Source organism: Medicago sativa, chromosome 2, assembly GCF_051527215.1.
Source record: "Medicago sativa cultivar Bolivia chromosome 2, Bolivia_mono, whole genome shotgun sequence".
NCBI classification, from domain to species: Eukaryota; Viridiplantae; Streptophyta; class Magnoliopsida; order Fabales; family Fabaceae; genus Medicago; species Medicago sativa.
Window position 1 is genome coordinate 39518889 of NC_140750.1, and position 70753 is coordinate 39589641.

Here is a 70753-nt window from a genome sequence, read left to right on the forward strand (position 1 = left end):
ACTTAGGGGGCGGTTTTGTAGTTTTTTTCTTAGGGAGCCAAAATCACAACTTTGGAAAAGTTAGGGGGCTAAAACTTCAATTAAGCCTATTTTCAAAGATCTGAACAAGTTGGTGAAAACCAAAAACAATTTTGTCCATAAGGTAGATTTTGTGAAGGAATGGACTGCTTTGAGAGAAAGAGTTCACTATGTCATGTGTGAGCTTCAGAAGACATCCTTGGAAGCACATGATAAAGCTCTAAACACTCTCAATGAATGGTTTACAGAAGTTGTCAAGAATATGGAAGAAGTATGTGTTAACAGGAATCAGGAAAGGAACAAATTGTACATCTTAGACACACCCATCTTCTTGGATGCCTCAAGAATTATCACTTTATGTGTGCAATCTGAGAATCCTGATCTCACCTGGCTAACAAAGCTGAAGATTAAAGCTGAAACTCCAATTCTTGAAAAGTTGAAAAATGATTCTGAACTGGAGAAGGAAAACAAACAGCTGAAGAAAGAACTCCTAGAGCAAAGACTTATGTGTGTTGAACTTCAGAGGAAGATGATTTCTCAGGAAGAAGCAGCAAAAGTCAGAGAGGAAGCACTTGTCAAGGGATACAATGATTTGAAGGATTCCTTGGACAAGCAATCAGAAAGATCAAACAACATGATGCAAGAAATGCTAGAATTGATGAAGAAACAAACCAAGCCTTAGAATGCACACACTATTTAGCTTGTATACTTTATGTTTTATCTTTCATTGTGCTTCTGAATATTAACGTTATCTCGCTTCTGACTATGTTAATTGCTTCTGAACTTATTACTTGTTTGTTTACAAAATTTTATCACTATGTTTTTCTCTCTTTTCTTTTTGTCTTGTTTTTGCTTTTTGTTGATGACAAAAGGGAGAGTTGATGTAGTATTTGTAGGCTTTGAGCCCCACTAATATAATTCTAAACAAATTGAATTAAGAGAACCTTCTTCTCATCTCTTAGTCTATTGATTTAATGTGAGAATTTTATGAGTGAATTACGCTTTTAAAGATGAAATTAATTAAGTTGTATAGAACTTAGGGGAGCTTACAAACCTCACCTTAAAGGACTATTAGACTCAGGGGGAGCTTACAAACCTCAAACCCTAAAAGTTAACTTGTTAATTAGATTAACAACAATTGAACATTTTAAATACTAGTGTTTGTCATCATAAAAAAGGAGGAGATTGTTCGAACAAAATGTGTTTAACATTACCCTTTGAGTTTTGATGATAACAAGGTATTAAAAATTGTCAATTGGATACGCTAATATTTGTTCAAGTGTGCATGACCATAGACAAATCTTTAATGTCTTTAATTCAAGTATAGGTTCTGAAAAAACAAATGAGAGCAATGGAAACTACGAAAAGGAAGCTTGTGTTGCAAGAAAGCATCTGAAGAAAGAGGTTCTGAAGACAAGAGGTTCTGAAGAAGCTGGCGTCATCAGAAACACTCTCCTCTTCAGAAGCTAGTCATCAGAAGCTAACGTCATCAGAGGTTCTGAAGATCATCAGAAGCTAGAAGAATGGAAGCTTCAAATGTTGTTCAAGTGTTTTAATCGCGCCTATCACTGCAGAAGTATAAAAGCCTGATGCAACGGCTAATTCATAGGAATTTGGAAAAACATTGGATGCTTATTCTTTGGAGAGCGTTGGAAAAGGACAATAGTACAAGTGTACAACCACTACCTCCACTACTCTATTTTGTGTCTGCAATAGTACATGAACAACAGCTGTGACTACACTGGTTATTCCTCTATTCTTGGAATGGATTTGAAATTGTTCCTTCATAGGACAATAACCAAATCAGGCAACAGATCATTGGTGATTTGATCAAGCTTCAAACGACTCTTTTTGATGTGCTGGCAATCAACAACGTCTCTTTCACACCTCTATATAAAGGAGTGAAGACTTGAAGATTTCAGAGAGACTCACAACAATTTTGCAAGTGCCAAAACTCTGCTGAAATTGTTTCACATCAAAAGTTCACTTAGAATTTCTTTTCAACGTTCATATCTTAGAAATTCTAGAGTCTTAAGAGTCTGTATCTGATTTGTATTGTGAACACCACTGATTGTATATCAAGTGTTCAACCTAAAACAATTTTCTTTGTAATTCTGTTTGAATAGAAGTATCTTGCAGTTGTGCTTGAGCATAGGAAGTCTCTTGATTTTGTTCTTGAGCATAGGAAATCTCTTGCAGTTGTGCTTGAGTAATTTGAAGTTTCTTGCTAGGTTTAGCAGTGAGCAGTTGTAATCAGATATTACCTTTTTTAGTGAACTCTCCTTGGAAGTGCAAGGGGGACAGGACTACTTCCGGTTTGTGGAATGAACATGTATAATTGCTTTGTGTCTTTCTTCTTCTTTCTCTCTCTCTCTCTCTCTCTCTCTCTCTCTCTCTCTCTCTCTCTCTCTCTCTGTTTTTATCCGCTGCATTTAGATTCCGAACATCACTTCAGAAGTTGAACTCTATCAGATTCTAAATAGTGACTTCAGTTTAGGAGAAATCGAAGAAAAAGCAAACACAATTCAACCCCCCCTCTTCTTGTGTTTTTCTCACCTTCATGGACAACCACATCATATTTTCATTTATTGATAACACTCCCCCTTGGATGTCCATGAAGGATGTGGCTCATTAAAACCTTACTAGAGAAAAACCCGTTGGAAAAAAAATTTTAGTAAAGGAAAAAGAGTACAACAACCTTTTGTGTCTTAATCTGCCTCATTAAAAACCTTACCAGGAAAACCCAGTGGGATAAAACCATGGTTAAGGGAAAAAGAGTGCATAACACATTTTTGTCTCCCCCTCGTAAAGACAACGAAGAAATTTCAATAATCTTTTATATTGGTTACTCAAAATCTTTACTTGGTGGTGACTCTGTAGAAAGATATGATATATCTACATACTCTTCTCCAAATTAGCGGCTCATGAGATATCTTCATATTTAGTTGTTGAAAGAACCTCCATTTAAAATTGAAAAACCGCAATTTTCTTGTATGTATAAAATCATAATCTTTAATAAAGAGCATTCTCAACTTCCTTGATGTGGTGTAGCATTTTTAAACGATTCAATGATATTGTTCTTTCTCTAAGGTACAAATTGTATGCTTGACTTTGCTGCAATATCTGTATTGACAAAACTAAAATACCACGATATATATATATATATATATATATATATATATATATATATATATATATATATATATATATATATATATATATGTATGTGTATGTGTGTGTGTGTCTATATATATATATATATATATATATATATATATATATATATATATATATAATAAGCAAAATACATTAGTGTCTTCACTTGACCAACTCAAGTTGTTCATAATTTTCTTGAGGACATTATTTACTCACATCAAGTGACATCACAATCATTCTAGTACATAATCAATTAGATTTGTCCATATCAACATTTATATAATAACAAATTTTATAATCTCTTCAAGATTTCTAATAATATTTTATACCATTATCATAAAATTGATTATAACGAATTCATTTCCAAATCATTAAAATGGAAAAATGATGTCATCTTTTCAATAATTTTGATAGTATGTATTATGCAAATGAAATCCTTCAGGGAGTTTCATATATCACTATCAAGTGAACCATACAAATATATTGTAGTACATCTTTCACATAATTTGAGTTTTTCATGTGCTACTGAACTTAATCAAGTGTGAAAAAGTTCTTGAATTCACTTCAGGTGAATATGTGTCTAAAGAACATATGCCTCTAAAAATAAATGGTAGACAGTTACCAATTCACTTATGGTGAACATATCAAACTCTAGATATATGTATTTTACCATTCTAATTCTCTTTTCGCGCAAAAATCATACATATCTAATTAACTTCACATCTTCGAGTGTGTGGACTACAAGTCCAAAAAATTCAGCTTTCAGCTTTACAAAGCGAGTTTGATTTCACTAGAATTGTCTCTTTCCATCTGCAGATATTTTCTTTTTCTATAATCATTAATAGACTATATTATATCTAAACACACGCCAACGTTGACTTTACTTCGGTTCCATCTCATTTCATTGAGGACTTTCATTCATAACATAATTTATTAATATTTCATAAGTTTCAGGTACCTGATCAGTTCTTCTGGAACTGAAAAAAAATCAATTATGTCATAAAACTCTTTTAGAGTTTCTGTATCCTTGTTTGGGTTATCTTTCCTTTAAGCTCATTTTCTTATTCAAGGATTTTTATATTTGGAACCGATTGATCTATCATGCTTCAGGCACGATTGAAACTCATTTGTAGTATTAGATTATCCGACATAGACATCTATTTTGTTTGGAGCATTAGCAGCAGATATTTAATTTGTTTAACTTTGCAAATGAGTTATATCTTGAGGATCAAGATGAGACGATAATATTTCATTTCCAAAAATTTATTTGAACTTCAGGTTCACATTTTCAGCGGCTTATTATCTCCCCCTAATATTGGGAAAACTATTCCATCAATTGATAATCAGCCTACTCGGCTGTAAATAAGTTAGCTCAATCAAGGATAGATGGATATATATTAAATATATTTTCCCAATATTCTTTCAAGATTTATCTTAGTGCATTATATTGGAGCAATTGTGATATGCACAACACATCCAAAATCCACTTGGATGAGAAATATTAGGTTGTTAACCTAAAATCAATGATAGAATAGGGGGGACTTATATATAGTAATGTGTTGGCTTGATGCAAATTAATATCTCTACATACAAGATTATTGATTCCCAAAATAGAGTTTATAAGACATGGTCTCATAACCAAGGCATAGTTTATAATGTATGGTCTCGTAAGTATCAATCATACAATTAACTGTAGACGTCTATAGAATGGATCTTCAAGTCCATTTTTATGAGCATATGCTACCAACTATTCAATGTTAATTTCAACTGACGAATGATACTTATCAAATGCTTTCTGAAAAAGTTCAGAAAATAAACTCTTAGTCAAACTGTTGACATAATAATCTCACAAACTTCTGGTTGTGGATATACATGTGATCATTTAGTTTATGCATCAATTCAAATCATACATATATCCAAGTGATTCACATGAATAGTGTATTAATTTAAATATCACCTTATATAAGTTAGAGACTCATTCTTTTAAATTGTCAACTTTCTCTGGGACATAGTAACACACGACAGTTACTAGATTGAAGAATCTTCTGGCTCTTCAACATATATTCATTTTTTTCCAACTAGTTTATGCATCATAATAGATCCGGAATAACCCAACCGGTCTTGCCAACGATTTGTAAACTGCTGGTTTACAATAATATGTGCTTCCATTGCACTAATAATATAATATGTAAATTTCAGATTTACAATAATATGTGCTTCCATTGCACTAATATAAGTGTAGTTAATCCATATAAAAAGACATGTAATTTTTTTTTACTACACATATTTATCAAAAAATTGTCTAGTAATATAAAGATATTCATCATATCCTTCATTTCTTATTTCAATACGATATTCAAGATATCAAAAATTTCTATTCTTTCATGTAACAATATATTTGCTCTTCTGGAGCCTTCAATAATATTTGTAAAAGTCAAATATAATACTAAAATTAGTTTCTTTCCTCATTTTTAGTCTTTTACAAAAGAAATATTTCATTTAATAACAATATCCAACAAAATACATAAAATTATTGTGCTCCTTAGTGAATCCAAGTTCTAGGAGCAATACTTGCTCAAAATAGTTTATGCATACTTTTTAGAAGGAATCAATAATACAAATCTAATTTATAGTTATTTTGTCAACTAACAAGAATCCCATTTCAAAACAATATAGTTCTTAAACTTAATTTTTTCAAAAGAAGTAATAACATCACATTCACAACCGCAATAATTACAATTTCATTAGCAAAGCAATTATGTGGAGCATTCTACCAAAAAACAATGTGGATCACAATTTATAAGTATCGAATATGTAAATAGATGACATTACTTCTAATTTTTATGTCTTGTGAAAACTCATAAATAGTAAAGATCATAATCACAAATCATGATAGTAGAATTTTACTATCTTCACATGTTCAAAGCTTAGAAGAATGGAAATTCCTACCATATCATTTACCATAAACGCCGAATCGATTATATGAAACAAATAGTATGGATCATTTGATCTAGAAATAAAGTTTAATTTATCATGTGAGACTTCATATTTTTAATCGAGGTCTACTCTTATGTTAAATCACAAATGTGATTTATCTTTCAAAATTTTCTTGATATTATTTTCTCAATTTTGCTACTCCAGGAGCACATTCAAGAGGTATAAATAATTTTTTTAATTCTTTTGATAAAATTTATACTAAGATCAAATAGATCTTATATATATGAATTGTGGTCAAGAACTCCAAAAACCTATATGAACAATAAGCAAGTAAAATCACAATCTTTGCAATCCTTCAAGGATGATTTAATATTAAATTTTAGTTCTGCGGGAGCTATATTCCAAATTTTTATAAACAATTATCAAGAAACTTCTTTATTTGAGCGATCCTTCAGGGATCCTTAAAAAAAGAGTCTCCGAGAACTTAATTACATTCTCACCGTGTAACTCTTCAATACCTTCATTTTAAAAGTTATACAAAGGAAAAATAGATCTTATTTTAAATCATATATCTATCAATATCAAGGAAGGTCGTGATTTATGCTATCCTTCAAGGATGCTAGATATTAAATATTTAGTTCTTCAAGAACTATCTTAAACCTTCATAAACAATGATAAAATTTTGATTGTTTGCAACCCTTCAGGGATGCTTTAATCTTAATTTATTTTAAGCTCTTCAGAAATTGTATCACACATGATCTTAATAATTCGAGAACAATTCTTTTGTGCAATCCTTCAGGGATAATCGATATTAAATTATTAAAAGTTTTATTAAGAATATCAAACATGGTAATGTGTTAACTAAATAAAATTCAATAAAAAAATATATTAAAAGTATAAAATTCAGTATATGTTAACAAAGATCTAGTTCTTCAAGAACTCACCACAAACCTCTATCGAGAACAACAAAGGAAAATCACAATATTTTTATTTTGAAATCTCTTACGAATGCTTGATATTAAATTATTCGTTCTTTTAGAACTATATCTCAAAAATATATATATATATATATATATATATATATATATATATATATATATATATATATATATATATATATATATATATATATATACACATTCTTTGAACGATCCTTCTGGGATGCTTTAATATTAAGACAAAACATAGTTCTTCAAGAACTATATCATAAAATCTTCATTGTTTGTATAATTGTCACGTCATTTTTCGGAGATCAAAGGTATTTGGTTAGCATTGACTCACTATTTTTATTCACGACTGAACTTTTAATTTTTTTAAAAGAAATGGGAAAAAGTTCTAAATTACCACATTTTTAAAGATTTAGGGTTCGGGGGTTAGTTATATTTAGGGAAGGTGTTAACACCCTAAATATCCATAGTACTCTATGGGAACCTCTTGATTTTATTTATTTTTCGTGCTATAACTTACTTGCTTTTTAAAAGAAGGAATTAAAGTGATGAAAAGAAAAAGAACATTTTTTTTATTTACATTTTTTATATTTTGGAAGGACAAGGTCCTTTGCCTACGTACCCGTGAGGGATCAAAACCTCGTAGTTCAGGGTAGAAATTACCTTTTGATTTGTTTTGTGTTTTTTATTAGTTTTGGAAAAAGTTTTAAAATAAAAAAGCCAACTGGCAAAAAGAATTGGTTTGTGTTTTTAATATTAAAAAAAATTACTCAAAATATGATTAAATTAATTGAAATTTGATTAAGAAAATAAAACTAAAAAGGGAATCACTTGATTGTAAATCAATGTTTATTATGAAAAGGTTTTTTTGTGAATTTTTGGTTATTTGAAATGTTTTTGTTCTTTTTAAATAATAATTAAAACTAAAAAAAAAAAACACTAACTTGACAATAAAATAAAACGTGAGATCTTCATGGTGACGTTGGATCTCCACAAAATCCCTTAATCTAATTTTTTTTGTTTTTTTTAATACATAAAGCAGAATAAATAAATAAATAAATAAATAACACATGCATTATTCTTCTCATTTATATTTACATTGGATCTAAATACATTCGAATTGCTGAAAAATATGTGACAAAAATTAAAATGCTAAATAGAAATAAAATGAAATGCAAAAATACTAAAAAGAAATAAAATGCAAGAAAATAAAAGAAAAGAAAGGGACAACCAAAGGGACAAAATTCTGAAGGGTTTTTGTTGAAGGGACAAAAAAAATAGGGAGGAGAAAAGAATAACTCGTCAATACAAGCTAAATGAGGAGTAGAGAGAAAAGTTTTTTGACAACTCAAGAGAACTCTTGGTGTGTGTTGAAGTGTGGAATGAGAGTTATATTTATAGGTGAGGAGGTTGATGAAAATGGAAAACTGGTTTAATGGATTTTGATGGGGATTGAATTGTGTTTAATGGTGAATTTTGAAAGAGGAATGTGAAAGTTGACACTTGAATTGAAATTTTTTGGACCTTGGACATTTTATTTTTGTACCTATTCTAAGTAATAAATAAAAAGAAAATAACCTAAAAAAACAAAATAAAATAAAAATAAAAATAAAATAAAAGATGGAAATAAAATAAAATAAAAACTACTAAAAATAAAAATAAAATAAATAAAAAAGACTAATAATAAAATAAAAAAAGGGGCCCGAAAACGAACCAAAAATGAGGTATTTTAAAATACCTCTGCCGAAATTTTCTTTGAAAAGTCAAAGACTATTCAGGGTCAAACGGTGTATGAATGTAGGATTTTAGGTCAAAAATTGGGTTATAACAACAATCCTTCTGAGATGTTTCAACGTTAAAGTCAACGTTGATGATGGTTCACAAATAATGATCAAGTAAAATTCATTATTTGAACAATCCTTCAAGAATTGATAATATCAAATATAATTCTTCTGAAACTATATCTCAAATTTTTATCAACAGTGATAATGAAATTAATTCTTTGTATAATCCATTCAGAATGCTTGAATGTTGAATTTTTAGGGAATATTCATAAAGAATAAACAAGCATGATATGTTTTATTAGCTAAACAGAATTCTGAATAAGCTTTCTATCCAAAATTCTAAATAATAAGAAAAATGATTCTCGCAATGAGATTAATAGATTATGCCAATACTCATTCGGCATAAATTGTTAGTGCTAGTACCTTCTAATACTTTCATGTTACGAATATGAATAACTAATTATAAAGAATATGAAGAGAAATACGAATATGGAAATCTTGTTAGATTATTTATTATATATACAGCAAAAACTATTAGATTGAAGAGAAATACTTTACTTGGTTTAGATTCAAAGAAATTGTACACTATATGTTTCACCTCAGATTGTTAGAGGTTCGTGCTAATAACATATTAGCATTGCAAAATATTATAAAGTATATAAGAATAGAGAGAAGGAAACAAAGAGAGAACATAGGAGTATATTGTATTACTTCACAAGTGTGTTATTTACATGACAATGTATGTCCTATTTATAGGATACAAAAGTTATAATTTACAATTACACATGAGACTAAATATCAATAGGAATAAATAAATTCATTTAGTCATAGTATTTAAGGGGTATAGAAGGTCGAGAGACAATGGACATCCACACATATTTCATTTATTCATAACAAATTAGGTGTTATACAGTGGTTAAGAGTTCGTCTATTGCTGCAATCAACAGATTCCCACTATCCATACAATCACGCGTATCTGGCCATCAGATTTTGATCGGACGATTTAAATTCAAGTTGTTTTTAGTGTCTTTGAAATTATAAACTAAAATGAAATCTTCTTTTTATGGACCGTCGGATCAAGATCTTGAGTGGTAGGAATAGTAGTTAAATTAAAAAATAGTAGAAAAAAAGAAAAGAGAAGGAAATGAAATGAAATTGAGGATGGGGAGTGGAGTAGTGGTTTCACTCTGTTGTTTAACAACAACACCATTATTTATCTCATCTTCTTCTTCTTCTGCTCAACTAAGATTGAAACCACCATCATCATCATCGTCGTCTCTTGGTGCTAGGGTTTGTTGTCACATGGCCCACGCAGAATCATCCATCACCACTCCTTCTTCTCCTTCTCCTTCCTCAGCAATTGATTTTCTCTCGATTTGTAATCGCCTCAAGGTCAAAAACATAACGAACGAACGAACGCTGATTGATTGTTTGATTGAATATTCTGCTAACTTTTTGTGTGTTTTGAATGTGAAATGAAACAGACTACAAAACGAGCAGGATGGTTGCGAAAAGAGGTTCAGAATCCGGAATCTGTAGCGGATCATATGTATCGCATGGGTTTGATGGCTCTCATTGCTCCTCATTTTCCTGGCGTCGACCGAGATAAGTTAATATCTCTTCCTTTCACAATGTCATGATAAACTCGAATAAGTCAATTCAATTGTTTAAGATACTCAATTATTTAATGGGTATGTTTTCTCATACTTAGTTTCATTTTTTTCTTCTTCTTCAATTTAGGTGTGTCAAAATGGCTATTGTTCATGATATCGCAGAAGGTACGTTGTTTTCTTTTCTTTCATGTGGTGGGAGTGGAGTGTGGTTGTCCTGTTACTTATCTATGTTTGGAATCAGATGTATAATGACTTTAGAGTACTTTATCTTACAGCAATTGTTGGGGACATAACGCCGATAGATGGAATTCCAAAAGAAGAGAAAAGCCGACGAGAACAAGAAGCACTGGATCATATGTGTAAAGTGCTTGGAGGTGGATCTAGAGGTACTTTAGTATTTAATCATTCATTTTTTTTGTTTTTGAGAAAACAAATTATATTCACTTGTATTGATTCTCAATACATTTTCAACAATGAAGCCAAGGAAATTGCTGAGTTGTGGACGGAATATGAAGCAAATTCTTCTCCAGAAGCCAAATTTGTCAAGGACCTTGATAAGGTTTGTGGATGTTTGGCTATTCTGTCTTTCAATGATTTATTTATGAGGTCTTAGTGTACCTTTTCAATGATTTTAACTATTAGTTTCTCTTCTTTATATGCTGTTAAATCTTTAGGCTTATTGGGATATTTTCTTCTCTATTTCAACTTCCCTATGCATTGTTTCTTTGTTATACATAGACATAGAGGCATATCATTTGTCATTTATTTCATTCTTACACTATCTATAGGGAAAAACACTATAAATATCAATGTGACAATTCTTTACCGACATTTTGTCACCTTAACTTTGTATTCTTTTCTAGCAATTTTTTATTACATATATTAGTTTGTTATGAACCTAGGGATAAAACGAGAGTCTACCCCAAAAGACTGGTCCGTTAGGCTTTGTTTAGGAGTTAATAGGGGAATGAAAAGGAGTGTTTTTGAGGGGAGGAATCATTCCACTAATTTGGTAGTGTTTTTTTTTTTGAGAAAGCATAAGAGGAGAACACATATAACTGATATTCGAGAATATTATAAAGAGATGAGAGTGTTAGAAAATTTATTCAAAACCCTCCAAAGTCCTAAGTCATTGTATTTTTTGAGTTCCTCCATATTATGGGGTTTTGATCCAATGAAGGGGGGAAAAAATCTCCTCCCCTCCCTTCCCCTACAAACTCCCAAACAAAGTCGTAGGTGAGAGAACCCTTTGTGGGTAGCCCTCTTCCTGAGGTCGGCCTCTCAATGAAAGCACCAATGTTATGAACATAGGCCCAAAGAGAGAGCCCATCACAAATGACTAGCCTACTAGGTGGGATTGTGGGAGAACTCCCTAGATTTAAAAATCCCACTTATTAGGCGTCACTCCTCAATTTGGGACTCGTAAAAATGTGCTTTTTGTCTTCTCGAAGGACTTACAAAACGAAGACAACAAATAAGTAACAAAGTTCATCTTTTATGCTCCTGCTGCCAGTAGATTTTATCAAACCTGTCAAATAGTTTTGTCCGGACCATTACTTTGTATAAATCCATCATTTTGGTTTTAGATTAAATTTATCTTAGTTTCTTCTCTTGAATGTCCCTAGTTACTTGAATCCTTTAAATTTTGATCTATACAGGTGGAGATGATCCTCCAAGCCTTGGAATATGAAGAAGGTGAGATATTTTAGTAATGTTATTTTCCCAATCACCTTTAACTGTGTGGTCATTTTGTCAAACTCTGAGTTTTTGTCTATCTTAGAGAGTTGAAGAATTTCCAGGAGTAAAATCATGTTTTCTGTAATGAATATACATGATGTTTATTTTTGACATGTTTCGCATAAATTTCCATTCTCCACTTTATGTGTAGTCTGTACTGATATTTCTTATGGTAGTGTGCAAATGGTGGTGTGTAAAAAAGTAAGGCAGGACAATTATATGAAATGATATTTAAAAAAAAAAATTATAGACTTGGATTTGGCTGCTCTAAAGTGAGCAGCTCACTTTAGAGTGTAAAGTGAATAATATCAACCTTTAGGGCCCGTTTGATGGTCAGGATAGGATAAAGGCAGGATATGATATAAAGCTGGATAGAGATAGGATATGATAAGGACATGATAAACATTAATCCTATCATGTGTTTGATGCGCACATGATAACAAACATGATATCATTATAATTAAATGGAAAAATTGCTCTCATAATTAATTAAATATTATAAAAATGACATGTTATTAATTATAATAGAAAATACATGCTATCATTATTTTAAAAACGACAATATTTTAAAAATGGCAGAATATCAGGATAATAAATAAGAAATGATCTTATAATCCCATCAGGATAATTTCTAACCCAGCCTATACTCAGGATAAAAATTACAAAGGAAAGTCAGAATAGGATAGAAAAATGGTTTATTTTATCCTATCCCTTTGGTGCATCAAACATGAGATTTAAGCTGGATATGATTAATGTATCATATCCTGTCTCCCTATCCTGACCATCAAACGCACCCTTAGTTAACAAATCAAAGGTAGATATTATAGGTACATCATAACAAATCATGAGTTTGTTAAAATAACAACCCTTGATTTTCTCACTTTACACTTTACTCACTTTAGAGGATCCAAATCCTATAGACTTATAGTTAAGAAATAGAAAATCTAGAATTGTTTTGTGCTCCAATATATTAGTTTATACTTTATATGGCCTTAGTAGTTAAATTTTTGTACTTATACATCACGAACATTGAAATGTGTGGGGTATTTTTGCTGATTATCAACTGTTAGTTAACAAATCAAAGGTAGATATTGTAGGTACATCATAACAAATCATGAGTTTGTTAAAATAACAACCCTTGATTTTCTCACGTTACACTTTACTCACTTTAGAGGATCCAAATCCTATAGACTTATAGTTAAGAAATAGAAAATCTAGAATTGTTTTGTGCTCCAATATATTAGTTTATACTTTATATTGTCTTAGTAGTTAAATTGTTATACTTGTACGCCACGAACATTGAAATGTGTGGGGTATTTTTGCTGATTATCATGTTCTGAATAACCATATGCTTTAGATTTCTTCAAGTTCTTAAACTTGTTTTCTTTTGGCTTTATGCACAGAGCAAGAGAAGGATTTGGATGAATTTTTCCAGTCAACTGCTGGTATGTTTTTTTTTTTTTTTAGAATTATGTTATTTGTTTATATTTTTTGAATGGTAAGGTTCACATTCAATACCTATATATGGCACGTAACCTATAATAGTCTCAGGGTCATTTTATTGTTTAAATGTTTTATTTAATTTTATTGTATTTTGTTTATAAATTTTCTTTAAAAACTATTATTTGCACATGTACAACATGTTTGTGTTTGCTTATATTTTTCTCCCTTTTAATGCTCTCTATTTGGTGGGATTTTAACTGGCAAAATTGCATTAGGTGTTTTTTATCTTAATTTTTTTGTATCAATGTAATCCTTTATTTATTTTTGTCAAGTTAGTCATTTTTTTTCCATGACGAGGTAGTCTTATGTTTAAAAACATTAGTCAACAATATAAACCAACATTTTTTTTCATGACAAGGTAGTTTTATGTTTAATCATACTTAATAATTAGAAGGGGGAGCCTTTGCGCAACGGTCAAGTTGTTGCCACGTGATTGATAGGTCACGGGTTCAAGTTTTGAAAACAACCTCTTGTGTAAAAAACAAGGTAAGGCTGCATGTAATATATCAAAATTGTGGGACCCGTTCCTGGGCCTTGCGTATGCGGCAACAATTAGACCAACCTTTGCTGTAGATGTGAGTAACAATGAGATTCATATGTCTAGTCAGAGACACAGTTATCCCCTCTATTCCTTATTTTCCAAGGTACCATAGAGTCTGACTTGAATGCTTGAAGGACAAGCATTGAGTCGGCCTCTAGCCAAAAATTAGACCAACCTTTGCTATGTGCAATCAATTGTCAGCATAACACCTGATAATTCAGCAAATAGAGATTAGCCAATACCTAAGTTCTGAGAAAAACATCCGATGCATTCTGCATTATGAGTTCTAAGTAAGCCACCACACACAGCCTTTGATGGTGTATCAGCAGCTGTACCATCGGTATTACCTTTTATCCAATTCACAGCCGGAGGATGCCATATGATTTCTCTGATCTCTGGAGCTTTTGGAGGTTGAAGGTTGATATTAAATGTCTTAAGGATGCTGAATTCTGAGATTGAATTACCAGCAAACTTACTTGTTTTGTTTCCTGAAAGGGAGACATTAGCTATGACCAAATTTATTGCTCATTGCCAGGGAATCAATCTATCAAAGTATCTCAGCTGATTTCTCACAAACCAAATGACATTTAATATGTTTAAAAGAGCAAATTGCATGACTATTTTGCATTGAGGAGACCAACCACTATCAGGGAGAAGCCTTACATTATCTAACGAGGTAAACTGGATAGTCCCGTTCAAAATCCTGGCTAGCCATCTCCAAAAGTTCATGGCGTACTTACATTGAAAAAACAGATGAAAGAATGATTCTTGAGTTTCTCTACAGCAGCTGCACATTGAGACTAGTGAGAACCCTTGCAAAATGAGATGCTCATCGGTAGGTATCTTTCTATGCATTAACCTCCATGCCAGCAAAGACTTAGAAGGAGGAATGTCTGGGGACTAAATTCCTTTGGCCCATTTCACATGATGGGGAGTTTTAAAGAGATAGGCATCTTTTAGGCGTTTTTGGCAGGTCGCTTACGGCTGCCTTTCTTCCAGTTCAGTTTAGAATTTGGAATTATAGGTGGTTTTTTAGTGAGTTGGTGTGGTAGTGAGGTGCTCTCGATTTTGACCCTCTATTGTACTCTTTTTCCTCCTATTGCAGGTATAGTGCATCTTGTGCTAGCCTAGCTTAATAATATTTGCTGATTCAAAAAAAAAAAAAAAAAAACCTGTAAGAAGTTTGGTGAAAAGGCAATATTATTTGCTTCACAAGGTTAGCCAGATTAGGAAAGCGAGTCTGCAAGGATGAAGGAATTTCCCACTAGCCTTCAACTATGAAATCAGAAAATCTAGCAATTAAAAACCTGGACCAATTTTGATTTAGATTCAAGAATTGAAGGATAGGCACCTCACACCAAAGATCATTCCAGAAGCTGACCCTAGTTCCATCTCCAATTCTCCATAAAGAAATATCCTTAGCATTGACAAATTCATTTTTCATACCACTCCATAAAGAAGAGAAGATATGATAAGAGATGCTTTTTCATTCTTAAGCACCCTGGATCTGGTCAAAGTAGCCCAATCATTATCATAAGAAATCATTTCCCAGCAGAGTTTCAAATTTGTAGCTTCATTTAACTGAATTAGGGATCTGATCCCCAAAGAGACAAGTCTTGTAGCTTTTGATGCCCAAGCTTGCTTCTCTTCTTAGAGTAAATCTATTTTAATACTTTTAAAATAAAATAATTAATTTCACATTTATCACATTCAACTAAATAAAATAAAACCATTTGACATTTACTTACTTGCTCTAACGTTATCCAATTGTGCTAACATCTTGATGTGCTGCATGTCAGGCTTAACACATTGATTGCAATCACTAACAAAGATGGAATATGGTTGCCATACATGGTCCATCATTCACAAAACACTGGCTCTATCTTTCTCTTTTGCATCTTTAGTAAGCCTCTCAAAACAGGCGATGCTGCTCGCCTGCAGAAAGTCCTGCAGTGGACGGCAATGCTGCTCTATGAACAGGTGATAGCATTGCGATTGACAGCATAGTACGAAACCTCATCTTCCATCCATTTTTATACCAAAAGTCTTGAACATTTTTAATAGTAAATTATATCCTTACAACAACAACAACCAAGCCTTATTCCACTAAGTAGGGTCGGCTACATGGATCTAACGATGTCATAATATCTATCAAATACCATATTTCTATCCCACTCATTAATCTCTAGCTCTTTCTTAATAGTTTCTCTTGTAGTTTTTCTAGGTCTTCCTCTACCTCTAGTGTAATAACTAACTTCATGATACATTATTATGCATTACTCTTTAAAATAACTAAATGACTAGTAATAACTTGTGGACATTTAGTTAAGCTGTCTGAATTTTGTTTTCCTTCCAAATTTTTGATGTCTTATTGTGGTTGTAGTCTTAGATATTTGAGATCATGCAGATCTTGTCTTAAATACGACATGAGTAATATACAATTCAAAGAGAGATCAGTCATTTATCTTAAATCTTTGTTGTTAAATTACAGCTGTTGTGATATAGCGCTATTGCATAGCGGAATTTGAACGAATCACCATTGTTCTGCGATACGCTATTTCATACAAAAAAATTGTAAAATAGCGGCTATAACAGCGCTATAGCAGTGTTGCATAGCATAAATTATATACACTGCTATTTTCTACAATCCACAGTTGACAACACTGTCTTCAATACATTGTTGCATTTGTTTTTTAAACAAATTCCACTTTCATGAATAATTTTTTGTTAATTATATCTCAATATTATGCCTCCTATCTTGAGATTGAATGAGATATGCTATTGCTATCCTTTAAATGTGACTTTAAAGCTACTTTCGGTGGGAAAATCCCAAATTTGTTCTAACTTAGGTCTTGAAACTAAAAAAATGTACAACACAATTCCTAAATGTTGTAAAATGTACATTTTTGTCTTCTAATTTGTTTTTTTTTTCCTTCTTTCCCCCAATCTCCAAGGGAAATTGTTACTGTGATTTGATCTTGGTAAATATTTGAGAAAATTCTATTTATCTCTGCTTGATTTATGCGTATCAACACTTTTGCAGGGAAGTTCCAGACTGAAATTGGCAAAGCGTGGGCAGCAGAGATTGTGTCAAGAAGGAATAAAACTAATGATTCTAGTCATTCTAATTCCACTAAATAGTGTATGGCTATAAAAGGGAAAAAAGAAAAAAAGGGGTTGTGGTGTTTTTAATTCATATATGTCATTGTTTAAATATGGTTGCAAAATGCACTATTGTGGTAACAGTGGGAAACTGTGCTGATTGTCATAAATGGAGAAATAGCATGTAGCAGACAATTTCACAGGAAGAGGTAATATCATCTAACTGAATATCAAATTTATTCATTAGGCCTCACTGAAATATTTGGACTATTCTGTATTTGAGGAAAGATAATCAATTATTTTACATTTACATGTAAATTGTCATGCTGGTACAAATCTGATTGATAATCGATCAATTTCTTAGTAGAATCACTTGTGCCCATTTCGTCTCTCTTTGCATCAGTTGATATTCTGAATTTCTTTTGTAAATCTGATTGAATAACTGTCTAAGTGATACGAGTTGGTTAGGAATTGAGAATTATTTGATATTTCATTCTCTCTACTTTATTATCACGAATCATATACATTATATCACATTTGAGAAAAATATCGAACATATAATCAAATATTTATAGAAATTAAATATTTCTAATAGTTCCTCTAAAAAAAAAAACTACTAGTTATTGGATTTTCTATATAGAACGTAGAGTTTGTTTTCTATGTTGAATGAACTGCGTCTTAACTGCTCCACGAGGGGAGGCGTACCAGCAACGTCCTTTCGCTGCCTAAATCAGATAGGGTAGTGTAAGTAAGAAGAGATAGAGTTCATAACGTTTTGTTCTGACGTTTTATCAGTTTGTTAGTTAGTTGTTATAGCTGTATTTTGAGATGCATAAATAACCGGAGAAATTCTTGCATGGTCTTGCCCTTAACACGTCGTCATTCTTGAGCTCATCCAATCAAATAATTTCAATTAATTAATTAATAAAATAAAAAGATTTTCTGCGGGAAAATACAACACGATCTATTAACAGTGCTTTCCTACAAATCCTCATAAACTTCTCCTAAAATGCTTTCAAAGACATTATGTTCACTCCCAACAACATCGTCTCTTGCATTTCTTATAGTCAAACATGTCCACTTCACTTTCATTGAATAATTTCAGCACACTCTTAACGAACAAAAACTTCATCCCCAAAGTTCCAAAACTGAGGCTAAAAAATATACAATTTGATGTGGTGTATTGGTATACAATTTTTCTTCCATTTTAGTTCAGTGGATTAGTTTTAGAGAGGAGTTATGTGTCAAACAAGTGGAGTGCTATTGAAAAATAGTTTTGAAGAATTGGGTTTGGGGGTTTGCACCATTAAACCGTAGTGAAAGGTTGCATTTAATTATGAGACTGGAATTAGATAACACTGAATTCTCCACACAATTATTAGACTTGAATTATTGGTATGATGAAAGACAATTATTAGACTTGAATTATTGGTATGATGAAAGAGATGCACAATAGAGAGACCAACTCCACTGAGTATTCGTGGGTTAGCGTATGAGGCGATTTTTTTCTTCCTATTTTCGTATTAAATTAATTAATTAAAATTATTTGATTGGATGGGCTCAAGGATGACGTGTTGAGGGTGAGACCATGCAAGAATTTCTCAAATAATTGATGTGAATGTAAAAAAAAATGAGTCAATAATTGTGAATTGAAATTCAATAGTGCATTTTATCTCTCTCAAAACGTTTTCTCTTTCTGATCTTATCTGATAACAAAACAAAGTGAGTGAAACAATAGTGTGTGCGCGCGCGCAAGTGTATAAGTGAATTGCTTGCAAAAATTGAATGAAAGAAGTGGAGATAAGTCAAAAACTAAGAATGCATTGCTAGCACAATCAAGTAAATATAAGAGAGGTAAAGGAAAGTGGAATGGAAATAGATGGAGAGGTAACTAGATTTAGACAAATTTTGCTGACATAGGTTAAATGAAGGACCTAAATTGAAGAATCTAATATGATAGAGAAAAAAAATCTAATTTTGTTTTTAATAAGGATCAAAACTAGATTCACGCAATATTACAATGACAAAAAAGGTATTAAAAGACTTTTTTTCACTGTTACACCTATTTTAAAAAATAAGTACCAAAATACCACTCTTTTCAAATCAACTACGAAAGTACCACCCTTTTTGTGATTGAGAAGTGGTGGGACACGTGGGCTTTTTTTCACTGTTACACCTGTTTTAAAAAATAAATACCAAAATACTACTCTTTTCAAATCAAGTACCAAAGTACCACTCTTTTTTGATTGAGAAGTGGTGGGACACGTGAATGACTAGTTTTTCTTCTTTCTTTGTTTTTGTTTTAGTTTTTTTGTGTAATATTATTCAAATATTTCTTTTTTACTTATACTAATTTTACACAAAAAGACAAAACCAACTAATTCTCAAAGAAAAAACAAAGAAGGAAGAAAAACTAATTCTCTTTCTAGCCATTCACGTGTCCGACTTTTTTTCACTGTTACACCTATTTTAAAAAATAAGTACCAAAATACCACTCTTTTCAAATCAACTACGAAAGTACCACCCTTTTTGTGATTGAGAAGTGGTGGGAAAAAAAGCCAGGTATTAACCCTTCAATTAATTATTGCATTTTAGCCCATAATATTTTTGAATGTTAAACCTATAAATGAAATACTTTACAAATATTTGAACAATATTTTTCTCTCCCCTCAAAAAAATATTTGAATAATATCAAAATTATTATAGATGTGATGTGATTTGTACCATGCATGGTGGTGCAGACAGTCATACCAATTCGTTGTACATCCTTCCAAAATCTACAATTTATAGCTTTGTTAAAATAGCAGTAATATTACATTGGCCAAATTTCCAAACATATGTTTAGCGTGTGTTTGTTAACACATGCACACCGTGCATCCCTTCACTGCTATAATTTCTTACTTCCTAAAAATCACAATGGATTTGCCTATGGATGCAAGAATGACCATTCTATAATGTTACCACACATAGTTCTTCATGTTGCTTGCATTTTTGTGTTTGGAATGTACAAACAGGTGAGTGAAGCAATCAACCATCTGTCTCTTATATCTAATCAGAATAATTAGTCTGAGCTGGATGTTGGGGCACAACTGAGGTTGAAGACGACGGCGGCGGCAATATATTCGGTTCATCAAATGGATTGGTTGATTTTTTAATCATTGTGAATGGTTCCTCCTGCTGTTGAGCATTATTATTAGAAACTTGGTAGGGTTGCATGCTTACAAATTGGGGTGGAATGTTAGGGGGAACACAAAAGACATTTGGGGATACTTCCAATGCCATGTTATATTGGGTAGGATCATGAATAGTCTGAAAATCAAAAGGGTTGGAATTCACTTGGCCTATCTGGTATCCTCCATCATGTTGCACCCCAGCATTAGCTTCAATATATAAACCCTCAAGTTTTAACATGTCAACTTCGTCATCCTGCTTATTTTGAAGACCTACCTCTTTATTCTCTGCTACTGCAACCATATTTTGCTCATGGCTTTGTTGCTCGGTAAAAAGTGCAACCTCCCAACCTGTTACCGGACTTGCTTCATTCTCATCATTGTTGGAATTTAAAGAATTTTCTGCGTAACATGCATAAAACAAACTAGTTATACTTATGTTGATTTGCATAATTGCAAATGTAGACATAGTTTATGGTTGATCACTTTAATAAGTAGTCCACTTTGAAATTGCATAAAATTTAAACGACAATTGATTTGTTCAATGTCGATTCGACAAAAACAAGGATAAAAAATATGAGTTCTTCAAAACTCAACTCATTCGTTTCTCTTATTTTTGTCAAACAAACACTTATCGGATCATAGTCTTAATTGTGTGGAAGGCATCAACTTTCATTAGATGCTCAGGTGGATTTTAATGCGTTCCATCGACTATTGAATATATTGCTAGAAGAAATTGAAGAGAATGGAAAGTTGTACGGTACCGGTTGAAACAATTGCCAATGCTACTGGATTTTCATCAAATTCAGATGCACCTGTTAGTAAGTCATACAAGCCCTAACATAACAAAGAAAATCATATATGAGAACAAAGCATGCCCATGGAATGATATAATAGAATATATAGTTGAAACAGAATATAAAAAAGTACATTATACTTACCATAAGATCAGCTGCTTGTGTCGGTGGTGCAGTAGCCTCGTTCTTGTCTGGAGAAGGATCTGACTCATCTACACTCAACAAATCACCTACACATGTTGCATCTTCTTTACCAGTACTTCCTTCCTCTTTGCCATTCTGATAATAAACAAATTATAATTGGAACACTTCCTTCGACTTTAAAATGAAAAATCGAAGTTCAGAGCCTAGCTAGCATCATACCACTTCGTACTCAAGCATTAAAGTGTTGGGAGCCTCTTTAATATATTCTTCCATAGTCGTCATAAAGGAAGCCGGAGGCTGCAAAATACATTCATATATACATATATTTGTCAAAAATTGTATCATAGGAGGAAATTACATGCACATAAGTCTCATTCATTTTTATTATTGCCGTATAAAAGGAAATATATATGTACACCTGTTTGATATTGATGAATTTATGCCCCCTTCCAAAGTCTAGGGCCCGGCAGGTCTCAAAGAACTGAGATAACCTCTCTGCCTACAGCAACAAACAAAATTCAGTTGGAAGGGCACAATAAGAAAATGGTTATTCATGAAAGGCTCAACACCATCACCTGACTTCCAGATTTTCTATAAATTTTCAATGCACTAATCGCATCATCACGGTTCATCTCGAAAAACTATGTGACACAAAAAATATACGTCAGTTGATATTTTCTTACATCAATCATACATGCATGTACACTAGTCAAAGTGTATATTGTGCACCTTGTCAAGTAGTTCCACCACTCTAACAGTTATTGCAACATATATTTTAACACTTTCCCCAGCAATCTGAACAAAATGAATAATATGAATATAGGGATCTAAATTGAAGAAAACAAAATTGCAATTTCAAAATTATGATATTATTTTCTTACCATTGAGAGAGCATACTGAATCAAACGATTAAAAGCAGAAGCACCCCCTGGCTGCAGAAAAAACAAAAGAATGAGTAGTTAAAACTAGCAAAGGTGCAAAAATAACAACACAATGATCATGAATATAACCTTGGAATCAAGTAGCCGAAATAGAAGATTTTGTAGGGCTGGCAATTGCTCCAGCAATTCCTTGGTGTCAAGCTTTTGGGAATTGCTCTGTATATATAGAATTAAAAGTGGATGAATATTTTGTTAAGAAATCATAAAAGAAATAAATGATAATATTTATGTAGAAAAAAATTCAATTTTCAAAGTGTTGATTACATCATTTTCATGATTTCTTTTTTGAGCTTCTTAACAAGTGCGCAATAGCAAATTAAGAATCCAATGGAGGAACAAACTATGCAAGCAAAGTATTGAAAAATGAACAGGTACATTCAAGTGAAGCAACTCTATAATGATGCATACAAATACATGTATGAAACTAACCAATTCTATAGATTTATTTTGGTGAAACAATTAATGTTTAATTTACGAGACTAAATTTCCTGATCCTTACAATCCAAAGATCAAAATCATGATGATTCACTATGAAAAAAGCAACAAAAAGAATATGAGCTTACTGGAGTATAAGCTGCGACATCATGGTTGACTATGATAAAACATCGTAGGCGCTCTCCGAGGAAAAGACCGTAATTACGTATCCAAACAGAATAATCCAAGGCTGAATCCCAATTGCTCCATGTCAAAAAAAAGTGACTTATTGGGTTGCAATAACATTAATAGAATTATGGAATAAATTAATTAATTAATTATACCATTTGGGATTGAGGTATCATGAAAGTGAGATATATCAATCAAATGGCCTCTTCCTTTACTATAATTAACAAGCTCTTCCCAAACTGTATTGTCAAGCTCCCTCATTGCACGATGAATGATAATAAGGGTTTTCAGAACAACCTGAGAAATCAATTATTATGAACCAGAAAGCTTCAAAGTAAGAGACATATATAATTAGTAGTAATGATAAGGAACATACAGCCCAATTATTAGTTTGGTTGAGACGTCTTGCAAGCGAATGAATACAATAAGCGACCTCACTGCGAGGTTTTGATGGAGAAAGTGACTGGAAAATATCTGCAACACACAATAGACATACATCAACGTACAATCTTTATACATCGAATTGCATTGTAATTAAGGATCAATTGCATTGAATAAAAGAAAAGGAATATCATATACATCGAATATGCTTTTCCTTTGGCAATGCATGATCAAAGTTTGTTGCCTTAACAATTGCAGTATCCAATCCCTGCCATTTATCACCAAATTATTAAAGTAACATAGAACAAATTAAAATAGAATGAATTTGTCAAGCAAAAAATTTGCTTGTTCCTATGGAGCACGGATACGGACACGGACACCGGACACGACACGAACACTGACATAGCTAATAATATGAAAAAATCACATAATTCAGTGTAATTACAAGTGTCGGTGTCGGACACGACACGTGTCCGACACCGGGACGCCTAATCCGAGAAGTGTCCGTGCTTGTTCGTTTAATAGGGTACCTTATATTCTCCATGTGATTTTGCCTTACCAAAAGCCTTCTTCATCTCACCTCTGCCTACCGATCTCTTCAAATCCAAAGTTGATCAATCAATATGTAACTTGATTTTTGCAAATATAAGAGAGCAAAAGATACAAATTATTTGTTTGCATTGTCGGTGTTTAATTAAGAAACAAAGAAACTGAACAGATAAATTTGTGTTATTAATCAAGGTAAATGTAAAAAAAGGTAGTAAGAAATTTACATGATGAATGAAACAGGTTGCAGCACAGCAAGACCTCATTCATGGTGATGTATGTCATTTTTCATGTTTTGTGGATGTAAACACACAAATGAACATGTGCTAAACCTTAATTGTCGGCGGTTATAGGCACCATCCATTTTGTTTTTTCATATGTGATGGGATTAGTCACAATTTACTACATTAAATAAATCAAGTAGTTAATCTTGTACCAAAAAAAACAAAAATCAACTAGTTAATCCAACGATTAATAGTTCCCTAAAAAAACCAACAATCGATTAGTCCCACTTTTTTAACAAATCCGCAATTTTTGTCCTTTTATTTTGAAATCCACAATTTTGACCTCTTCAATTTTTTAGTGGTATACTTAAGTGAAAGCATGTCATAATTTGTTCATTTTAAATTAAACAAAAAGAATTTAAATACTGTTTTTCATATATGAAATTAGTCCCTAAAAAAAAATATGAAATTAGTAAAAACATCAAAACAAAATAAAAAAGCGAAAAAAACCGTTGTGAACCGGTCCTAGTTCTACCTGACCGGACGGTCTATTTGCTTTGCTTAAACCACCAAAATTTCAAAAAAAAAAAAAAAAAAAAGAATTCTTCTTTTCTTTTTAGTTTGCAGCATTAAAACTTGGGCTCTGGCTACGGTACGAGACCATCATAGGTCTCTCACGGTGCAAGACTTTGTTCTTTTTTTTTTTTGTTTGTTGCAATTTGTTTCTGGACCATTGGATTTACTTTTGTTAATTAGCGAAGTGTAGGGATTGATCTAAAAATTCCCAAAGTTGGCCTGTTAAAATTTGTATTGTTGATGAACATAGTGGAATTTGTACATTCATTTAAAAGGGTGATTTAGTCAATGAACCAAAAATACTATTGTAAAACATGGTGGATTTGGATGTTGTGGAAAGCCATTGAAATGGATGGATTTGCACCATATGTACTGGAAAAAATTAGACCAGATTTTAAAAAACGTTATTAATAATTGTCCATATATTTACCAGCGAAAAGACAGGCACGTGAGTGCCCGTCTTTCCTCTCTTTTTATTGTGCTAATGTTTGAAAATTATGAACGGTGTTTTTTTTTATATAAAATTTTGATTTTGATTAAAACTAAAATTATAAGGGTCAAGCTAACAATTAAAACATAAATTTTATCTTGAAAAGATAAGATTTTAAATTTCTAAAATATAAAATGCACAATTTCCAATAAAATGTTTCTATCTTTAGTTTCTTGACTTGTGCCTCAAGGGCACAAGTTAACATTTTCCAAAATATAAACATGTGTTGCTTTCAAGTTATAATAACAAACCAAACTAACCATGATTATTTATTTCAATAACACCAACAATATAATAAAAAATATATATAATCTAATTTTTTTAATGATACGAACAACAATCTTTATTATATAAAAAGTTGTTTAAGTGTGTAATTGGGATGATGAAAAAGTAAGTATAAATATATTTATCTAATTTGTTACTCTATTTAGATGATAAAGGAGAAAAATCAGACACACACACACACACACACACACACACACACACACATATATATATATATATATTCATATCGTGTTTGTTATATTTTTTTAATATTTAAATTTATTCTTATTTATTTGTTATATGCGCTATTTGTATTGAAAATAAAAGGCATTTTTGGAAAGAGAAAAAGTCAACTCAAAAGAGCTGAAAGAGGTTTTTTTTATTTATTTATATATATATATATATATATATATATATATATATATATTAAAAAAGATTGTCCTTATGTTGCAATCAACATTATTGAAACTGGCAAAAAGATAAACACTTGATTGTCCGTCTTTCTGCTTTTTTTATTGCGCTAGATGCGTGTAAATTATGAACGGTATTTTATACCAAATTTTGATTTTGATTAAAATTGTAAATACAAATATTTGTGACTTTCAAATTGTAACAAACTCAAGAAACCATATTTATCGTTTTCAATAACAACGGTAATTTAACAAATATAATATAAATCCATATATTTTTTAATACTACCAACAATGTAACTTTAATATATAGGAATTTTTTTGCAGGATTTAATAAATATAATATAAATCCATATATTTTTTAATACTACCAACAATATAACATTAATATATATGAATTTTTTTGAAGGATGTAATTTAGGAAAATTTGTTTAAGAGTATAATTGAAATTATAAAGAATTCAACCCAAAATCTCTATCCCTTCATATATAATATTGTTCACATTGCAATGAGACATTTTCTATTCAATGGGATTTAATTTTCTTTATTAAAATTTAAAATTTAAATAATATTATTAAAGGATAAAATAGTAAATAAAATGGTTTAAATTAAGGTAAAATAGGTAATGAAAATATTACTAAGAAAACAACTCCTTTCAGCTCTTTTTTTTTAATGATTATGATTTTTCATTTGAGCGCTAACTTTTCAGTTTTTCATTTTTCTATGATAATATTACTAACTTCTGTTTCTATGAGAATCTTTTAAAGAACTAAGATTCTTATCTATGATGTGTTAATATTCAATGACAAATCAAACTGTTCACTGACAAATCAAACTTGGACAAATGTTCAATGACTAATCAAATTGTTCACAACAAATCAAACTCACAATTGTTACCCTAACAATCATAAATCAAATCAAAACCAAACTTCCGTTCTTTGAGAATCTTTTAAGGAATAACTTTCATTTTCTTAAACTCTTCTAAAGACTATCTTTTGTTCTTTGATAATCTTCTAAAGACTAACTTTCGTTCTATTAGAATATTCTAAAGACCAACTTCTGCCCTTTGAGAATCTTCTAAAGAATAATTTTAGTTCTTTGAGATCTTTTAAAGAATAACTTTCATTCTTTGAGAATCTTCTAAAGAATAACTTCCGTTCTCTTAGAATATTCTAAAAATTATCTTCGTTCTTTGAGAATTTTCTAAAGACTAACTTCCGGTCTTTGAGAATATCCCGAATACTGACTTCCGTTTGTTTAGAATTTTCTAAAGACTAACTTCCGTTCTTTGAGAATCTTCCAAAGACCAACTTCCGCTCTTTCATAATATCCTGAATACTAACCTCCGTTCTTTAAGAATCTTCTAAAAACTAAGTTCCGTTCTTTGAGAATATTCTGAATACTAACTTCCGTTCTTTTAGAATCTTCTAAGGACTAACTTCCTTTCTTTGAGAATCTTCTAAAGAATAACTTTTGTTCTTTTAAAATCTTCTAAAGACTAACAAACTGTTATAATCTTCCGTTATTTATTTTCCTATATATAATATATCTTAATCTGTCAAAATAAAAATAAAAAACAATGTTTAATTGTCGACGCCAGTTTGAATGAAAAAAACAAACAACTTACAGTAATCTATATGATACTCTCTCTGTTTCTTTTTAAGTATCGTTTGACTATGAATTTAGTGCTCCTATTTAACTGTTGGGATAATTTTTATTTTGCTTTACAATTATTAAAAAATATGTGTACAACATTTAGATTACAGATAATTGTTTTTTTATGGGAGAGAGATAAAGTGTGTTAAAAATATAAGAATTTGTTGATGAAAAAGAGAGTGACTAACAATTATTTGTTTTAAGGAAAAATAACACATTAAATTTATTGGACAGTGAAAATGTGTGCAAAAAAATTGAAATTTATTACTAGATTAACACAGGATATATATGAAGAAAATGTGCAAAAATACATTTCCTTAATTTTGTGTTACTATTCCAAAACGATGCTTAAAAAAGAACAAAGCGTGTAGTATATATATTAAACTAAGAATTACTTATAATAAAATAGTATTAAATGTATTATTTATTAGTATTTGGTTCAAACAGTTCTATAACAGTTCGACCAGTTGAACCAGGACCCAAAAGGTCACACCGGTTTGACCTCCGGTCTGGTTTTAAAAACATTTGAGACACAAAAACATATTTCAACACAAGATTTTAGATGTGGCTATTGTGGTTCATCTATTGGAGTTGGATAGAGAGAAACTAGAGGAAAAGGTTACTTGGTAGTACGGCGAGTAGCGTGGCTTTTTTTAATTAACAATAAAATCTAAGCTATCAATTTTAATTAATGAGAAGCAAGCTACTCTCGTTTTGTCTGTGTTCTCGCCAGAGTTGCACTCTGAATAAATATTTTTGATCGTTCTCGCAACCTTAATTCAGTTGGTAGGGACAATATATAATATATGCAAAGGTCCGGAATTCAAACCCGAACAACCACAAAAAAATATTCTGATCACAAAATTAACTCTGAAGTCGGATTATTACCAATTAATAAAAGAGAATAGTTGTCGAAATAAAAAGCCAACAAATCTCAATCATAAGTTATACTAAAAAGCCAACCAATCTCAATCATAAGTTATACTATCAACCAAACCAAACCATAAATTGACAGAGAATAATTATACTATAAACCAATCATAATTTTTTTTTCCAAAAACAGATCAACCAATCCAAATTTAACATTATTATAACTTTTGTCATTATTCAAAACTGTAGTAATATATACATCAACTCGGCAATATGAATTTACATGTTTTTTTGTCATGTATGACAGGGATAAAATTGTGCGTGACAATGTTGTCACAACCTTTAATGAAAAAATTGTTACCTTTTTCGGTGCTTACGATTATTGCTTTTCACTGTGATAACTACATATAATACTTTGGCAAATCAGCAGCATTTGCTGCCCTAGGGTAAGAAGTTCGCTTACGTTTTGCGCCCCAACAGAGGTTTACTCTGCCAATTTTCTTTTTTGAACCTAGAAATCCTTGACATTTCGGGGAACCGCAGCGGCACTTGACCTCTGCACCAAATTGCACAAATCTACAAAACCGAAAGATACGAGATAACGTTAATTTCTATTATCAGAAGTTATTATCAAGCAAATGCAGGTTATACAAAATCATAAATTTTATGATCATTCACATGTTCTCTTCAATTGAAAATAAGTAGCATTTATATTTGGATTTAAAATGAGGTTTTTGTTGCATCTCTTCCCAAAAGTACTCAACAAACATGGTGACAGAAACATAATATGGATCAATCATAAATATTTCTTGCAATTTTAACCCCGCATTAATGTAATCCGGTAGATATTCTTTTATGACTATCATTGAATGCATGTGATTCATATCCATGGGGGTATTTTGAGCATATAATAATTTCTCGATTTGGAATCAAGGGCAAATTCCATAGGTCCAATATGGTATAAGATATAAAAGAATTGTTTGTGTAGGAAATAAAGGATGGGAGTTTTTCTTAACAACCAAAATAAACTATCAGATACTTGTACTTTGGTATATTTAGGTAAGTTTCCACTTTCATTCAGATTTAATGTCACAAACTCTTCCTACTCTCATCTGGATTTCAGGTTTCAGTGCCACAAGCCACATGACACCTTGTTCTAAACTGAATCGAATTGGCCTTGTTTTAAACTGATGTAACCTTACCTTCTTAGAGTCTACACCTTTCTATGGCCATCTCTACACATGAATCTAACCAAGGCACTTTAGGTATTTATCTTGTCTCACTTAAGTATATTGATCTAGTAATGCCCGATGTTTGAGATAATTCTGCTCATCCCCATCCCTTCCAGTCTATGGTTATCTCCAGCCTCATCTACAGCACCCAAGTCTCCACCTCAACCACATGTGCCTTCATCTCCAACACAGATGCCTCCACCTCTACCACTGATGCCTCCATTTACAACTTTTGTGGAATCTCTTGCAGCTCCATCTCCCTCCTCTGCTATGGCCTAAATCTTTACACTTGATCTTCCTATTGCACACCGAAAAGGTATACAGTCTATTCAAAATCCTTCTCGTCATTTGGTTACTTTGAGCTATCATCTTCTACCAACTTCTCATTTTGCTTGTTTTTCTTCCTCATCATTTGCATCTATTCCTAAGATTGGAGGCGAATCTCTTTCTCATCTTGAGTGGCCACAAGTTAAGGTTGAAGTAATATGAGCACTTCAAAGCAGTGGAACATGTGACCTTGTTGCTCTCCAGCTAGGGAAGGAGGTTGCTGAGTTAAAGTGGGCACTGATGATCAACCTTGTCAGATAGAATACTTGCTAAGTGACACAGGTATTTCATTTGGATTACGGAGACATCTTTGACCTCGTAGAACCAACCAATTATGCACTTTTATTTATATCCATGTTTGTTAAGTTCCACTGACATATTCTCATGTTTGATATTAAGAATGCTTTCACTCATTAAATGAAGAAGTTTAAATGGTGTAACCTTCTAGATTTGTTTCTCAGGGGAGTTTTTTTTGCAAGTTTGTTGTCCTCACAAATGGCCTTAAACAGTCTCTTAGAGTATGACTTAGTAGATTAGCAATATTACTTCCTCACCAAAACCACTTCCAGACTAGCACTTAAAAAAAAAATTACCAATATTACTCAACAGTTTGACACGACACAAAGTGAGTAGATCACTTGGTCTTCTACTGACATTCAACCAGAGAATGTATTTACTTAGCTGTGTATTTGACAACATTGACATTACAAGGAGTGATTATTATGATACTGCATAGATAAACAACTTCTTTGCCTCCATTTTCTGACAAGAACTTGAAAGGCTTTGATACTTCTTAGGGGTAGAGTAGAGGTAGCACAATCCAAGGATTGTATTGTAATTTCTTAGAGGAGGTATCCATGGACATTCTAGAGGAAATAAGTTTGATAAATGTTTAATGTGTTAACACTTCTATGGATCCTAATGCATAGATTGGTTGGCAAACTAAATTAGATCCTAAGATGATACCAAAGATTGGTGTGCAAACTAAATTATATCATTATAAGTATGGTAAGTCAACTTCTTAACTGACCATACGAATGACGTTGGGATGTCAGTTCATATCGCGAAGTACATTCGAGAAGCTTCAGGGAAAGTTCTTATTTAGGAAAACAAGGGTCGTCCTCAAGTTGCAGGATATCCAAATGCTGATTGGGCAACCTTATCTCCTAGAAAAGTAAGAAGTTGAATGTTGTAGCACAGTCTAATGCTGAAACACAATATCAAGCCATAGCATCAGCTACTTATGAGCTCATGTGGCTTAAACAGTTACTTAAGGAGCTTGGATTCTGATAGGTTATATAGATGACACACATTTGTCCTAATCAAGTTGATTTTCACATTGCTCCTCAAATCCAGCATTTCATGAGAAAACTATACATGACCACTAGCTTTGTTGGTTCAAATGATCAATTGGCAGATGTTATCACTAAGTTTATGAGAAGCCCTCAATATAAACTATATGTATCAAACTTGGTAATGGTATAAATATTATAAATACGATAGCATTGACATTTCTATTCATTTAATGTTTCAGCATATAAATGACATGGCTCAACTGTGTAACACATGAATTATGTTAGGATCTAGTATGAGAGGGTGTTTTAAGTAATTAATAGGTAGTTAATTAGGTTTAAGTAGATTATTAGTAAGTGGCCCATTAGGATTAAATAATAAGAGGCACATTAGAGTTAAATACTAGAATGTTCACTTTATTTGTATATAAAAGGGAATTCTTGGGAGTTCTAGAATATGACATATTGAGTTTTCTGTTTAGGGCCAGAGTCGGATTCCTCTAAGTTATGTCGGGGCTTTGCTCTGGGAGTAGTTAGAGAACTTTCTCTTCTGAGTTATGTTGGTTTGTGTTACTGTTAATTCGTAGGTAGGATCCATTGGTTCCTATCAAATTGGTTCGACCTACCGGATTAGAGTATCACTGCCTCCTCTATTCCGTCATCCAAGAACCAAAACCAGTCAGAAACCTAAGCCAACCCTCGAACCTTTTCCTTTCACTCACAAGCCATATCTAGAAATTTTGAATAACTGACTCCCTATTTGTTCTCAAACAGCAACCGAACCCCTATCAAACCCTATCTTTTCTCTCCCTAATTTTTAATTCATAAATGCATCCATATCTTTCTGAACATAACTGAGTTCCTAATTTTTTGCCTCCCTAGATTTCTGCAAATAGTAACAAGTAGGGAGATAGAATCCTTAGCCAACCAAAAGTGATTCACAACCACACTAGAATAAGTAGTACCTTCAGAAACTGAACAAAAAAGAAACAACCCATTCACCCTAAACTGCCACCATAAAAAATAAAAATAAAAAGAACACAAATACCATGGAGGCTCAAGTCAGCATGTTGGATGAGAAGATTGCTAACACATAGGTTAGCTTGAACGAAGTTCAAACGACGTTGGAAAAGTTCGCCATTAAAATGGACGAGAATTTCAACAAGCTTTTTACCATGTTGATGGCGATGCAAAAGCCGCAGAGTGGGACGAGCAACGTCAAAGGTGATGTTGAGAAGCCTTCCGACTTCGAAGATGAGCATGTCAAAGAAGGAGAAAATCACTCGTCACATCCCAAAGTGACGAAACTGCAAGCTGATACTATGGACGAATTTTCTCTGTCAGTAGAGAAAGTGGATGTAGTTAACACGGAGCAGAGAAGACCCGAGAGTGTAAACACCATTGGTGTTTTCGTCTCAGGCAAGCATGTCGCAAAAAGAGACTTAATTATAGTGTCAGAGACCAAACCGTGTGGGGTACTCAGAGAGGCATACCACGCACAAGCACGGAAGACTGAAACTTCATCAAGCTTGTTGAAGTATGAAGTATGTGAGCATTCATCTCTCAAATCACTTGGAGAAGTTGCTGAAAGTCCTTTAGACACATATGGGTAACTGTTGGAAGATTCTCGACGAGTAAATTGGGCGTTCAAGCTCTACATACTGTTGGAAGCTGCATTTATCCAAAACAAGGATCACCAGGTAAGGAGAAGATAATATGATTGTATTACTCGGTGACTATGCTACAACATGTGAATACTGCTGGAGTGGTACACTTATTTTTTATGGATTGCTCAACTTTGTATTTGAAAGAGGCAAATTCCCAAGCTCAGACTTGAGGACAAGTCTGCTTTTCAAGACGGTGGCAATGTTAGGATCTAGTATGAGAGGGTGTTTTAAGTAATTAATAGGTAGTTAATTAAGTTTTAAGTAGATCATTAGTAAGTAGCCCATTAGGATTAAATAATAAGAGGCACATTAGAGTTACATACTAGATTGTTCTCTTTATTTGTATATAAAGGGGAATTCTTGGGAGATCTAGAGTATGACAGACTGAGTTTTCTGTTCAGCGCCAGAGTAGGATTCCTCTCTGAGTTATGTCGGAGCTTTGCTCTGGAAGTAGTTAGAGAAGTTCTCTCTTCTACTATTTACTATTTTCATTTGTATCAACAAAGCACGTTAATTTCTTTAATCACCATCTGTTTCTTCTTCTTCTTGTTGGTTTGTGTTACTGTTAATTCGTTGGTAGGATCCATTGGTTCCTATCAGATTACTTCCCATGCATTTGACATTTAATATCCTTGTAATCTTTGAGTATAAATAAAATATTCTATTGGGTATTAATTGACTTGAGCACTGTATATATAACAAATGTGGTAATGATGTAAATATTATAAATACAGTAGCATTAAAATTTGTATTATTTAATGATTTAGTATCTTTATGTCATAGCTGAACTGAGTAACACATGGATTCTTTCACTTGCATTTGACATTTATTATCCTTGTAATCTTCGAGTATAAATTAAATATTCTATTGGATGCTTATTGACTTAAGTGCATTTAGAAAAAAGTATGTCTTCCTATTTTTCATAGTTTCACCATTACTAGAATGCCAATGCCAGAACAATAATTTTCCCCATCAGCTATCTCAATATTCCATGCCACTAGTATCCTTCTTTTGTATTGCCATGTAAAGACTAAATAGTAACTGAGAGTTGGAACAGTAACTAAATAATAAAATTACAACTGGGAGTGGAATGCAAAATAATAATTTCGAGTGGGAATAATAACTAAATAGCTTATTGACACTAATATCCTTCCTCTGTATTTTGACGGCCACATAAAAACACAATGTATAAAGAATTTTGATTCCAAATGCAAAGGAGGACGCCATTTTAAAGTTTTGCAAAGTTAAGATATCATAATTGAGCCAATAAGAATTTTCTACACACCAAGCGGAAAATATGAGGTAGGGTCAAACATACCTGTAATCGTATGTCAATGGCTCTCCAACTTCTATTGAACGACCAGCAAATACACCAATGCGTGTTTCACCATCTACTTGCCTGGAAGAAACCATAATAGTTTTAGCAAAAATGTATAGTTTGATTTTGGCAAATGGCCTCCAGCCCAATACAGATTTGTCTCCATTTTTACTATACTAAGAAAAATTTGAACTGTCCAGTTATTTCCTTGTATTGTAAGGTAAATTTGATAGTGTATGCATTTGTCGGTCAATGTATTTTTATATCATAAATTGCATTCATTTATCTTTCACTTATCTATTTTTTCCTCGCAAATTTTAGGTGCAAATCACTATCAGGTTTATATTCTATTCCAAAATTTAGCAATAATTTGGTGCTGTAGGAAACTCTATATCTATAGAATCCTTGAAAAGTAGTAACATAATGCAAATCAAGAGCAAGTACAGCAGAGGCTTTGACACTAACCACTTCTCCAAAACACAATTGGGATCACAGCTATGGTTTAAAAAGCGTGATGAATTTCCTTTGAAAGTTGCATCTATTGTGAAGTCTTTCCGAATCTCACACATGTAAAAATTCTGCACACCCTTATATTTCATGTCCCAAAGCCTTTGTTCACATAAAGCATCATCAATAACTGCAACAGAAAACATTTCTGGTTAAATGGAGAAACGGCATAGTAAAAAGATAATATATGCTTAAAAGATCATATGACTTTCAAGACATCCTTGGATAAATGGCATTTTATATCATCTGAAAGACATTAGAATTAGATTATAGTATGAAAGAAGGGGATACAAAAAATGTTCTAACAATATAGACTATTCAAAAATATGAGCTACCTTCTCCAATATACTCAATTATAAACTCTCCTTTCTCAATTGTTTCAACAGCCTCAACTCCCCATCCACAAAACTCAGTCTGAGTACAAAGCATAAACAAGCATATAATGTTAATTGATAGCAATATTATAGGAATTTAAGCCCCAAAAAATATATACTTAAAAATATATTTCATGCATTTAGTCACTACAACAAATATTCAAACCTTGACAATCCTGATTTGTTTTTCCCTTCGAAATGGCCGATTACTACAATTTTCAGAGCACCGACAAGCCTTTGAGCAGCTTATGCATTGAACCCTGATAAGTAATAATATTATGTAATACTTAATACACAGCCCAACTTATGAAATATTAAAATTAAAATTACTAAATAGCCCAACTTATGAAATAATACTTTGGCACTAAATATTGCCAAAGCATGTTTGTTTTACAACTAATTACAACTACAATGACAAGGAAATATAAGATGTGATTGGTACATGTAGATAGATATCAGGCATACAACAACAGGGGAATACAATGACAATGCCAACTAATTCTCCCTTAAGTTAGGAATGAAGTGAGGAATTTGATTTTATTTGAGCCTATATCAGAGCATGCTCACATTAACAAAGGGTCTATTTAAAAAATATCATTTTCTCGAAGGTATTCTTCTGCTATTCAATAATTTTGGCAAATATAAAGGTATCCAAGTCAAAGATGAATGGAAGCATGTTGTATGTTGGTGTCATTGCATCAGTCTTGTTGAGTATTTGCTAAGAACTCTAGAATTGAATTGAAAAGAAAAAACACGTTTACTGAGGAAATATGAAAGAATAGGAGAGAAATCTGTTTCCCCCTTCTACAACAGAGCCACTGCTTTATTCACAAAAGGAAGATAACATTCAATGACACCCTTCTCTATCATTGTATTCCCCAATTTATACAAATACTTCCCAACTAATTCTATTATTCTATATCTTGACATATTTTATGTTTTCTACGGTGTACAACCTATCTAATCCATAGGGTGAAGGTAAACATAGTTTCTTAACTTAAAGCTCAATAGCAGTAACAAGAATCATTCCATCCATATCTCTGTAGACCTTCATGTCTAGGATAACAAAACTTTGAATGACTGAAATCGATAATATATCGATATAGAACCGAAAGGGCTTTTTCAACTAAAATTATGAAGCCTACATTATTTACACCTATAAAAAGATTAATTTAAAAGGAAATAAAGAGTGGAAGATTATTCACATGTACCTGCATACACAATCATTAGAGCAAGTAGAACTGCAGTTGGTGCACCCAACATCATCATCTACATCACTACGCTTTTTCTTCACTAGGTACATATCTGTTATTAGTTAAGGCTAGCAACATGACAAGGAGCTCAATAATTTACTTGAAAAATATTTGATTCTACAATGGGTAGAATTCAAATTCATTAACTTGACTCTAAAATAGATATGCTTATTTAAATTTTATCAAATATATAGTGCTTCAATATGTGAAGGATACTGCGCCTTATGTGTGTATATGGCGGTGGCTCCATCTTATTGTCCATGTCTTTCCAAGTGAAGTCAATCTTGAATTCCTCGTTAGTAAAAGGAACAGGCAAATGACAAAATACTTCCTGGGAGAAGGCAGGACAGGTCAGAAAATATCGCAATAGACTAACCAAATTACAAAATTCCCATGCAACCATCCATAGCCATAATTGTTTGGTGTCTCATACGGAAAATCCCAAACCGTATATGTAAGGCACCAGCAATATGTTCTACTAGTGGTTTAGCTTATATCAAAACATGCAAGGCAGAAATAATATGACGACCAATTAAACAAATTCCTTTATTTCTCAACCAATTATTCATCTAATATTAAGAAATGTAAAATATATTATGCAAAGAAATGCTGGAAGATTCGTACATTCACACACAAGTTAGATAGATGTAAAGATATTCTTCGTAAACCTTACCGAAATGTCACTTGTTGAAGTATCAGGCTGCTCCTGAAACACATTCAACAGTCATGTCAGCGAGCCTAACCAATGAAAAATTGCAATAAAAGAATAAAAATTTGAAAAGAAGAATATAAATCTAGTGAGAAATATTCCGCAATTCTATGAAGTATATTCCAGAAGTGACCATTTGTAAGACAATTTAAACGTCAAATAAGTTTACGGTAAAAAATATAGATCCAAATATATCAGAAATTGTATGCTCTATAAAATGTACAAGCTGTTTTATATTTTAGTTAAAGGACAATGGGGCGTAAAAGCAGCACAAGCAGAAAATGAATGTCACTATGTAGACACCTCAAATCCTAACCAAAAACTTCACAAAATTCCATTATAATATCTTTGACATAATGCATAGGGATATAGATAAGAAAAGTAATATACAGCCAATTAGAGGTTTCCATAACCAATACATGTGAGTTATAAACAAGTGCCGAGTGCCCCTTTCTTCCCTGATGTGTCCTCCCCCAATAGCTATTAGGAAAGAAAAATAAACAATGCATGAGAAAGAAACTAAACAAAAACAACTGAGAATAGGCTCACATCATCACGCACAGCAATTTACAGAAAAAAGAAACAATGACTTATACATTCCAAACAGAAAAAATAACTACATTTGGATATGACAAGGAATGTAATGGAATCACGCACTGCAATTTACAGTATAATCAATAAACAATTACAGTAAATAGTTCTGGTGAATACAAGAAATTGACCTTTTCGTCCAGGCGCCAATCAGAATGTCTCCAACAAACAGCTTGCCCAGGATGATCTTCCAGACGGATCACGGCTTCTGGCCATGGTGCACATTTAGTATGGAAAGCCACCGTGCAACGGACACACCGCAACAAATTCAACTTTTGCTTGCAAATGAAGCACACCTGAACACTTAAGGACTTAATACTCTATGGAAAAACAAGGAAGACAAAATAAAAGCAAAATACCATATCCAACATAGCCTTTACATACACCAATGTGGAAAAGCAAACCAATTTGGAGAAACATTCGGAGTTACTTAAACCCACCTCAACCCCTAAATAACATACACATGGTCACAAAAAGGTTCTGTAGTTGACTATTGATTGAATAAATGCAGAATATGTAAGTCAGATCGTTATCGATTTATCAAAAGAAGCTAACACAGTATTCTCCAAATATTATAAATGAATAATTAGATCAGATTTGAGATCAAATTAAATGAGAAATAAAGATTCTACCATTAACTTGCATTTATACGAGGCTAATTTCATAATTGGAACCCGTAACCATGTTGTAAAGCATGGATATATCAATACCCCAACTGGCGCGGTTATAATTTTAGACAAAATATCCAAATCTATGTAAATCCCCAAATATGCTGTCGAATCAGCAACATTGATTTTTTTAAATATTAATCTAACAACTAATTAATAACATTTGTCATTCAAAAAATAATGAGCAATGGTGAATTGACAGTAAAAATTTACATGCTGCGGACACTTGAATTTCTTGAGATTTGAAACCCCAACAGCTTGTTTAGCACATTCTTTATGATAGCGAGCAGCACATCCACGAACAGAACATAACAGCTCATCCTCAGGACACAAAGCATGGTGACAGAAACAACATTCAACCTAAAAAATTCAAATCAAAAGTTCAAAATCACGATAATCAATTCAATTGAGTAGAAAAAGAAGAGTATAGTGTACGTACCATCTTTGGAGCAGCAACGAGAAAAGGAAGAGATTGAGGATCTGTAAGGCGATCCCACAAACTCTTGTGCTTGTCTGTTTTACGGAGAGAACCTCGAGTCCTCTTCAAAACCCTAGCATAGGCAGAGGAGCCATTGTCAGAAGAACCAGAGGCGGCATTGGGGGCAGCGGGGGCAGCATCAGTGATGGAGCACGGTGCCGAGAGAGGCGGAGAAGGCGCTAAGTTCCCCGAATCTAGCATGGTAATGGTTGGAATCTGAAACCCTAGCAAGGAAAAGGGTTTCAGATGGACAACTGTGAGTTGAATGAAAGGGAAAATTGGAGGAAGAAGCAATGGGCGGGAACGCGAGGTTTTGTAGTTTTCATTCATTCATGGTTTCCGGGTTAAACCCGACCCCATTACTTTGGGTGGGTGGGTTAAGAATACAGCTGTCAAAATAACCTTTATTAATTTTCCTTTTTTTTTTTTTTTACAAACTTTATTAAGTTTCCTATAAAGCTTCATATTTCTTGACCTTCATCTCTATTTTTGTTATTGTATTGATGGACTCTAATGATGGTCAAGTCTTGATCCAATTCAAATTTCTAACATTTTATAAAAAAAATTATCTTTTGTCGGCAAAAAAATATTTATAAAATATGATATTTAAAAAAGTTTTTTTTTATATAAAACAAATTTTTTTGGAGAGTTTTTTTCAAAAAAAAAAAAAAAACTTAAAGATTAAATTAATGGGAAAGGGACCAACTTTAAACAACCCCCCCCCCCCCCCCCCGACATGTGGGTTGGGGCCTAAATTTTTAAAGCTTTGTAAATTGAATAAATTAGATTTAGGCCTAAAAAATAATTCTATCACAAACTATACGGTCGGACTTGGATCTTAAATTTTTTAATAGACAAGACTTAGGTTTTGCAAAGTTTAACTCGATTCAGCATATTTTCAACTTTTAAATTTGAGAAATGATATGTGAACAACCATTTTTTGACAACTTTTGTGACAAATTTCTATCTTATACTTACATTATGTATTTACTTTCTCTCTCTATTGATTTGATTTTTGTGTTAATACTTCATTTTTTATGCAAAATTGTGGTTGTCTCAAAAGTTGTCATCTAAATGGATGTTCAAATAACACAACTCTTTAAATTTAGATCAATACATAAAAATCTTACACAAGAGCTTAGCTTAGTTGGTAGGGACGAAGGTGAGGGTGACGTGAGCTCTTCGTCGACGATGAAGGTGAGTGTGACATAAGTTTGTCGTTGGCGAGAGTGACAGTAATGTTTTTAAATTGAGAGTGAAAATGCAAAAGAAAAGAGGGTTCTAGATTATTTTTTTCCATTTTGTTTTGTTTTGACCGTAAAATATTCATCTAAAATTCTTCTAAAATATTCATTGACTCATAAACTCATTACAAACTCGCGAGTCTTTACGAGTCTACTATAAAAACGATTCTATCACGCAATTTCACTCGTTTTTGCCTTTTAGACTCGTAAACTCGTACGAGTCCACTTGAGAGTTTGACAATCATGTTATCTAGTGTATTTCACAAAAGTTAGGCTTCTAATTTCCCTCTTCTTTTATTTTGGAAAAATATTTCAACAAATAAAAAAAAATTAAACTTATTTAATTTTGTGTTTTTGTTTACTATGAATATGTGTAACTAACACAATTGTTGGAACAAAATATGTTTAACAGTGCCTTTTTTAATTTTGATGATAACAAGGTATTAAAAGTTCAATTTGATATGCTAATATTTGTTCAAATGTGCAGGACTATAGACTAAAGTTTATAAGTCTTAAAAACAAGGAATTGGCTTTGGAAGAACAATTGAGAGCAAAAGATTTTTCAAGAGAAGCTTAGTTGCAAGTCAGAGTCTAAAGACCATCAGAAGCTGACTGTCAGAGTTTGAAGTCACCCAGAGTCTGAAGTTCATCAGAGTCAGAAGTGAAGAACCTGAAGTTAGTTATATTAGTTATTTGAAGACACAAGTGTGCAGAAGGAATAGAAGACTGGAGCAACGACTATTTCAGAGGAATTAGAAGGTATTGGATGCTTATCCACTGAAGAAGGACAGATAAAGGACAATAGTACAATTGAACAGCCACTACTCCACTACTCCAACATTTCATGCGCATAGTACTACTACAGTTGTGTCTATGCTGGTTAATTCTTCATACAAGGAATGGTTTTTAAATTATTCCTTCCTAGTACATTAATCAAATCAAGCAACAGATCATTGGTGATTGATCAAGCTTCTACAACGACTCTTCGATGCGCTGGTAACTCTACAACGTCTCTTTCATACCTCTCTATAAAGGAATGAAGACTTGAAGATTAAGAGAGACTCTACAACATAAAAATTGTGCCAAAACTCTGTTGAAATCGTGTGCATCAAACATTTAGAATTTCTTAACAACTTTCATATCTTAGAAATTCTAGAGTCTTAAGAATCTGATTTGTTTTGTATTGTGAACACCACTGATTATATATCAAGTGTTCAAACCAAACATATTTATGTGTAATTTGGTTGTGTAGAAGTCTCTTGCTTTTGTGCTTGAGCATGGGAAATCTCTTGCTTGTGTGCTTGAGTATTTGAAGTCTCTTGCTTGTGTGCTTGAGCATTTGTAATCAGATTGGATTATAGTGAAATCTCCTTGGAAGTGCAAGGGGGACTGGACTACTTCCGGATTGTGGAAGGAACATGTATAATTGCTTTGTGTCTTTCTCTTCTCTCTATCTTTATCAGCTGCATTTGACTCTGAACATTGTTCCAGAATCTGAACTCTATTAGACTCTGGACTCTAGACTTAGTTTAAAAAGAAGAAAAAGCCAACACAATTCAACCCTCTTCTTGTGTTTTTCTCGTCTTCAGTTGGTACCAGAGCTCCGGTTATGTTGTTTTAGCACTTAACAATGTAACAGAAAAGATCTGAGAAAAACATATTTTCTGGTGATACTGGAAACTCTAGTGTTATTGTATCATATGATTATGGTACTGATGACAAGTCAGCTGGTTCAAACAAGCCTCCCATGTTCAATGGAAATCCTGATACTTTTTCTTGGTGGAAAACCAAAATGTATAGTTCTATCATGGGTTTATATGAAGAATTATGGGATATCCTTGAAGATGGTGTTGGTGATTTCGTTTTGGATGAAGAAGGTGATGTTGTTGATAGGAAGAAACATACTGCTGCTCAGAAGAAGCTCTATAAGAAACATCACAAGATCAAATGCATACTTGTTGTTGCTGTACCTCACAAAGAGTATTTGAAGATGAGTGATAAATCTACTGCTAAAGCAATGTTTGCTTCTTTGTGTTCAAACTTTGAAGGTAACAAGAAAGTCAGAGAAGCAAAAGCTACTACGTTTGTTCAACAATATGAAATGTTCATAATCAAAGATGATGAAGACATTGAGACTATGTGTAACAACCTATTTTTAGCTAGAATTATTTTAATTATTTATTATATGTGTTAATGTGTGTTCGTATGTGCTTATTTGCCTTTGTGTATATTTAATTTGAGATTAGTGGTTTTTTGACCTAGAAAGGTATTTTAGTCATTTTTAGACTAATGGGTATTTTGGTCATTTAGTGAGTAAGGGTAAACTAGTCATTTTATTAAGAAGGTTATTTTTGGTATTTTAGTGAGGATCGTTATTTTTATTAAGTTACTAGTGGATTAAGGTAATTATTTAGAAGTGGTAATTATTCGGTATTATGACGGTTAACTAAGTGGTCACTTTTGGAAATAGTTTGTAAGAGTTTTGAGGCTCAATTAGTGTGAGAGTTAACATAACCCAATTGGTGATATAAATAGATAAGTCTTAAGAGAAAAATTAGGTTAACACATTCATTCACTTAACAAAATTTTTTGAGAGGTAGAGAGAGAAAGTAGAGCAAGGCTTGGAGAAAAGGAAAGAAGAGGAGGTTAGAGAGAGAGCTTGGGGTTTGAAGAACTAGGAACTAAATTGAAGCCATAGTTGGTGCTAGAGGATCCTAGAGGTAAGGGGGATAGAATCTTTCATCAATTAAGTTCTAAATTCATCTTTTCAATTATGTGAATAAGTGCTTATTGTGAATTGTGAATTTTGGTGAATTTCGATGATGAAATTCGTGCTCTTAATTCATGTGAATTTATGGGTATGATAAACCTCATGAATTTGATGTGTTATATGCTTAAGATTCATAGTTGTTGTTGTTGATAAGTTGTTTTGATGGTTTTTGTTTATTCACGTGTGTAATATGAATTGATGAGTGATTATTGTTGAAACATGTTCAAATTCACTTCATAAATGTTTAATTATGTTTGTATGTTGACGAGGTTTGAATTGGTGTGGTTGTTTGTGAGTTTTGGATGAAAATGGAAAATTGTTGGTTTTTGGTGAAAAATGAACTAGTGATGATTTTGATGTGAATTGGTGTTTTGATTTCATGTTTGTGATGTTTTTGATTGCCTTTAAAAGTATGTAGTAAACAAGTTTGGGGGACGAATTTGGGGTCAATGGGATAAAAAATGGGGTTTTTATGTGAAAATTGGAGGGTTTCCCGATAGGAAAACCCAAGAACAAGGCTTCTGTCTTGATGCAACTCGTTGGGCGAGCTGCACAGTGCAGAACCCCATGTTTTGGGTCGTTTCGAGTACTTGGGGCCGATCCGGACTTTACGAAATGATTCTTTTGATGCATTTAAATGTTGTTATACTTTCTAAACCTTTGGAAACATCAAATGAATTGGATCGAACTTGCTTTTGTGAATCGAATCAAACTTTTTGAAAAATGCTCAAGAAAGCATAATTTTTCGAAACTCGTTTTCTTAAGGGAAAAGGGTAGGGTTAAGGTTGTTTAATGTAACTATGATTTATAAAATGGTTTTGTATAGTATTCATGAACTTCAACTTGGTTTTGCTTTGAAAATTGGAATCCTTTTGAAAAATGGTAAAATGAGACGAACTTAGTGAAATTTTGTAATTAATCGGAATTAGCTTGTAAATTGAATGTGAATATGCTACTGCAATTATACGTGATATGGGTATATGCTTTGTTGAGGTGTTTGGTCTTGAATGCTTAGACTTTGGTGAATTGCTTAGAAAAAGATGAATATTATGGAAATAGACGAACTTTGTCAAATTGAGGTTTTAACATGAGATAACTTGTAATTGGCTTTGTATTCATGATGATATGATTAAATAAGAATGAATCATTGTTGATTGGGTGTTTAAGATGTTGATTGCCATGATGTGAATAATTGTCCGCTTTTATGTCAAACGTGAATTTGTGATGATGTGATTTCCTTAAGGTGATATTTTTGAATGGTGATTGTTGTTGATGATGAACATGACGTTGATTATAACGATGGTGATACACACACACACACACACACACAGGGTTTTGCTAGAAGCCACCCATGAAGGTGTCTTTTAGCAATCCACACCTCAAGGTGTGATTTCCACTTTTTAGTTATAACTTTGCTAAAAGACACCTTCATAAAAATTAGTTGGTGTCTTTTAACAAATGCTCATAGAATAACTTGCTAAAAGACACCTTCATAAAATGTGTCTTCTAGCAAAACCCATATATATATATATATATATATATATATATATATATATATATATATATATATATATATATATATATATAAATAATATTAATGGTGAATTCTTACATGCAAAATGACGGTGAAATTGATGGTGATCGCATGTATGAAAATGGTGTTAATGTTGGTGATTTATGGAGTGAACGTATGCATGATTGAGTCATATGTTCATGCATGCAACTCGTTGGGCGAGCTCTAGCTTGTTGTGGCGAGCTCCCCATGTTTTGGGTCGTTCCAGGTACTTGGGGCCGATAAGGACTTTCCTGATTATGTAATGTTGTTGCTTATGATCGATTGTTGTTGGTGAATTGGTTGTGCTGCTATTGGAATTGTGTTTATGAGTTATTTATAGGTGTTGAGACAAACTGATATGTGTCTTGATTAACATTACAAATGCTACTGTCTGCATATTAGAGCGCAACAATAGTTAACTGTCGCTGAGGTTAGGGGTGAACATGGTTCGACATTTTAAAGAAAACCAAATGAACCATCATAACGGTTCACAAAAATCGAACCAAACTGTTTGTGGTTTGGGAGTACTGAACCGAATCAAACCAAAATTAATATTTTGAATCGATCTATACTTTTTTCCCCATTTGAAAACTTGGTTGTGTTTTTTTGTCATTTTTTTCGAGACATGCATACAACCAATCACTAGCAACTAGTTGTATTCTAGCACTTTTGGTTGCGGTTATATAATGTTGGTGGGTGATCTCAAGTTACCAAATCAATGGATGACTATCTATTGTGTTTTTTTTTAATAAATTACCAAGTACAATGCCTAATTCAGAATCACTCCTCTTTTCATTGAAAATAACACTCACAAATTTAAAATCAAAATCACTTGCTCTCGTTCACGTTCATTCACAATCGTAACACTCGCTCTTTACTCTCATCAGAACTCTGAAACACTAGATCTCTACTCTAATCTAAACTTAGAAATTTCCTCTCGTTCTATGGATCTCTTGCTTAGAATTTCGATCACAAAAACTCAATTTCCCTCATTTAGAATAGCTCACTCGCGCCAAAATCTTTGTTCTTAGAATCTTTCTTCACCGCTCACTCTTGGAATCTCAATATCTGATTTACACCATCTCGGTCTACATCGTATTCAATCTTTGCAGCATTTTTTCCTATCTACTTTTGATCTAGGGTATTGTTTTTCAATTTTTAGTTATTATAGGGTATTGATATGTGAAATTTCAGTTGTGTCTAAAACCATCAGATATGCTTTTCTAATCTACATGAGTTTCTTACATGAACAAAAATATGTTTCTGTTGCAATTATATTCTATTCTGTAGTCAACTTATGAGGATGCCATTTGCAACTTGTAGGAACAATTTTTGAAGATTTAATTTTTTCCTATAGCTATTTAATTTCAAACCTGAGCAAACTTAAAGCCATTTACCTTAATTAGTTCACAACACTGAATTTACCTACATCAATATTTGTTCTAAGAGTTTGAATCTTTAACTATATGAAAATCAATTATTCAGATGTTGATTTACCAATTTGATAGTGGCACTGCTCAATGTTATAATATTATCACCATTTCATGATTGGTTGTCAAATGTTAATATTTATGGTGACGTAAATTATTGTTATCTTGCTTTGGAATCAAATTTCTATTCTAGTTTTTTTTATGCGGAGGATGCGACTGGAATCTTCTAGGCCTAAAAAATAACCTTCGAGTGCGTTTGATCAGCTCTAGAATGAAAGACATGCTAACAGGTAGCTTATCAACTATCTACTACTCCCTCCGTCTCACTATCTAAGTACCTATTTAATTTTATTTTTGTCCTTACATGTAAACCCCTTTTTAAATTATTAGATGCATTTATTATTATTTTTCTTAAGCATACCCGTAATTAATACTACTAACTTGTCTTAAAATATGAAAAGTCAAATTTAATACACATACAAACAAACGACAATTTTGTTACAAAAAAAAAAAACCAAAGGCAATTTGATAATATTAATACACAAAATAGACATTTTTTTTTGGTAGTGACAAAATAGATACATTAATTGCACTAACAACCCTTCTTAAGAAATGTGAAAAATGCAAAAGGGACTTAGGTATAGAGACGGATAGAGTATTTTTTTTTTATTTTTCATTTTCTTCACTTCTTCATGATTTGTCTGTTTATAGCAGGTTTTGATAGTGACTTCTTCATATCGCAACAATATTATTTGCACGAGTCCATTAATGGAAATTGTAAAGCATGTTGAATTGAAGGTTTAATACTTAGGTCATGCCCTTAGCCATAATAGCACTTGTTTAAAATGGAAATAAGTGACAAATTCAAGGTAAAAAAAAAATCAACTTTTAAAATTTAGAAGTGTTAAATGCATCATTTTTAAAATAAGGGTCTTGTTAACGAGTGCCTCTGGAGCACTCTTTAAGCATTCTAAAATAAGAAAATTATTCTTTAAAAAAGTCAAACATTTCGATTTCCAATACATTGAATACACACATTTTCATGAATAGTTACCACTTATGGTCCTTAACTAGTGCCCCCGGGCACTAGTTAACATTTCCCTTAAAACAAAGTTTTTATTTATTTATTATCAAGTGCCCTAGTTTTTACTGCATCCTCACAATACGGATCAAATTGTCTTCCTGCCGTATAAAATATCAGGTTTGAAAATTGAAACCAAGTCCATTATTCACTTCTTCATAATACAATCTCTTGCATATTTATTTATACTTTTAATGATGTATTGCATATTTATTTCTATTTTTTTTTTGTTTTTGGTTTTTCGTATTCTTATTGATAGACTTACAAGTTTGATTTGTTTTGATTTGATCCTACATTCTTGTGCTGCTCTTTTGTGCTTATTTATAGTTTTGATTTGATTTATACTTATTTGTGCTGCTCTTTTGTCCTACATTCTAATTGTTTGATTTGATCTCTTGGACCAGGAAGTTTGATCCTATTTCCAGGATATAGCCAGCTTTTAAAGCTTTTGTAAGTCACTATCTTAAGCTTTTGTATTCACTAGTTTTACCTCAAAACTAGTTTTCTTTTTATGAAACGGCCAAACAGCTTATCATAATTGATCATTAAACTTTAATAGTAGATTAAAGGAATCAAATTCCAATCATTTGATCAAATTGACAGGGGAAAACAAGAACAGAATTCTACTTGCAGCAACAACCCCGCAAATTCATTGAATTACACAATTTTAAAAGCTGGCGATGAAATGCTTTTAAGGCTAACTTCTGAATTTTACATATTGCATATTATCACGCATAAAATTCATCCAACACCATATTAGTTGGCAGTTCAAAAGCACTCCATATTTGCGGCCCAGATTCAAATACCAGTCTGCGAAGCATCATGCTCCAAAACTGTATGTCATCCAACCTTCACACCTTTGTTCCAAGAATCTAGTACGACTCCATTTGCACACTTGTTGCATTGGCAACCCACTACCTTCTCTCCTAAGCGCCATTTGTGTGAGTTAGCTGTGGAATTAGAAAATGTGAGAGAATGATAAATGACACCTTTATGAACAAATCTCACTAACTAAACAGTAGTTAGTACATGTTAGCTTACATACAAGATTTACATGGTCACATTCGTGGCATGAATTGTCAATGAAAAAATCTCTTGCGACATCTAGCAGAACCAAGCTCCTCATACTCAGCCTTGGTCACACACATCGCATCAAAGTCTGGACTCGATGCCAGGAGAGATCCTCCACGCCAAACACCTAGTAGGGGACTATAGAAGAACTGTTAATTCATATAGAAATTACGAACGTACAAGAAACTAAATAGCCTAGGAAAGATGTTTACTCTTCTTGTGTAGCTATCTTCACACGATAGTCATCAGGAACTAGAGGCCGAAGCTCCTTCTCTCTACAAAATTTCATAATCAATTCGTTAAACTTGTAAATCACGCTATGAAGTACACATAAAAGATAGGACATCAAAGTGGCAAAAAATAGGGGTCTCCGGAAAAGGCAATATTGCCAAACAAACCAAATTTGAAACTGAAGTAAATCACAGTTAAAATAACCAAACCATTTCACCAAATGGATAAATCAAATCCGTTTATTATTCTGATTTGGATTTCGTAAATAGTCCAAACACTTTTACTCTTAAATTCCAAATCCAAAAATTGTGATCTAGAAATGTTATATCTCAAATCACGGACTACATTCCACCAGCTTTGCCCAAGTTCCGAAACTGGTACATCTCATTTCCCTCTCCTATTTCATGTTTGGTTCCCAAAAATATCCATGTAAAAGAAAAATTAATTCCATTATTAATTTCTCGGCTAGTTATTTTTCTGGTTTTCCCTTTGCTGGTTTCAAGGCTCAATTTTGTAACAATGTGCATCAAGCATATCACAGTAGAGCAAAGATCTGCAATATTGCTTATGGTTTTGGGAGCTTGCTACTGATTTCAGATCATTCTCTGAACAAGGTTTCCTAGAGAGGTGATGGAAACCTGGACTTCGGACAGGTGAGCTTTCACAGTGTGGATACCGGTGGTGTTGACAGAGGGGAAGCTGAAATTTAATAGGGAGGAGGAGTACTATGAAGTGCCACGTCGGAAGTGGAAGGTGGTGATAGCCTCTCTTGAGGTGAGGCTTACCTTGGAAAACTTCACATCATTGTGTGAGGATTAAAATAAGTTGTGAAACTGATTCTATACTAAAACAAGCTTAAAATCAGTTCACCATAAACCAAATCAGTTTCACAACAAGATAAAAAGGTTCAAATTTAAATGTTTATCCATAAAAATTGGTACAAATATTTGGTCTGGTATCAAGAAAATAAACAAACCATGGCCACCTAACCAAAAAAATTATGGTAGCATGGTACAAATTGTTGTAGCCGAAACAAAAAACTTACAATCTCTCGGCAAAGTGAGGAAACAAGGTGCTTCCACCAGTTAAAATAATGCTGCCAAAAAAAGTAAACACAACGTCAAAAGACGAGGGTGAGAAGTAAGAAAAGGCAACAATTCACAAACAGGGTCATGAAATCAAATGGTTGGAAATCAAACCAAAGTTACCTTTCATAGAGTACAGGATGAAGATGCGGATGACAGGCATTAACTGCTCGTACAATGCATTCTGGTAGCCCAGCCTGGTTCATTCCTGCAAATCATTTTGTTCAACATTTTGCCGAGAACATAAGAAAAACCTAACACGAAGGGGTAAATAATGAAATTAGACTAAGATCCTCATTTGCATCCACTTAAGAAACTCATCAACCAAATATTTAACTAAAATCCCAATGTTCTGTATTGCATTCTACAATTGTGATTGCAACTACAATATTAAGGTTTTATAGACACTTTACATATACACATCACAACCGCGACACATCTTCCCCATTCGAATACAACATTTCACAATTTCATGATTCATAAAATGACAAAACCTTATTGAAATCATGTTGTGCATCTAATCTAATTTGAAAACAGCACTAGAATGAAACTACTTATAAAGACATACCCAAATCAGCTGGACGGAAGATCATCTCGGGGACAAGAAACCGTTCATTCGTCAAATCAAATTCCTAGAGAACACAAAGCAAGAAAAAGTTAATAAAATCGTTACACTTAAATGCGAACTTAAAAAAACAAAATTCCAACAAAACAAATACATTTTTTGTCAAATCAACTTTCTGTCTGTTGTCCTGAGGTTGTTGTTTAGAAATCTCCTCGTGATCACCGATATCGTCCTTCATTCCTTTACCATCAGCAAGATACCTGGTTGCTTGTTCCGGATATTTAACAAACCCTTTTGTGTGCGTAACACCATCAGGAAGAACATACGTACACTTGAAAACATTCTCTTTCCCACTCTTTCTAGCAATGTTAAGGTGTTTGTCGACATCAACAGAAACAAAGCAGAGATTCTCCTTAACATCATCAATAATAAAAGTTTCATCCATGACATTAACAGAACGAAAGGAAATAAGTTCCTTGAGGTAATTAGTCAAGGCTTTACCACCTAAATCGATACGCTTAACAGCGTAGTTAAGAGTAAAATTCTGAAAGACAGGCGAAGCGTGTGTGAAGGAAAAGCCAGAATCAACAACGAGACTGCATTGGGCTTTAGAGAGAAGGCCATTGGGACGTTGGCTGGTTTCGTAGAGGTGAACAAGGGAAGGTGAATCAGCGACGTAAAGAGAGGAGAAGTTGAAATCTTCGAAGACGAGTTGGTGGAGGGAGTGTTGAATGGAAGGGAGAGTGAAGAGGGGTTGAGTGAGGAGGAGAGAGGATTGAGAAGGGTTGATGCGGAGGATAGAGGTGAAGAGGTGGGACCAGATATCGCGTTGGAGGTCGGGGTTGATTAAGTAGCCGCGGTCGATGGGGCGGCGGACGGAGGCGGAGGTGAGGTCTTGTTCGGAGGAGGAGGAGGAGGAGGAAGAGGTGTTGATAGGGTTTGGGTGGAGCCATTTTTTGGAGGTGAGGGGTTTGTAGAGACAGTTGGGGAGTATGGTTGATGGGTCGCGTTCGCCGCCGAAACCGGCTTTTATTAGTCCTCCGCCGTTGTCTAGAACAACCACCTGCGTGCTTGATGACATGTTGTTTGTTTTTGTCAATACTTGAATTGGTTGCTCACTCTATTTAACTTGTGGAGTCTGTTTATGAATTATTTATTTTTGTGGAGTCTGTTTATGAATTATATTATTTAGGATTAACAGTGTTTTATCCCCTGTAATATAGGTCATTTTTGATTTTTTTATTTTTTTTGAATTCCATCCTTGTAATTTGAAGATTTTTTGGTTTTGGACCTTCATGAAAAATTTCACCCCCTGTAATTTGAGCAAATTTAGGTTTACCCCCTTGTAATTTGAGCAAATTTCATTTTACCCCCTTGTTAATTTTAGCAAATTTCGATTTACCCTCTGTCATATCTTCGATTTTGTACAGTCAAAATTCATGAAGGTTCAAAACCAAAAATCTTCGAATTACACGGACGAAATCCAAAAAAATATTTTACAGGGGGTAAAACCGGAAATGACTTATATTACAAGGGGGTAAAACACTATTAACCCAATTATTTATTACACTTTCATTTTTAAGGTAGATGAATGAATAATCGATATTCGATTAGTAGCCCGTTTGGATTAGCTTGTTTTAGAGCTTATATAAAATAGTTTACGCAAATAAATAAGTTTTTATGTATTATTTATAAGTTTTTAAGGTAGTTTATGAAAAACTGTTTATGAAGATACAATTTTCATTAGTGAGAGCTTATAAATTAAAATAAAAGCTTATTTATTAACATAAGCTATTTTTCATAAGCTCAAACCAAACGGGGCCTAGATTAGTGAAAACATCCACAACTTCATCCAGCTAGCCGGGTTAAAAAAGATGGGTTTGTCGAGCCATATATACCTGTACGGATGCAGACTTACCGGGTCAACCCACAAAACAATATTGAAAACAATTATTAGGATTTTTTTTACAAAAATAAACGATATTCAAACATTTAAATTAATAGTACATTGATGCAATACAAATTCTAAATCGTTAAAAACAAAAAGAATAAATTGGTGAACAAATTTTCAACATCTATGTAATACTCCCTCCGGTCCTATTTATATAAAAAAGTACTTTTCAGATTCATTGAGAAATTAATGTACTTGATATAGAATATAGATCAAATACATCATTTATGCAATGAATCAAAAAAGTCAAATGTTTATATTTAAGTATTTGGAAATAGGACCGGGGGGAGTAGTATAAAACGGGAGAGTACATACATGTCTACAAATATGATTATATTTAAGTCTTTGGAATACTCATGACTCTAGATCTGCAACGTTGACAACATCAAAGTCATTGATTGAATTTGCATTTAATCAAAGTCAATCTTTTATTTTGAATCAAATAAACATCACATTAAGATGAGAAATAATAAATACATCGCACAAAGATGAGAAATAACACACCACCTAAGGAGTGTCTTTTATACACCCTCCGGTCACAATTATAAGCAAAACTTTGTATTTTAGATTCATTCATTAAATGATGTACGTGGTCTATAATAAAGACCATGTACGTCATTAATTGAATGAATATAAAATGCAAAGTTTTGCTTATAATAATGACCGAAGGGTGTACGTCATAAGAAGACTTTATTACAAACTGATTTGGATTCTTTTGGTTCAGTCATCTATCATTTTCATAATCCAAAAGTGGATTGATCTATAAATGAAAAAATATAATAAAGAAGAGAGAGAGAAATAAGTTGAGTGAACGGCCAAGCTTATGGTATAATGGGCGGTGCCATTTAAAGGCTAGTTTTTTCCCACCATGGGAAAGTAAGTTTTAACCTTTAGATCAAATGGAGAACACAGTCATATCATACTCCCTTAACACTGGATTTTCTCCCTTTCTCTTCAACCACACAATCATAAACCAGATTACTCACTTTCTCTCACTACCTCCTACTCTCCTCTCTCTCTGAATAGAACCATCATAAACACCACCATCACCATGTTTAACACCTAGACCTCGTTCACTTTCTCTACATTTTGTGATGATTTGATTAATTTGATCAAAAATTGATATGGTTTTGGATTTTTTTTTAATCTCTTAATTTAACCTTTAGATCAAATGGAGAACACAGTCATATCATACTCCCTTAACACTGGATTTTCTCCCTTTCTCTTCAACCACACAATCATAAACCAGATTACTCACTTTCTCTCACTACCTCCTACTCTTCTCCTCTTTCTCTCTCTCTCTCTCTGAATAGAACCATCATAAACACCACCATCACCATGTTTAACACCTAGATCTCGTTCACTTTCTCTACATTTTATGATGATTTGATTAATTTGATCAAAAATTGATATGGTTTTGGATTTTTTTTAATCTCTTATTTTTATTTTATGGGTTTTTCATTCCTAATTTTCTAGATTTGTTAATTCGGTGAAGATGAAAATAATAATGGAAAAGATGAACAATCATATGCACTGGATTTTCTGGAATTAACTTTCACGCTGGTTTATTTATTTGTTTGTGAAGATAACGTTCCATCTGGATAGTTCAATTTGGTGAAGATGAACAGTAATGGAAAAGTGTTTTTGATGTTTTGTAGTTGTGGGTATGTTTTAGTTCGATAAAAAGAAGTCTTGTTTGGTATAAGTGGGTTAATTATCTCTGATGTACAGATTAATTATTGATAGAGAAACTAGGAAATCAAAAGGTTATGGATTTTGTGAGTATAAGGATGAAGAATTAAAGAAAAGATGATTCTTTTGATATTGATAGAGAAAACACAAGTCTATTGATATTGTATAAGAGTTGAATTAAGGAAAAGATGGAGGTGTGAGATATCACATATGTGTTACAGTCCAGCAAAGGTGGGGGAGAAGAGTGGTGGTGGTGGAAGATGATGTGGAAAAAATTTGGTGTTGAAAGATCATGATAAAATTGTGTTCCATGTTTAATCTAATGGTCAAAAACTAACTTTCCCATGATGGGAAAAAACTAGCTTTTCCCAGGCTAAATCCCACCTGTCATACCCCAATTTTTGACCTAAGGATCGTACTTTCATACACCGACACGCGCCCTTTAACCCTGATTAAGTCTCTGACTTTTTCAGTGAAACAATTCGGCAGAGAGGTATTTTAAAATACCTCATGTTTTGGTTCCGAGTCGGACCCTTTTCTCTTAATTTTTACTTTTATTTCCATCTTTTATTTTATCTAATTTAATTTAAGTTTTCATCTCTTATTTAAATTCTTTTAATTAAACACTAATTCTATTTTTATTGTATATTTTATTCAATTATTTTATTTTCTTTTGAGTCACGTCCAAATAGGTCCAATTTTCTTTTTGTTCTTTTATATATTTATTAAGTCCAAAAATTTGTCCAATAACGCACAACAAAGCCTGTCACGCGCATGCTCTTATCGCATATCCAGTATGTTTCATTTTTCCATCCCAATCCAAAATAAGCAAGCTGTCCTTAGCCTTATCAATCCATAACAATACATGCTTCTTCTCCTCCCCAAGTTACTGGTTTTCGGCTCTTCTCCAACAGACCCTAAGCTCCAAATCCTGTTGCTATAAATACCTGCAAAACACACACAGAAAAGAGAACATAGAGGCCAAAAATTCATCGAAAAAACCATCAGCCAAAAAACCTGCATCTCAAAAACCCCATTACAGAAGAAACCTGCACAAAAACAGCCATAAAAAATCTCTCAAAACCCTAATCGAAATCAATACCGGTTGAACCTCATCACAGTTTCGAATCAACAACATCTGTACCTAATCCGATACAATTCACAAAATCAAAACAGCACGTTGCAGCCATACCAAATCCAACACAGTCCGTACACAACAACACGAATTCGATCATACAAGCGGAACCAGTCAACAATCCAAACCCGCCGTCAACAAATCGAACACAAACATCATCGACACACCCAAACAAACCAGACCCAATCATCAATCGGCCAACACTAGCATATATCACAAACCGACAGCTTCGCACAACCGCCAGAAACCAACACCATCATCGTCGAGCTCAACGGTAACGAACGAGACAGCCTTTCAACTGAACCGGAGAACAAAGACGCGAAGCACCAGAGGCCAAACGGACTCGACTCAACAACAGTGGTACGACTGTTTCAAACTTGTTTCAAATATACCATCCCGAATTCGAAAGAAGAGAGGTAAAACTTTGTTTCTTTTCGTGTTTGTTCTCTAGATCTAGGTTTCTTAGTGTGCGTTTGTAAATTTTGAGTAGGGATATAGAACAAGAAGAGGGAAGTAAGCTTATTTTGTGTTATTGTGAGAGTAAAAGAAAAACAAGAAGAAGAAATTGTAAGGAAGAAGAAGAAGAAGGTTCCTGTGAGAGAGAAGAGAATTGAAACGAGAGAGCTGAGGCAAGAGAGAGAAGAGAGTTGGTGAAATGGGAGAAAAAACCTCTTTACGGCCAATATATAAGCTCCCTTGATCCTATGCGCGTGGGTGTACGGCCTTACCATGCACTCATGCGCCTTCATCCTTTGATTCTTGGTCAATAGCCTTTGACCCTTTGTTCCATGATTGAATCTAGGTCGTACGATCAATCAGACGACCCAGTTTCTCTCCCTAAAAACCATTACCCATCAACCCACTTCAAACTCTTACACCCAATGACCCACCCAGCTTTTAATAAAACCGACCCGCCTGTAATAAACCGACCTAGTTCGGTTTCTGTTTAAGCCCAATTCACTACTTTTTTACTCTCGTACCCCCCTAAATACTGACTACGCCCCCTTCCCTGTATTTTTTTTTATTCACGTTTTCATGCATATTTAGTCCTATCTTTTTTTTAATTATTCCTTTCACATTTTAATTTAGCTAGGTCTCTTATATTATTTTGCATTGTTCTTTATTCTTATGTTATTTATTTTTTCAGTAAAGACTTTAGAGTGTATAATTAGGCTTTAATGTAAAATTGTTCATGCATTTTTTTAGCTTAGGTTTATTTTCATGCATATTTACATGCTCATTTTTTTTATGTCATTTATTTCTATAGCACATAACTTAGAATGTAAATAGGCCTTAATGTAATTTATTTTTCCTTTATTGCACATAATTTAGAATGTAAATATAGGTTTAATGTATTTTATTTATTTTCTCGCAGACCATAGAATGTATTAATAGCTATTTTTGTAATAGCTTAGGTACATGTGTGCGTGAGTGGGTGTATGTTTATTTTTATGCTTGTTAGTTTAGGTAAAAGGCCTTTGTGGTGGTCCAACGCCACCATGGGGTTCTTACGCTTTTATTTCTTTATGCTCCGTTAGTTTAATTATATTATAGTTATTTGAAAACCACAAACAAAAATATTTTTTTAAATAAACCTTGATTTTAAATCAAGTGCCGTCTTTTTTCTTTTATTTTTAATCAAACATTAAATCAATTTAATTCTATTTTGAGTCTCTTTTTAAATATAAAAAACACAAATAAATTCTCACTTGCCACTTTGGCTTTCTTTCATTTTAAAACTTTTTTCAAAAAAACCTAAAAAACACTCAACCAATCAAACGTCTTTTTTCACCCCGAACTACGAGGTTTTGATCCCTCACGGGTACGTAGGCAGAGGACACTCGTCCTTCCAAATCAATAAAATGTAGATAATTAGGTCCTACTTTTCTTTTATCATTTCAAACTCCATTTTTTTTCAAAACAAGCAAGTTATAGCACATTAATTAAATGAAACCAAGAGGTTCCCGTAGAGTACTACGGACATAAAGGGTGCTAACACCTTCCCTTTATGTAACTAACCCCCGAACCTAAAATCTTTTCAAAATGGGGTGTTTGAACTTTTTTCCCCTTTTTCTTAAAAAATTAAATGTTCGGTCGTGAAATAATCAAGTGAGTCAAAAGCTAATCAAATAGCCTTGATCTCCGAAAAATGACGCGACAGAAATGGCGACTTCACTGGGGATCCCCCTAAGAGGGTTGAGCCTAACTTGGTTTTATCTAAATTTTTGTGTTATTACTTGCTAAAAAAATAAAAATAAAAGATGGAAATATGTGTATGTATATTCTCTCCTTCTTCTTACTTCTTTCTTTTAACGTGAGTGGTGAGATAAGTCCTACACCCGGACTTGAGGGAAATTAAGATAGGACCGGGTATAATCATAGTTTCCATGCCAAGAGTACTCTTCGGTATTGGTACATGTGATAACCCACTCAATGGAGGGATCTTGGAGGTATACTTTTGTTGTCGTGAGTACTCGCGTATGGCATGTTACTTTCAAGTGACCGTCGAAGTTGAGAACTTTTAGTCACCTTTAACCCATCTTGGCCTTTTAGGACGTAGTGCGGTGGCTAGTCGAGAGTACTCTCGTATTGGTTGACACACGATACTACACCCAAACGAGACTAACCGATGAATATTGTTGGAACGAGAGTACTCGTCGCCTAACAAATATTCGGACGTGGTTGAAACTTTGGGAACCTTGATAGAACCCTTGCTACATGTGCAAATGGAAACCTTAGTCCTTACCAAATGGCGTTGCTATCCCTAAGCTCCAACATTGTATATCCTGAACCTCATCATGTTTCCTTGCATAATCATACATCCATGCATTCATTCATGAAAACTTTTTTCCATTCATCAAAATATTGAAGGACTTATATTAGTTTTATTGTAAACATCGTAGATATGACTTTTAAAACAAGGAAGCTTAAGCAGTATAGCTTCAGGAAGCTGGATCTTGTAAGGTTAAGGGATCTAGGGAATAAGGTGAAATGCTCGGACCGCTTCCATCAGGACCATGGGAATCTGCTCGGTATTGTCAGGATGAAGGTTGACGAAGGACTCCTTGGCACTTTCGTTCAGTTCTATGACCCAGAGTATCATTGCTTTGGTTTCCCAGAGTTTCAATTGGTTCCCACTTTGGAAGAATATGCTTTTTGGATTGATCGACCAGTGCTCAACCAAGTACCTTTCAGTGGTCTTGAAAATCCTCCCAAATTCTCAACCATTGCCGAAGCTCTCCATTTACCAACTACCGAAGTAAAAGACCATATTACCACTAATAGCAAACTCTTAGGTCTCCCTACCAAGTTCCTTTACGGAAAAGCCGACTATTTCTACAGAATGTCCAGTGCTGACGCCTTTGATGCCATCCTTGCCTTACTCATTTACGGCCTAGTGCTCTTTCCCAACCTTGACAACTTTGTCGACATCCATGCCATTCAAATATTCCTTTCAAAAAACCCTGCTCCCACTTTGTTAGCTGATACCTATCACTCCATCCATGAACGTACTCTAGCGGGTCGTGGACTTATCAAGTGTTGTGCACCATTGCTCTATAGATGGATTACCTCTCATTTACCCCGAACACCTCATTTCACCACCAACCCAGATGGCCTCCGTTGGTCAGAGAGACTCATGGCCCTTACTCCAAATGAGGTGGTGTGGTATGAACCAGCTTACGACAAAAGAACCATCATTGATAGTTGCGGGTTGTTCAACAATGTACCGCTCATGGGCATGTATGAAGGAATCAGTTATAATCCGGTCCTTGCTAGACGCCAGTTTAGACTCCCCATGGAAGGAAAGCCTCTCAGCATTCATCTGGAGAACGTATATTACCACAATGAGAGTGACACTGCGGGAATGAGGCGTCAAATTGCACGAGCTTGGCACGTCGTCCGGAGGAGAGACAGAGGCCAGTTAGGAAAGCGGACGGGGGCCGTCCATGCAGACTATACGCAATGGGTTATTGATCGATCCACTGACTTTGGAATGCCTTATAAGCTCACCAGGTTCTTGTCCGCAACTACTCCAGCACCACCCATGCCGATGACCCTTGAGACTGAAAGGGAATATCAGAAAAAGATAGCTGAGTTGATGGAAGAGAATGCAAGAGTGACAGAAGAGTATAAAGAAGTAGTACGCGAGAATGAATGTGTAATGGGCCTACTGGAACAGAAGGATTGGGATATCAGTGAGTTGAAGAAGGAAATTGTTAGATTGAATGAAGAGAAGGAGGCCATAATTGGCCAGATCCCGGGACATAAGAAGAAACGAAGTGCTTTCTTTGCCAACACATGTTCTTATCCGTCTCCCTAGAATGATCAAAGTTTCCACCAGAGTTGTTTACTGCCTTATGTCTTATATTTTATATTTGTAAGTCTATCCTTTGGCTTGGTTGTTATAAAGGGAATTATCTTGTAAAGTTTTATATTTGTAAGTCTATCCCTTGGCTTGGTTGTTAGAAAGGGAATTATCTTGTAAACACTTTATTTATTATTAATGTTTTGTTTACAAATTTGCTTTTATAAGTCCTTCGGTAAATAAAAAAATGTGTCTATTTTTGCATAACATTATGCATCATTTTGCATTCCATAGTTTCAAATCCAGAGTCTCACACAAGTTTTCTTTTCCAGAAAAAGGTCAGCCCGTTTCAAAAGGTGGCCCCACGTATCCTCTACAAGCCTACCCGCACTATCTACACTCGAGCAAACGTGAAGAAGAAGATGGATTTTCTCGAACAAGAAAACCAAGTGCTCCGTGGAGAAATGACAGCCATGCAGACTAAGATGGACGAAATGGCTGAAGTGATGAAGACAATGGCGGAAGCACAGGTTCGAGCTCAAGCACAAGCTGAAGCGCAAGCTCAAGCACTAGCCCAAGCACAAGCTCAAGCTCAAGCACTAGCTCAATCACAAGCACAAGCACTAGCACAAGCTCAAGCACAGGCACAAGCACCACCTCCTCCTCCAGTCAGAACTCAGGCCGAAACATCCGCCTCTGCTGCCGCCTCTGCTACCCCTGGATGGACAATATGTGCAGATACTCCGATACATTCTGCTCCGCAACGTTCTGCGCCTCGGTTCTTGCCTTTCACTGCCGGCGAAATACTCCGTCCCATTGTGTGTGAAGCTTCAAGTTCTATGCCAGAAGGTCATTCTTGGGGTGTGCCAGTTTGCCTCAGTGAAGTATTCCGCCCTATCATGACCGAAGTTCCGATGCCTACTCGTCAAAATGCAACTCATGTTCCTCCACCTCTGGTAGGAGCTCCTCCAGCCGCTATGACCTATTCGGCTCCGGTGATGCATACCATTCCACAAGATGAAGAACCCATATACCATTCAGGGAACATAGAGAACTATGACAGAGTGAATGACTTGCAAGAAAAATACGATGAGATGCAACAAGAGATGAGAGCTCTCCATGGAAGGAAGATGTTTGGGAAGACTGCTTACGATCTCTGTTTAGTGTCGGACGTCCAAGTACCTCACAAGTTCAAGGTACCAGATTTCGAGAAGTATAAAGGGAACTCCTGTCCTGAGGAGCATCTAACAATGTATGTGAGAAGGATGTCTGCCTATGCCAAAGATGACAAAGTCCTTATCTATTTCTTCCAAAAAAGTTTGGCTAGTCCTGCCTCAAAGTGGTACATGAATCTGGACAAAACAAAGATTCAAACCTTCCGTGACCTGTGTGATGCTTTCGTAGAACAATACAGTTACAATGTGGATATGGCCCCAGACCGAAGTGATCTTCAGGCTATGACTCAAGGGGACAAGGAAACGTTCAAAGAGTATGCCCAGCGATGGAGAGATGCTGCTGCCCAAGTCAGCCCGCGCATAGAAGAGAAGGAGATTACCAAACTCTTCTTAAAACCTCTCAGTCAGTTCTATTACGTGAACATGGTCGGAAGTACTCCCAATAACTTTGCTGAGATGGTTGCTACGGGTGTACGGTTGGAAGAAGGAGTCCAAGAAGGACGTTTAGTAAAAGAAGGGACATCTGCAAGTGGAACCAAGAAGTCTGGGAACCACCTCCCGAAGAAGAAGGAACAAGAGGTCAGTATGGTGGCTCATGGGAGGCCTCAACCAAATTATTTACCCTACCAACACGTTGCTGCCATCACACCTGCTGCCAATACCATCCAACCACCAAATAGCCAGCTCCAATTCCAACAATATCATCAACCACAACACCCTCAACAACACCCTCAACAACATCCTCAACCATATCCTCAACAACAATATCTTCAACAACCATATCCCCAACATTACCATCATCCACAACAATACCCTCAACAACAACAATTCCTACAATATCCCCAACAACCATACCAACAATACCCACAACGACCATATCAACAACAACAGCCTCGACCACAGAATACCAAATTGCAAATTGACCCAATTCCCGTGACATATGCAGAGTTACTCCCAGGGTTGCTCAGTAAGAATTTGGTTCAACTTAGAGCACCTCTTCCAGTGCCAGAGAAACCGCCAGCATGGTATAAACCTAACCAGACTTGTGCTTTCCATCAAGGGTCCCTAGGTCATAGTATTGAAGATTGTTATGCCATGAAGAATGCAGTTCAGAGGCTAATCAATGAAAAGAAGATAACCTTTACGGACTCAGCACCAAATGTTCGAACCAATCCGTTGCCAAACCATGGTACCGCAACTGTCAACATGGTCGAAGATTGCCAGAAGACTCATCTCATCCTGAACGTCCAACACATCCGGACACCTTTGGTCCCTATACATACCAAGATGTGTCAAGCGTCTCTCTTTGAACATGATCATGCCGCCTGTGAAGTGTGTCTTCTAGATCCTCAAGGTTGTCAGCAAGTAAAATATGATATCCAAGGACTTTTAGACCAAGGAGAACTTGTTGTTGAAAGAAAGTGTGATGATGTATGTGTTATAACTTCGGAGGAGCCTTTGGAGATATTCTACGACAGTCGGAAGTCAGTTGCTGCTCCTTTAGTTATCTGTTTGCCTGGTCCGATGCCTTATGCTTATGAGAAAGCCATTCCTTATAAGTACAATGCCACTATGATAGAGGATGGTCGTGAAGTTCCAATACCACCTTTGCCATCTGTGGGAAATGTCGCTGAAGACAGTAGAGTGCTAAGAAATGGGCGTATTATTCCTGTGGTGCTCCCAATGAAAGTTAGTGCTCCGGTAATCGAGGAGACCCAAGCTAAAGATCCCAGTGCGGTCAAAGATATTGGTCAGTCTAGTGGGACCAATGCAAATTCTGAGATTGATGAGATTCTCAAGCTAATCAAGAAGAGTGAGTACAAGGTGGTTGATCAACTGATGCAGACTCCATCAAAGATATCCATAATGTCTCTACTGCTGAATTCTGATGCTCATAAGGAGGCTCTAATGAAGGTCCTGGAACAAGCTTTTGTGGACTACGATGTGACTGTTGGTCAATTCGGAGGAATAGTGGGGAACATCACTGCATGCAACAATCTGAGTTTCAGTGATGAAGAGCTTCCGAAAGAAGGAAGGAACCATAATCTGGCTCTCCATATATCTGTGAACTGCAAGACCGATGCTTTGTCAAACGTGCTAATAGATACTGGGTCGTCCTTAAACGTAATGGCCAAAACAACTTATGATCAACTTTCTTACAAGGGTACACCTTTGAGACGGAGTGATGTAATGGTGAAAGCTTTCGACGGTTCAAGGAAGAATGTTCATGGGGTGGTAGATCTGCCTATTACAATTGGTCCACATGTTTTCCAAATTACCTTTCAAGTGATGGACATCCAAGCATCGTACAATTGTCTGTTGGGCCGACCCTAGATTCATGAAGCTGGGGCGGTAACCTCCACATTGCATCAGAAGTTAAAATTTGTGCAGAATGGAAAGCTAGTAACTGTGAATGGTGAGGAAACTTTGCTAGTGAGCCATTTGTCGTCTTTCTCTTTCATCGGGGCTGACAGTGTTGAGGGGACATCATTCCAAGGACTTGCTGCGGAAGAAGAGAATACCAAGAAGAGTGGGGCATCTATTTCCTCTCTAAAAGATGCTCAGAATGTGATACAAGCTGGAGGGTCTTCAAGTTGGGGAAAGTTGATAAAATTGCCAGAGAACAAGCGCCGAGAAGGACTGGGTTTCTCCCCGTCAACTGATTTGCCCTGGAACGTCGTCGTGCCAACAAGAGGTACTTTCCACAGCGCTGGCTTTATCAATGCCTTGTCAGAAGCCAATGCTATCATAGAAGACAGCCCTGAGGGGATACCACAAAGTTTCGTGACTCACGGAGGGACTAGCCACAATTGGGTTGCTGTAGATGTTTCTTTTGTTGCTCACTTGTCCAAGTAATGCATTTGTTCGTTTTATGCTTTTTTCAAAAAAATCCTTTCGCCCCGCCCCAAGCGAAAGTGAATCTATCTAGGGCCATTTGCTTCACGAAATTATCATCAATTAAATAAAAATGTCGTTTTGTTCCCGACTTTTGTTTTATTTTTCTTTTGTGCTTTTTCTGAAAAAAATGGTAATACAAAAAACCAAAAAATATAATCACCTTCGAAAAATCTGCATTTACTTATTTTCTAAAATCATCAATCATATGTGCAGATTAAACATCAATGAACCCTTTGAACAACATACCCCTATGATCTCTCCCAACTTTGAATCCCCTGTGTATGAGGCGGAAGAGGAAGAGGATGAAGAGATTCTCGACGAAATCTCTCGGCTACTTGAACGAGAAAGAAAGGCCATTCAGCCTTATGGGGAAGCAATAGAGGTGATCAACTTGGGTACTGAAGAAGACAAGAAAGAGGTCAAGATTGGGGCATCACTTGAAGCAAGTGTCAAGAAGCGAGTGATAGAACTTCTCAGAGAATATGTCGATATATTTGCTTGGTCGTACAAAGATATGCCAGGCCTGGATACTGATATTGTGGTGCACCGTCTGCCGTTGAAGCCTGAATGTCCACCAGTCAAGCAGAAGTTGAGAAGAGCCCGTCCTGATATGGCCCTCAAGATTAAAGAAGAAGTACATAAACAGATTGATGCAGGTTTCCTTGTCACATCAGAATACCCGCAGTGGCTTGCCAACATTGTGCCTGTTCCGAAGAAGGATGGTAAAGTCAGAATGTGTGTTGATTACCGTGATCTGAACAAAGCTAGTCCCAAAGATGATTTTCCACTACCTCACATTGATGTATTAGTTGACAACGCTGCAAAGTCCAAAGTTTTCTCCTTCATGGATGGTTTCTCCGGTTACAATCAGATCAAAATGGCACCAGAAGATAGAGAGAAGACATCTTTCATTACCCCTTGGGGCACTTTTTGTTACAGAGTAATGCCGTTTGGGTTAATAAATGCAGGTGCTACTTATCAGAGAGGTATGACTACTCTTTTCCACGACATGAAGCACAAAGAGATTGAGGTTTATGTGGATGATATGATTGTCAAGTCAGGTACTGAAGATGAGCATGTCGAGCATCTGCTGAAGATGTTCCAACGACTGAGAAAGTATCAACTTCACCTGAATCCTAACAAGTGCACCTTTGGTGTTAGATCCGGAAAGCTTTTGGGCTTCATTGTCAGCCAGAAAGGTATTGAAGTAGATCCCGACAAGGTCAGAGCTATCAGAGAGATGCCCGCTCCGCAAACAGAAAAACAAGTAAGAGGGTTTCTCGGACGACTAAACTACATCTCCCGTTTCATTTCTCATATGACTGCAACATGTGGGCCGATATTCAAGCTACTCCGCAAAGAGCAAGGTATTGTGTGGACAGAAGAGTGCCAGAAAGCCTTTGACAGCATCAAAGAGTATTTGCTAGAACCTCCAATCCTTATCCCTCTGATGACAGTCAATTATTCGCTATTTTTAGTGTCATTTTCATCACATTTTGGAGTTCACAAGCAAGATTAAGCAGCAAGAAAAGCAAGAAAAGCAAGAAAAATAGAAGATTTCGAAGAAACAGTTGTGTTGATGTTTTTATTGAGTCTGTAGCAATTTTAGACAGTCTGGGGGTGTGAAAAGCAGAAATTCTGGAAGTGCTGGAAATTGCAGAATCGTGGCGCGATTTTTTATGAGGCGTGGCGTGATTTTGGATGCAGAAAATTACAACATCCCTGTTTGAGTGAAATCGCGGCGCGATTATTAACACGGCGCGGTGCGATTTTGCAACTTTAGGCCCAAAACTTCTATAAATACTGCACTCAATCTGAAGAATGGGGGTTACGATTTTGGAGAGCAAAGTGCGATTTTGAGACATCGGAGACGGCTAGAAGGGCGATTTCTTCAACCTTTTACCAATTCATGTATGTTTTAATTATTTCATTGATTATGCTATTTGTAAACTCGATTATGAGTAGCTAAATCTCTTAGAGATTAGATCCGAGATGAATCTTTGTAACCCTAATTGACACATGTTGTTGTGAAACTCTATTTTGTTTATGAATTCAATTCTAGTTTATTCAATTCAATTGTTCTTAATGCTTTTTATATCTTGATCACATATAACTTGATTTTGTGAGAACGAATGACCACTGACCATGGCTTTCGACTTAGACCTAATTGAATTGTTCTAATAAACAGGGTTAGTCTAGGAATAGATAATCGTTTGTTAGTGATAATAGGTTAACGTTCGGTAAAACCTTCAAGAATTATTAGACCACCTAAGGAATTAGGGGCTGTAGTTTAAGAAAAGGGTCCTAACTCAAGGGATTGATTAGGGCTATTTTGTTAATCATCGTAAATTAGAAGAGGATTCATAACAAATAGGTGCAGTAGACCGATTAGGGGAACTTAGAGGATTCGACGGATCTGATCTCATCTTTCTCTCATATTTTCTTAATCAAATCTAATTTCTTTTATTTGACTTCATAAAATCAAACCAAATCTTCCGCCTAGTGGCAAACTAAAAATAAACTTTATACATCCTAATTATATAACGCAATTGAATTATTGAAGTTAAAAACAGTCCTCGTGGGATCGATATTTTTACTACTTTGATAGTATTTGGTGCACTTGCCAAACGTCTATCAAGTTTTTGGCGCCGTTGCCGGGGACTGTTGATTTATTTCAACAAGGCAATTACGTTATTATTTAGGATTTCTGTCTTTTATATTTTTGTATATATATATTAAAAAAAAAATATTATGCTCTTTGTTTTCTTCTCATTGTACTGTGCTACTGAAAAGTTTATCCAAGTTTTGCAGCTATGATAGACAGGGTACTCCTCTATGACACAGAAGAGATTGCTAAGTTGCAGTATGAAAAATATATGCTATCTTTTAAGATCAAAATTTTGGACAACAAAATCTCGAGTTGTGATCATCATGAGGCAAATCAACCAGGTAGTGATGGTGAAGGGAAGAAAGAGGTGATCAACATCGATTATAATACTCAACTTCAGAATATTTTAGATGATTTCTTGGTGTCAAATCAAGTTTTATTTGAAAAGTTTGATGTTCAGTGTGGTGATCTTGTTGAGAAAGCACATGAGTCTCAGAGGAAGCTGGTTCAGATGGAGATTGAGTGTCACAAAGTTGTGGTGGAAGAAAATCCAAAAGTGAGGAGTGCTGACATTTTTCCGAAGTCTGAACAAACAGGGGTTAAGGAAATCACTCGTGTGCAAATGGATGAATGTCTTTCTCTAAGGTGGGAGAGTTCAAACTCTAAAGGTTTAACAGTGGGTGCATGGAAGTATCTGATTCTTTGTGCCAAATTCATGGAATTCCTATCAAACAAGAGGAAGAAGAAGGATGATGTGTTCTTTTTGACATATTTGCCACCCTAACAGTGGTTGAAGCGTCGAGCTCAATGACGTAAAAGAAAGCGCTTGGTGGGAGGCAACCCATCCTTTTTATTATGTCTTTATTTTCAGTATTTTATTTCTATTGTTGAGTCAAACAATTTGTCTTTAATTTTCATTTTGGATTAACTCGGTTGTGCCCCCCGTTGATGTAATTGTTCTTGAACTTGTTTATTATTAATGAATTTGCTTGTTTGTTGACTTTTTCCAGTTTAGTAACAAATATTTGTTCAAGTGGTATTCCAAAAGTTCAAAAGGAGGAGTGACTTGTGTTTCAAAGGCGAAGTGTACGACGTTAAAGATAGGTAGTCACAACTCCCAGATATCTAAACTGTATGGATTCATGGCCAAATTTTGTTTTTCAAATTACTTATATTAGAGTGTTCCATGCATTTACATTTCTAGAACTTGCGATTTTTCTCTAATGTTGATTGATCTTTGTCATTAGCACACTGAGGCAAAAGTGCTTGGTCATGTGAGCCTTTTGAAGCCTACCCTGATTATAACTGTTATATTTTATCCTTTTCTTAACCAATTTGAGCCGGTAGGATTAGAACTTTTTGTTCGGTGACAAACTACATTACAAGCTTAGAGACTTTTAGGACTTGTCCCATATTGCTTTTCTGAGTTAGGCATTGTAGAATGTTGCTAAATAATTAAGTTTGGGGTTGCTATTGGAATTTGCAACCAACTAAGTTTGGGGCTGGGGGTACTAGAGAACAAAGAACATTATCATGAAAAATACACACAAAAATGGTGTATCAAAAAAAAAAAGGAAGAAAAGAATAGAATGAAAAAGGGACAAAACATTGAAAATCCGAGTAACTTTAAACTCGATTGTCCCAATAGTTACAAGTGTTCTCTAGTACCTTTGCAAGAATTGTTGTTCCATAAGGTGAATGAATGATGGATTGAATTTTGTGCTTAACTTCCGTAGGAATGCCTAACTCAAATTTTGTGTAGCCTACTTATCCAAATATTATCCCACCTTCACCTAAGCCCCGTTATAACCCTTAAAGACCTCAAAGTGTGCATTGACATTGATTTTGATTGACGTTTAGAAACTTTTCAAGCGTATGGTAATATGTAGATTGCATGTCGACTATGTGTGAACCCTTTCATATTTTTGTCTGGAGTTGTGAATTGGTGGATGCGTACAAGTCAAACTAGCTCATCTTTAGCTAGTAAGGTGTTGAACTTTTGGGTACTATCGCTTGATCAGGTAATTGTTATTTTATTGTCGATTGTCAATATTGCAAGTAGATTCCTTGAGGACAAGGAATGGTTCAAGTTTGGGGCTGTGATGACAGTCAATTATTCGCTATTTTTAGTGTCATTTTCATCACATTTTGGAGTTCACAAGCAAGATTAAGCAGCAAGAAAAGCAAGAAAAGCAAGAAAAATAGAAGATTTCGAAGAAACAGTTGTGTTGATGTTTTTATTGAGTCTGTAGCAATTTTAGACAGTCTGGGGGGTGTGAAAAGCAGAAATTCTGGAAGTGCTGGAAATTGCAGAATCGTGGCGCGATTTTTTATGAGGCGTGGCGCGATTTTGGATGCAGAAAATTACAACATCCCTGTTTGAGTGAAATCGCGGCGCGATTATTAACACGGCGCGGCGCGATTTTGCAACTTTAGGCCCAAAAGTTCTATAAATACTGCACTCAATCTGAAGAATGGGGGTTACGATTTTGGAGAGCAAAGTGCGATTTTGAGACATCGGAGACGGCTAGAAGGGCGATTTCTTCAACCTTTTACCAATTCATGTATGTTTTAATTATTTCATTGATTATGCTATTTGTAAACTCGATTATGAGTAGCTAAATCTCTTAGAGATTAGATCCGAGATGAATCTTTGTAACCCTAATTGACACATGTGGCTGTGAAACTCTATTTTGTTTATGAATTCAATTCTACTTTATTCAATTCAATTGTTCTTAATGCTTTTTATATCTTGATCACATATAACTTGATTTTGTGAGAACGAATGACCACTGACCATGGCTTTCGACTTAGACCTAATTGAATTGTTCTAATAAACAGGGTTAGTCTAGGAATAGATAATCGTTTGTTAGTGATAATAGGTTAACGTTCGGTAAAACCTTCAAGAATTATTAGACCACCTAAGGAATTAGGGGCTGTAGTTTAAGAAGAGGGTCCTAACTCAAGGGATTGATTAGGGCTATTTTGTTAATCATCGTAAATTAGAAGAGGATTCATAACAAATAGGTGCAGTAGACCAATTAGGGGAACTTAGAGGATTCGACGGATCTGATCTCATCTTTCTCTCATATTTTCTTAATCAAATCTAATTTCTTTTATTTGACTTCATAAAATCAAACCAAATCTTCCGCCTAGTGGCAAACTAAAAATAAACTTTATACATCCTAATTATATAACGCAATTGAATTATTGAAGTTAAAAACAGTCCTCGTGGGATCGATATTTTTACTACTTCGATAGTATTTGGTGCACTTGCCAAACGTCTATCACCCTCCAATTGAAGGAAGACCTCTGATCATGTACCTGACTGTGTTAGAAGATTCTATGGGTTGTGTGCTTGGGCAACAAGACGAAACTGGAAGGAAAGAGCACGCTATTTATTACTTGAGCAAGAAGTTTACTGATTGTGAGTCTCGATATTCCATGCTTGAAAAGACTCGTTGTGCTCTGGCTTGGCCTGCCAAACGCCTTCGTCACTATATGATTAATCATACTACTTGGTTGATTTCTAAAATGGATCCGATCAAGTACATCTTTGAGAAGGCCGCAGTGACAGGAAGAATCGCCCGGTGGCAGATGTTGTTATCTGAATATGACATCGAGTACCATACCTAGAAAGCAATCAAAGGGAGTATTATTGCAGAACATTTGGCTCACCAACCAGTTGAGGATTATCAGCCTATCAAGTTCGACTTTCCTGATGAAGAGATCATGTATCTGAAGATGAAAGATTGCGAAGAACCGTTATTCGGAGAGGGGCCAGATCCTGAATCAAGATGGGGTCTCATATTTGACGGAGCTGTTAATGTGTACGGTAGTGGGATTGGGGCAATCATCATTACTCATGAGGGTGCTCATATCCCCTTCACTGCCAGGCTGACCTTTGACTGTACAAACAACATGGCAGAGTACGAAGCATGTATTATGGGTCTCGAAGAAGCCATTGATCTAAGAATCAAAATCCTCGACATTTATGGTGACTCAGCTCTCGTAATCAATCAAATCACAGGAGAATGGGAGACTCGTCACCCCAGCTTGATTCCTTACAAAGACTATGCAAGACGATTACTGACCTTCTTCAACAAAGTCGAGTTACACCACATTCCTCGTGATGAGAACCAGATGGCAGATGCCCTAGCTACCTTGTCTTCAATGTACCAAGTAAATCGTTGGAATGAAGTGCCATTGATCCGTATCAGACGTCTTGAGAGACCTGCTCATGTATTTGCTACTGAAGAAGTTGTTGATGATAAGCCGTGGTTCCATGATATCAAGTGTTTCCTTCAGAGTCAAGAGTATCCGCTCGGAGCTTCCAATAGACAAGAAGACTCTAAGAAGGCTGTCTGGCAATTTCTTCCTGAACGGGGACGTTTTGTATAAAAGAAACTTTGACATGGTGTTACTCAGATGTGTGGACAAGCACGAGGCAGATTTATTGATGCATGAAATACACGAAGGCTCCTTCAGAACTCATTCTAGCGGGCACACAATGGCTAAGAAATTATTGAGAGCGGGTTATTACTGGTTAACGATGGAAGCTTATTGTTACAAGCACGCCAGAAAATGTCATAAGTGTCAGATCTATGCCGATAAGATTCATGTGCCGCCAACTGCACTCAATGTTCTTTCGTCTCCCTGGCCTTTTTCTATGTGGGGCATTGACATGATCGGAAGGATTGAACCAAAGGCGTCAAACGAGCACCGCTTCATTCTAGTGGCTATTGACTATTTCACCAAGTGGGTTGAAGCAGCATCATATGCTAATGTGACCAAGCAAGTAGTGGTCAAGTATATCAAGAATCATATTATCTGCCGCTACGGTGTCCCTAACCGGATCATTACAGACAATGGGACGAATCTGAACAACAAGATGATGAAAGAGTTGTGTGATGATTTCAAGATCGAGCATCATAATTCTTCGCCTTACAGACCTCAAATGAATGGTGCTGTCGAAGCTGCAAATAAGAACATAAAGAAGGTCGTCCAGAAGATGGTGGTGACTTATAAAGATTGGCATGAGGTGCTTCCCTTTGCATTACACGGATATCGTACTTCCGTACGCACGTCAACAGGGGCGACCCCCTTCTCTTTGGTATATGGTATGGAGGC

The 70753-nt window shown here is 34.5% G+C and overlaps 7 protein-coding genes and 1 long non-coding RNA gene across 14 annotated transcripts; 4 read left to right on the forward strand and 4 right to left on the reverse strand.

Annotated features, from left to right (window-relative positions):
* The first annotated feature begins 9975 nt into the window (after window positions 1-9975).
* LOC146946824 (uncharacterized) lies at window positions 9976-17707 on the forward strand. The gene is made up of 8 exons (XM_085744694.1): window positions 9976-10234; window positions 10327-10451; window positions 10583-10620; window positions 10731-10841; window positions 10935-11014; window positions 12114-12150; window positions 13596-13637; window positions 17280-17707. Exons 1-8 carry the CDS (start codon window positions 9992-9994, stop codon window positions 17375-17377), a joined length of 774 nt encoding a protein of 257 aa, XP_085600820.1. The 5' UTR covers window positions 9976-9991; the 3' UTR covers window positions 17378-17707.
* A 2311-nt stretch (window positions 17708-20018) lies between these two features.
* LOC146946825 (putative clathrin assembly protein At5g35200) lies at window positions 20019-24243 on the reverse strand. Of its 2 annotated transcripts, none has more exons than XM_085744695.1 (15): window positions 24148-24243; window positions 23905-23970; window positions 23573-23642; window positions 23370-23467; window positions 23149-23290; window positions 22954-23054; window positions 22460-22546; window positions 22331-22381; window positions 22179-22244; window positions 22025-22090; window positions 21868-21948; window positions 21669-21746; window positions 21450-21584; window positions 21273-21345; window positions 20019-20910 (listed from the first exon to the last, which is right to left on the reverse strand). In XM_085744695.1, the coding sequence occupies exons 1-15, from the start codon at window positions 24184-24186 to the stop codon at window positions 20387-20389; spliced, it is 1677 nt and encodes a 558-aa protein (XP_085600821.1). In that variant the 5' UTR covers window positions 24187-24243; the 3' UTR covers window positions 20019-20386. The 2 variants fall into 2 exon arrangements, with proteins under 2 accessions (XP_085600821.1, XP_085600822.1); XM_085744696.1 differs by having other exon boundaries at window positions 23905-24003.
* Window positions 24244-28751: 4508 nt separating this feature from the next.
* SDG4 (SET domain group 4) lies at window positions 28752-39191 on the reverse strand. Of its 3 annotated transcripts, none has more exons than XM_085744698.1 (11): window positions 38788-39129; window positions 38562-38708; window positions 37812-37976; window positions 37054-37080; window positions 36597-36711; window positions 36339-36432; window positions 35294-35387; window positions 35089-35167; window positions 34712-34883; window positions 34247-34327; window positions 28752-28986 (listed from the first exon to the last, which is right to left on the reverse strand). In XM_085744698.1, the coding sequence occupies exons 1-11, from the start codon at window positions 39025-39027 to the stop codon at window positions 28812-28814; spliced, it is 1389 nt and encodes a 462-aa protein (XP_085600824.1). In that variant the 5' UTR covers window positions 39028-39129; the 3' UTR covers window positions 28752-28811. The 3 variants fall into 3 exon arrangements, with proteins under 3 accessions (XP_085600824.1, XP_085600823.1, XP_085600825.1); XM_085744697.1 differs by having other exon boundaries at window positions 37054-37086; XM_085744699.1 differs by lacking the exon at window positions 28752-28986 and adding an exon at window positions 32310-32932 and having other exon boundaries at window positions 37054-37086; window positions 38788-39191.
* An 8255-nt stretch (window positions 39192-47446) lies between these two features.
* Window positions 47447-50955, reverse strand: ARP6 (actin-related protein 6). Of its 4 annotated transcripts, none has more exons than XR_015026814.1 (7): window positions 50013-50955; window positions 49862-49925; window positions 49417-49501; window positions 49254-49304; window positions 48190-48252; window positions 47952-48104; window positions 47447-47856 (listed from the first exon to the last, which is right to left on the reverse strand). XR_015026814.1 is itself a non-coding variant. In XM_085744700.1 (7 exons), the coding sequence occupies exons 1-6, from the start codon at window positions 50937-50939 to the stop codon at window positions 47986-47988; spliced, it is 1320 nt and encodes a 439-aa protein (XP_085600826.1). In that variant the 5' UTR covers window positions 50940-50955; the 3' UTR covers window positions 47447-47856; window positions 47952-47985. The 4 variants fall into 4 exon arrangements, 2 of the variants coding, with proteins under 2 accessions (XP_085600826.1, XP_085600827.1); XR_015026815.1 differs by having other exon boundaries at window positions 47948-48104; XM_085744700.1 differs by having other exon boundaries at window positions 47952-48115.
* A 3111-nt stretch (window positions 50956-54066) lies between these two features.
* Window positions 54067-54783, reverse strand: LOC146946828 (uncharacterized). The gene is made up of 2 exons (XR_015026816.1): window positions 54646-54783; window positions 54067-54550 (listed from the first exon to the last, which is right to left on the reverse strand). It is a non-coding gene; the product is annotated as an uncharacterized LOC146946828 (long non-coding RNA).
* LOC146946829 (uncharacterized) lies at window positions 54270-59156 on the forward strand. The gene is made up of 2 exons (XM_085744702.1): window positions 54270-55052; window positions 57540-59156. The coding sequence occupies exon 2, from the start codon at window positions 57542-57544 to the stop codon at window positions 58955-58957; it is 1416 nt and encodes a 471-aa protein (XP_085600828.1). The 5' UTR covers window positions 54270-55052; window positions 57540-57541; the 3' UTR covers window positions 58958-59156.
* Window positions 59157-59364: 208 nt separating this feature from the next.
* LOC146946830 (uncharacterized) lies at window positions 59365-64745 on the forward strand. Its single transcript, XM_085748318.1, has 4 exons — window positions 59365-62403; window positions 62509-62969; window positions 63229-64431; window positions 64625-64745. The coding sequence occupies exons 1-4, from the start codon at window positions 59365-59367 to the stop codon at window positions 64743-64745; spliced, it is 4824 nt and encodes a 1607-aa protein (XP_085604444.1).
* Window positions 64746-68941: 4196 nt separating this feature from the next.
* Window positions 68942-70024, forward strand: LOC146946831 (uncharacterized). Its single transcript, XM_085748319.1, has 2 exons — window positions 68942-69193; window positions 69260-70024. Exons 1-2 carry the CDS (start codon window positions 68942-68944, stop codon window positions 70022-70024), a joined length of 1017 nt encoding a protein of 338 aa, XP_085604445.1.
* Window positions 70025-70753: the final 729 nt, after the last annotated feature.

Excerpts from the sequence above, each read along its gene's own strand:
- LOC146946824 (XM_085744694.1), top strand. The coding sequence starts at position 9,992 with ATGAAATTGAGGATGGGGAGTGGAGTAGTGGTTTCACTCTGTTGTTTA. Across the intron at positions 10,452-10,582 it reads CCTGGCGTCGACCGAGATAA|GTGTGTCAAAATGGCTATTG; the intron begins GTTAATATCTCT and ends TCTTCAATTTAG. Across the intron at positions 13,638-17,279 it reads ATTTTTCCAGTCAACTGCTG|GGAAGTTCCAGACTGAAATT; the intron begins GTATGTTTTTTT and ends ACACTTTTGCAG.
- LOC146946825 (XM_085744695.1), bottom strand. The coding sequence starts at position 24,186 with ATGAGGTCTTGCTGTGCTGCAACCTGTTTCATTCATCAT. Across the intron at positions 23,643-23,904 it reads AATCACATGGAGAATATAAG|GGATTGGATACTGCAATTGT; the intron begins GTACCCTATTAA and ends GATAAATGGCAG. Across the intron at positions 22,245-22,330 it reads TTCAGTATGCTCTCTCAATG|ATTGCTGGGGAAAGTGTTAA; the intron begins GTAAGAAAATAA and ends CATTTTGTTCAG.
- SDG4 (XM_085744699.1), bottom strand. The coding sequence starts at position 39,156 with ATGAATGAAAACTACAAAACCTCGCGTTCCCGCCCATTGCTTCTTCCT. Across the intron at positions 37,977-38,561 it reads AATTCAAGTGTCCGCAGCAT|GTGTGCTTCATTTGCAAGCA; the intron begins GTAAATTTTTAC and ends TTAAGTGTTCAG. Across the intron at positions 34,884-35,088 it reads AATTGAGTATATTGGAGAAG|TTATTGATGATGCTTTATGT; the intron begins GTAGCTCATATT and ends TTTCTGTTGCAG.
- ARP6 (XM_085744700.1), bottom strand. The coding sequence starts at position 50,939 with ATGTCATCAAGCACGCAGGTGGTTGTTCTAGACAACGGCGGAGGACTA. Across the intron at positions 49,502-49,861 it reads CTTCCGTCCAGCTGATTTGG|GAATGAACCAGGCTGGGCTA; the intron begins GTATGTCTTTAT and ends AATGATTTGCAG. Across the intron at positions 48,253-49,253 it reads CCTCACTTTGCCGAGAGATT|AGAGAAGGAGCTTCGGCCTC; the intron begins GTAAGTTTTTTG and ends GAAATTTTGTAG.
- LOC146946829 (XM_085744702.1), top strand. The coding sequence starts at position 57,542 with ATGACTTTTAAAACAAGGAAGCTTAAGCAGTATAGCTTCAGGAAGCTG.
- LOC146946830 (XM_085748318.1), top strand. The coding sequence starts at position 59,365 with ATGGATTTTCTCGAACAAGAAAACCAAGTGCTCCGTGGAGAAATGACA. Across the intron at positions 62,404-62,508 it reads TTTTCCAAATTACCTTTCAA|AATGGAAAGCTAGTAACTGT; the intron begins GTGATGGACATC and ends AAATTTGTGCAG. Across the intron at positions 64,432-64,624 it reads GCCTTTGACAGCATCAAAGA|ACAGTCTGGGGGTGTGAAAA; the intron begins GTATTTGCTAGA and ends TAGCAATTTTAG.
- LOC146946831 (XM_085748319.1), top strand. The coding sequence starts at position 68,942 with ATGTACCTGACTGTGTTAGAAGATTCTATGGGTTGTGTGCTTGGGCAA. Across the intron at positions 69,194-69,259 it reads ACATCTTTGAGAAGGCCGCA|AAAGCAATCAAAGGGAGTAT; the intron begins GTGACAGGAAGA and ends TACCATACCTAG.